This window comes from Anomaloglossus baeobatrachus, chromosome 3 (assembly GCF_048569485.1).
Source record: "Anomaloglossus baeobatrachus isolate aAnoBae1 chromosome 3, aAnoBae1.hap1, whole genome shotgun sequence".
Lineage (NCBI taxonomy): Eukaryota > Metazoa > Chordata > Amphibia > Anura > Aromobatidae > Anomaloglossus > Anomaloglossus baeobatrachus.
The window spans coordinates 691,068,388-691,140,033 of NC_134355.1; the positions used below are offsets into that span (position 1 = coordinate 691,068,388).

At 50.5% G+C, this 71,646-nt stretch overlaps 1 protein-coding gene across 4 annotated transcripts; it reads left to right on the top strand.

Annotated features, from left to right (window-relative positions):
* The first annotated feature begins 1,040 nt into the window (after positions 1–1,040).
* On the top strand, positions 1,041–45,837 carry LOC142295782 (uncharacterized). Of its 4 annotated transcripts, none has more exons than XM_075338871.1 (6): positions 1,041–1,786; positions 2,299–2,424; positions 6,124–6,236; positions 15,653–15,715; positions 22,155–22,255; positions 44,513–45,837. In XM_075338871.1, the coding sequence occupies exons 5-6, from the start codon at positions 22,177–22,179 to the stop codon at positions 45,754–45,756; spliced, it is 1,323 nt and encodes a 440-aa protein (XP_075194986.1). In that variant the 5' UTR covers positions 1,041–1,786; positions 2,299–2,424; positions 6,124–6,236; positions 15,653–15,715; positions 22,155–22,176; the 3' UTR covers positions 45,757–45,837. The 4 variants fall into 4 exon arrangements, with proteins under 4 accessions (XP_075194986.1, XP_075194988.1, XP_075194987.1 ...); XM_075338873.1 differs by having other exon boundaries at positions 1,041–1,186; XM_075338872.1 differs by lacking the exon at positions 1,041–1,786 and adding an exon at positions 1,794–1,987 and having other exon boundaries at positions 2,098–2,424.
* Positions 45,838–71,646: the final 25,809 nt, after the last annotated feature.

Below are 71,646 nucleotides of genomic sequence, written 5' to 3' on the forward strand. Positions count from 1 at the left end.
GAAAGGATGGATGGATGGGGCCGCATCTGGGGTGGGGACTGTAGGAAGAAAGGATGGATGGATGGGGCCGCATCTGGGGTGGGGACTGTAGGAAGAAAGGATGGATGGATGGGGCCGCATCTGGGGTGGGGACTGTAGGAAGAAAGGATGGATGGATGGGGCCGCATCTGGGGTGGGGACTGTAGGAAGAAAGGATGGATGGATGGGGCCGCATCTGGGGTGGGGACTGTAGGAAGAAAGGATGGATGGATGGGGCCGCATCTGGGGTGGGGACTGTAGGAAGAAAGGATGGATGGATGGGGCCGCATCTGGGGTGGGGACTGTAGGAAGAATGGATGGATGGAGCACATCCGGGGTGGGGACTGTAGGAAGGATGGATGGATGGAGCACATCCGGGGTGGGGACTGTAGGAAGGATGGATGGGGGTACATCTGGGGTGGGGACTGTAGGATGGATGGATGGGGGCACATCCGGGGTGGGGACTGTAGGAAGGAATGATTGGGGCATATAGAGGGAGGGGATTGTAGGAATAATGGATGGATGGAGCACATCCGGGGTGGGGACTGTAGGATGGATGAATGGGGGCACATAGAGCGTGGGGACTGTAGGAAGGAAGGATGGGGGTACATCCGGGGTGGGGGGCTGTAGGAAGGAATGATTGGGGCATATAGAGGGAGGGGATTGTAGGAAGGATGGATGGGGGTACATCTGGGGTGGGGACTGTAGGAAGGCTGGATGGGGGCACATAGAGGGTGGGGGACTGTAGGATGGATGGATGGGGGCACATCCGGGGTGGGGGACTGTAGGAAGGAATGATTGGGGCATATAGAGGGAGGGGATTGTAGGAATAATGGATGGATGGAGCACATCCGGGGTGGGGACTGTAGGATGGATGAATGGGGGCACATAGAGCGTGGGGACTGTAGGAAGGAAGGATGGGGGTACATCCGGGGTGGGGGCTGTAGGAAGGAATGATTGGGGCATATAGAGGGAGGGGATTGTAGGAAGGATGGATGGGGGTACATCTGGGGTGGGGGCTGTAGAAGTCCATGGCTTATCATATTTCCTCCAGCAGGATATATATTTTCTCTTCCTCCTTCATGGAGCTGAAATCCGGGAAGAGATGGGAGAGTCTCCTGAAGTGAGTGTCCCTCACTGCTGAGTACTTGGTGCAGTGTAGCAGGAGGTGGGTTTCATCCTCCAGGGCCTCCAGGTCACAGTGTTGGCACAGTCTGTCCTCCCTGGGCGTGTAGCTCTGCTTGTGTCGGCCGGATTCGATGGCTAGACTGTGGGCACTGAGTCTATATCGGCTCAGGGTCCTGCGGTCTCTGGGGTCCGGGAGTTTCTCCAGATATGGGGCCAGTCTGTAGTCTCTCTGTAGTCTCTGGTACGTGGTCAGTTTCTGTGAGGTGTTGATGTCGGTCCTCCAGTCACTGACATACCTCTCCTGGCCCTCGTCTACCATCTTCCTGATTCTGGTTCTTGTCAGGCTGCTGTGATTGGTCATTTTGTCCAGTTGGGTTTGGGAGAGCTGTGCCAGGGGTCCTGGTTCATCTGGCCCACGTATATATATCAGAGCTTTGTGGTGATGGGAGCTTGGATTGCTACTCTGTAGGTGAGCCTGAAATGATAGTGACCTCTTCAGAGCTGCTAGGTGTAGAGGGAATCTGCCCAGCTCGGCTCGACAGGCACGGTTGGAGGTGCTTCGATGGACCTGGAGAAGGGGCTTACAGAATTCCAGGTGGAATATTTCTGTTGGGCTGGAATCCCACCTTGACCAATTTGGGTAAGTGTGAGGGCCCCAGACTTCGCTGCCGTACAGGAGGATTGGGGTGATGATGGAATTGAAGCTTTTTAGCCAGACCCTCACCGATGGCTTCAGATGATACAATTTCCTTCGGATGGCATAGAAGGTCTTGGAGGCCTTGTTTTTCAGGGTCTCTATGGCTTGTTTGAAGCTCCCTGACTGGTGAATTTCCATGCCCAGGTAGGTGTATTTGTCTGTTCCTGTAAGAGTGCAGCCGTTTAGGACAATGAAGGATGCTGGTTGAACCTTCTTTTTCTCTTCTGGAACACCATGGTGTTGGTTTTCTTTAGGTTGATCTGTAGTGCACACGTAGAGCTGAATTTCTCCAAGATTTCTAGGTGGTCTTGGAGACCTTTCTCAGTTGGTGGCAGCAGCAGGAAGTCATCTGCATAGAGCAAGAATTTCACCTGGGCGTCATGGAGTGTAAAGCCCTCGTCACACGTAGCGAGATCGCTGAAACGTCACGTGTTGTGTTTCATATCACATTGCAGAGGTTCTCGGTTCAGGAGCTTTTGATGACATCGTAGGACTTTCCTACTATTCCACGCTCCAGAAATTTCAAGAACAAGCCCGGGTGCCACACTGAGTCAAAAGCCATTTTAAAGTCCACAAAACAGGTGAATAACTTCACGTACAGTACAGACTAAATGTTTGGACACACCTTCTCATTCAAAGAGTTTTCTTTATTTTCATGACTCTAAAAATTGCAGATTCACATTGAAGACATCAAAACCATGAATGAAAACATGTGGAATGAAATACTTAAAGTGTAAAACAACTGAAAATATGTCTTATATTCTAGGTTCTTCAGAGTAGCTGCCTTTTGCTTTTATTACTGTTTTGCACACTCTTGGCATTCTCTTGATGATCTTCAAGAGGTAGTTACCGGAAATGGTCTTCCAACAGTCTTGAAGGAGTTCCCAGAGATGCTTAGCACTTGTTGGCCCTTTTGCCTTCACTCTGCGGTCCAGCTCACCCCAAACCATCTCGATTACTCTTGCTGAGGACATTGTGCTCGGTGAAGACACTGAGGATCCTCTTGTTTAGGATGCTGTTGAACAGTTTTCCCAGGTTCCTGCTGACACCTCTGCCTCTGTAGTTGGCAGGGTCATACCTGTCCCCACTCTTGTGGATGGGTGTGATGAGGCCACGATTCCAGGTACGAGGGAAGTAGCCGGCACTCAGCACAATATTAAACAATTTAACCATTCCAGCTTGTATTTCCGGTGGGCTTTATTTCAGCATCTCTGGGGGGATTCCATCCGAACCCCTGGCTTTTTTTTTTACACTTTATGGAAGAGATTCTCTGCAACGTCATCTAATGTAGTTGGTGTATCCAGAGGGTTTTGGAAGTTTTTGATTTTCTCTTCCATTGCCTTTAGTTTTGATGTTATGTTTTCCTGCTCTTGGCTTAGTCCTTCTTTTGGGATGTCTTTGTAGAGGTCTCTGAAGTACTGGAGCCAGATATTGCTGTTTTGGATATGGATGTTGTTGGTTTTCTTGCTCTTTGTGTCCATGTGGTTCCATAGTTCCCAGAAGGAGTTGTCTTGGAGGGCGTCTTGGAGTTGGCTAAGTTTGGTAGAGATGTAGCTCTGCTTCTTCCTCCTGAGGATGGTTTTGTGCTGCCTTTGTATGGTGTCATAGGCTTCCCTCAGGCCCGGGTGGTTGGGGTCTCTGTGTTTGAGGCTGTTATCGCGGTCTTTTATACGGCTTTACATTTTCTGTCCAACCATTGATCTGCTCTTCTTTTGGCCTACTATAGTTAACTTGTGTAAGGTTGGACAATTTGGCCATGGTGTGGAATATTTTGATGAGGTCTTTTTGCAGCTTATCTCACTCTTTCTGGGTTAGACTTTTAGCTGAAGAAGTTATGGAGCATCTCAATGAGGTTACCTGCAATCACCGGTGGAGGATCGTGGGAGCTGTAACCTGAGTGGTGTCATCACAGCTCAGTCATTCTCTGCCTCCTGAGGCTGGCGTCACACTTGCGTATGAAAAATCGCTCCGATTCTCATGCCGGAGAGTAGGAAGATTTTTTGTGACTTGTCATCTTAGTGCTGTCCGTGTCCAATCTGTTTTTTTTCTCATCAGCAGCTTTGTCATTTACAGGACCATTTATAGTGTTTTCTGCTACATGATAGAATTGTATCCATAAAAACGGATGTCGCTAGGATGGTCCGTATGACATACTGTATTTTTCACTTTATAAGACGCACTGGATTATAAGACGCACCCCAAATTTAGACATAAAAAATGGTAAAAAAATAAAAATGGGGTCAGTCTTATACTCCGGTGTTGTCTTACCTGAGGGGGGCAGCAGTGGTGGTAAAGCGGGGTCACGGGAGGCAGAGGTTGTGCTGGCAGGTGCGGCGGGTCAGTGGTGGCGGCGTCGTTGGTGGCATGTGCCGCGGGGTCCGTGGTGGCGGCATGTGCCGCGGGGTCCGTGGTGGCGGCAGCTGCTGTGGGGTCCGTGGTGGCGGTAGGTGCCGTGGGGTCTGTGGTGGCGGCAGGTACCGCGGGGTCTGTGGTGGCGGCAGGTGCCGCGGGGTCCATGGTGGCGGCGGGTGAGTGGTGCAGCAGGCCGGTACGGTGAGTGTCCCTGCCGCCTGCACGAAGGCACCCGGCTGCCGCCTGCACGAGGGCACCCGGCTGCCGCCTGCACGAGGGCACCCGGCTGCCGCCTGCACGAGGGCACCCGGCTGCCGCCTGCACGAGGGCACCCGGCTGCCGCCTGCACGAAGGCACCCGGCTGCCGCCTGCACGAAGGCACCCGGCTGCCGCCTGCACGAAGGCACCCGGCTGCCGCCTGCACGAAGGCACCCGGCTGCCGCCCGCATGTAGGCACAGGCACCTGACTGCCGCCCGCACAGGCACCCGGCTGCCGCCCACACGGAGGCACAGGCACCCGGCTGCCGCCCACACGGAGGCACAGGCACCCGACTGCCGCCCGCACAGGTACCAGACTGCCGCCCGCACAGGTACCCGGCTGCCACCCGCACGCAAGCACAGGTACCCGGCCGCTTGCACGCAGCCACAGGCACCCGGCCGCCCGATCGCCGTACAGACCCCCAGGTAAAGCTATATTCGGATTTTAAGACGCACTACTCATTTTCCTCCCAAATTTTTGTGAGGAAAAGTGTGTCTTATAATCCAAAAAATGCAATTGCAGCATTCTGATATCTTTTTTTTATTTTTTTATTTTTTTCCTCAATCCGATTGGAGCTGAGAAAAAATCACAGATCATTGATTAACTTTGGTTTGAGGCCAATGCGATATTTTCTCACATTGCACTCACGCGAGTCATAGGCAAGTGTGACTCCAGCCTGAAGCCATGTTCAATGGCCACACGCTGTGATTTCTGATGTAGCAGAGATGCAATCGTCGTGGAACCTTGTGTGGATTATGTCAGTCCTGGGTGTTTTGGGGGTTAATAAAGGGGTGCTTTTTTGTTTTTGGTGTTTGTGTTTATTTCTTTTCACCTACATATTATTAATGAGGGGTCTCATAAACACCTCCCCATTACTAATCCAGGGCTTAGTGGCAGCTCTGGGCTGCCGTTAACCCCTTATTACATCGATTATCACCACACCAGGGCAATCGGGATGAGATGGGAAAAGTGCCAGGACTGGCGCATCTAATGGATGCAGCAATTCCAGGTGGCTACAGGCTATATTTAGGCCGAGGGGGCCCAATAACCATGAGTTTCCCTAGCCTGAGAATACCAGCTGCGAGCTTTATCATGGCCGGGTATCAGGGTGGGGGGCTGCACGCAAATATTTTAAAAGTATATAATTTTAAAAAAGCTTCATGCGGTTCTTCTTATTTTTTGATAAACAGCCAAGGTAAGGGTACGGCTGGGGGCTGCAGCCTGTAGCTGTATGTTTTATCTGTACTTGGTTTCATAATACGGGGGGGGGATGCTAAACCAATTTTTTTTTATTTATTTTTAGTTGTTTTTTTTTTTTTACAGCACTAGAGACGCAAACACAGCGCCTCTGGTTGCAGTCAGACACACTGTTACACAGGCTGGGGGTGCGTCTGACTGCAACCAATCAGAAATAGAGAAAACTGTGGGGGGAAAAAAAGCACAATAGGGTCTTACCCCGATAGGAACGGGGTTAAAAATTAAAATCAAACTCGCCTATAGAAGTTGTGCCAGTCACAACCCCTATATAAGAATGTACACTCCAGGCCAAAGGCTGCAGTCCCCAGGATTGGCAGATAACAGAAAATAGTAGAAAACTGATTTTCAACACCGTGCCAATGACCAGATCGGTTTGAAGATAGAATTAATGTTTCTTTATTTTCATGCACAGGTCAACGCGTTTCAGGAGTCTCAGCTCCCTTCATCAGGACGACAGGCAAAAAAAACGAGACCTGGGGACTGGCAGTGGGCGGAGAAGCATCGAATTTGGATGAGGTTAATGAGGTATAATGGGCCTGCTCCAATCCCACTATCCCTTCTACCACCATTTTAAAGCACAGGACTCTGGTCCTCATAGACTTGTATAGAGACCGCCGTCCGGCCAGATATCCAGGATCAATTCCGGGATTGAATCTGTTTTTTTTATGTTAAACCCATATATATGGACCGGCCTCCTGGGTATCTGAGAGTCCGCTCATCACTATCTATTATCTATTCTCTATTTATATCTATCTATATTTATGGGGCAGCATGGTGGCTCGTTGGTTAGCGGGGTCCTTGGTTCATATCCCACCAAGGACAACATCTGCAAGGAGTTTGTATGTTCTCCCCGTCTTTGTGTGGGTTTTTTTTCAGGTTCTCTGGTTTCGTCCCACACTACAAAGACATACTGATAGGGACTCTAAATTGTGAGCCCCAATGGGGACAGTGTTGCCAATGTATGTAAAGCGTTGTGGAATTAATGGAATTAATAGCGCCGTATCAATGAATAAATATATATTATTATCTTTTATACAGTGGCATGCAAAAGTTTGAGCACCCCTGGTCAAGTTTACTGATGTTCTGAACAATTAAGCATGTTGAAGATGAAATTATCTGTAAAAGCCATAAAGTTAAGGATAACACATATCCTCTGCATTTTAGACAAAAAAAAAAATATTATATATATATATCTATATATATAATTGCCTTATTCTGTCTGTCTGTCTGTCTGTCTGTCTGTCTGTCTGTCTATCTGTCTGTCTGTCTGTCATGCTCCGAAATTGTGTCCTTACGGTGACACAAAGCTGATTGGCCGCTGGGCTCGCCATGGCCCCGCCCCCCCACACGGATTGGCCTCTCGCCCCGGCTCTCTGCAGGCCCCGCCCCCTCACGCAATGCACGCTCGCTGTGGCCCAACTGACACGGGGCTCCGATTCCCAGGTGAGTACACACACACACATCAGATCACACTCACTCTCACACTCACTCTCACACACACCTCACACATCACAACATGCTGGGATATCGCTTGCTTCTACACCGGCTCCGTCAGGATCCCGGCAGCGCCAGACATAACCTTGCGATGCTGGGATCTTAACGGAGGCCGTGAAAGCTGGTAACCATAATACACATCGGGTAACTAAGGTCCCTTAGTTACCCGATGTGTATCATAGTTACCAGTGTACACCGGCTCACACTCACTCTCATACACACCTCACACACACATCACATCGCATCCACACATCAAGGTCCTGCAGCTGCAGAACATACACACACATAACAGCACACACATAACAGCACACACACACACATCAGATCACTCTCACACACACCTCACACACACATCACATCGCATCCACACATCAAGGTCCTGCAGCGGCGGAAAATACAGACACATAACAGCACACACATAACAGCACACACACACACATACACACATCAGATCACACTCACCCTCACACACACCTCACACACACATCACATCGCATCCACACATCAAGGTCCTGCAGCTGCAGAACATACATAACATAACAGCACACACACACACACACACATACACACACAAATCAGATCACACTCACTCACATACACACATCACATCACATCCACATACTCACAACATCCTGGGATATCGCTTGCTTCTCGGCGGCGATATTGTGCTGTGAGCTTCCAGGACCTGACGGAGGATCACATGGCCAGAAGCATGTGATATCCCCGGATGTTGTGAGTATCAGCGCGTATGTGCAATATCGTCAGTGTCTGTGTGTGTGAGTGTATGCGATCGGTTGTGTGTGTGAGTGTATGCGATCGGTTGTGTGTGTGAGTGGATGCGATCGGTTGTGTGTGTGAGTGGATGCGATCGGTTGTGTGGGTGAGTGGATGCGATCGGTTGTGTGGGTGAGTGGATGCGATCGGGTGTGGGTGAGTGTCGGCAGAGGAGCACGGCGTGCTGGAGGAGGCTGGGAGCAGAGAGGCTGATCTTGGGGAAGGCTGGGAGGGGGGGGCTGATGCTGAGGGAGGCTGGAAGGAGAGAGGCTGAGCAAACGTGCTCCATCCGCCATACTGCGCACTCCCCATCGTGCTGCATCCCCCATGCTGCGCACTCCCAAACGTGCTCCATCCGTCATGCTGCGCACTCCCCATCGTGCTGCATCCCCCATGCTGCGCACTCCCAAACGTGGTCCATCCGCCATGCTGCGCACTCCCAAACGTGGTCCATCCGCCATGCTGCGCACTCCCAAACGTGGTCCATCCGCCATGCTGCGCACTCCCAAACGTGCTCCATCCGCCATGCTGCGCACTCCCAAACGTGCTCCATCCGCCATACTGCGCACTCCCCATCGTGCACCATCCGGCATGCTGCGCACTCCTAAGCGGATGGAGCATGATGGGGGGTGCGCAGCATGGCGGATGGAGCACGTTTGGGAGTGCGCAGCATGGCGGATGGAGCACGTTTGGGAGTGCGCAGCATGACGGATGGAGCACGTTTGGGAGTGCGCAGCATGACGGATGGAGCACGTTTGGGAGTGCGCAGCATGCCGGATGGTGCACGATGGGGAGTGCGCAGTATGGCGGATGGAGCACGTTTGGGAGTGCGCAGTATAGCGGATGGAGCACGTTTCGGAGTGCGCAGCATGGCGGATGGAGCACGTTTGGGAGTGCGCAGCATGGCGGATGGACCACGTTTGGGAGCGCGCAGCATGGCGGATGGAGCACGTTTGGGAGTGCGCAGCATGGCGGATGGAGCACGTTTGGAAGTGCGCAGCATGGTGGATGGAGCACGTTTGGGAGTGCGCAGCATGGCGGATGGAGCACGTTTGGGAGTGCGCAGCATGCCGGATGGTGCACGATGGGGAGTGCGCAGTATGGCGGATGGAGCACGTTTGGGAGTGCGCAGCATGGCGGATGGAGCACGTTTGGGAGTGCGCAGCATGGCGGATGGACCACGTTTGGGAGTGCGCAGCATGGCGGATGGAGCACGTTTGGGAGTGCGCAGCATGGCGGATGGAGCACGTTTGGGAGTGCGCAGCATGGCGGGTGGAGCACGTTTGGGAGTGCGCAGCATGGCGGATGGAGCATGATAAGGGGTGCGCAGCATGGCGGATGGAGCACGTTTGGGAGTGCGCAGCATGGCGGATGGAGCACGATGGGGAGTGCGCAGTATGGCGGATGGAGCACGTTTGGGAGTGCGCAGTATGGCGGATGGAGCACGTTTCGGAGTGCACAGCATGGCGGATGGAGCACGTTTCGGAGTGCGCAGCATGGCGGATGGACCACGTTTGGGAGCGCGCAGCATGGCGGATGGAGCACGTTTGGGAGTGCGCAGCATGGCGGATGGAGCACGTTTGGAAGTGCGCAGCATGGCGGATGGAGCACGTTTGGGAGTGCGCAGCATGGCGGATGGAGCACGTTTGGGAGTGCGCAGCATGCCGGATGGTGCACGATGGGGAGTGCGCAGTATGGCGGATGGAGTACGTTTGGGAGTGCGCAGCATGGCGGATGGAGCACGTTTGGGAGTGCGCAGCATGGCGGATGGACCACGTTTGGGAGTGCGCAGCATGGCGGATGGAGCACGTTTGGGAGTGCGCAGCATGGCGGATGGAGCACGTTTGGGAGTGCGCAGCATGGCGGGTGGAGCACGTTTGGGAGTGCGCAGCATAGCGGATGGAGCATGATAGGGGGTGCGCAGCATGGCGGATGGAGCACGTTTGGGAGTGCGCAGCATGGCGGATGGAGCACGTTTGGGAGTGTGCAGCATGGCGGATAGAGCACGATGGGGAGTGCGCAGCATGGCGGATGGAGCACGTTTGGGAGTGCGCAGCATGGGGGATGCAGCACGATGGGGAGTGCGCAGTATGGCGGATGGAGCACGTTTGGGAGTGCGCAGCATGGCGGATGGACCACGTTTGGGAGTGCGCAGCATGGCGGATGGAGCACGTTTGGGAGTGCGCAGCATGGGGGATGCAGCACGATGGGGGGTGCGCAGCATGGGGGATGGAGCACGATGGGAGGTGCACACCTCCCCCCAACACACACACACACGCGCACTGCACAACACACACACACTAGGAATCACAAACAACGCCCTACACAGACACCCACACACACAGACAACGCTGCACACACAAATATACGCACATACTGCACAACACACACATTGCTCAAAACATACCTCCCCCCAAAACACACCACACCCACACAAACCGCACAACACACACACACACACAACGCTACAGACACACAGCGCTCCACAAACAACGCAACACACGCAACACACATACAACACCGCTCTCACCCCCCGCGACACTCAGAACATGTACAGCGCCCTACACAAACACTTGGTAACTACACACAACAACATCTATATATATAACAAAAATCATACATGAACTACACAATACGTAAATTCTAGAATACCCGATGCGTAGAATCGGGCCACCTTCTAGTATATATATAATTGCCTTATTCTGTCTGTCTGTCTGTCTGTCTGTCTGTCATGCTCCAAAATTGTGTCCTTACGGTGACACAAAGCTGATTGGCCGCTGGGCTCGCCATGGCCCCGCCCCCCACACGGATTGGCCGCTCGCCCAGGCTGCGCCCCCACACGGATTGGCCAGCCGCTCGCCCAGGCTCCGCCCCCCCCACAGATTGGCCTCTCGCCCCGGCACCCTGCAGGCATTGGCAATTCGGCCACGCCACGCCCCCCCCCCCTCTCCCCCCCCGCGCATTCCCCGAACTGACACGGCTGTCACGGAGGTGAGTACTGTACTCCCCCCCCCCACCCCCCCCGTCCCCCATCCCCCGCTCACACGGGAGTGGTGTGGGCTCCCGTGCGAGCGGGGGACGGGATACGTTGGCATGGTTACAAGCGCATCAAGGTCCTGCAGCGGCGGAAGATCCACACGCACACACATAACAGCACACACACACACATACACACACATCAGATCACACTCACTCTCACACACACACCTCACACACACCTCACACACACCTCACACACACATCACACACACATCACATCGCATCCACACACTCACAGCATCCGGCGATATCACTTTCTTCTCGGCCTCGATACTGTGCTGTTGTGACCTTCCAGGACCTGACGGAGGATCACATGGCCAGAAGCATGTGGTATCTCCGGATGTTGTGACTGTGAGCGCGTATGTGCGATATCGTCAGTGTCTGTGTGTGTGAGTGTATGCGATCGGGTGTGTGTGAGTGTCGGGATCGGGTGTGTGTGAGTGTCGGGATCGGGTGTGTGTGAGTGTCGGGATCAAGTGTATGCGATCGTGTGTGTGAGTGTCGGCAGAGGAGCACGGCGTGCTGGAGGAGGCTGGGAGCAGAGAGGCTGATCTTGGGGAAGGCTAGGAGGGGGAGGCTGATGCTGGGGGAGACTGGGAGGGGAAGGCTGATGCTGAAGGAGGCTGGGAGGAGGAGGCTGGGAGGAAGGAGGCTGGGAGGAGAGAAGCTGATCCTGGGGAAGGCTGGGAAGGGGAGGCTGATGCTGAGGGAGGCTGGAAGGAGAGAGGCTGATGCTGGGGGAGGCTGGAAGGAGAGAGGCTGAGGCTGGGAGGAGAGAGGCTGATGCTGGGGAAGGCTGATGCTGAGGGAGGCTGGGAGGGGAAAGCTGATGCTGGGGAAGGCTGGGAGGACGGAGGCTGGGAGGAGAGAGGCTGATCCTGGGGAAGGCTGGGAGAGGGAGGCTGATGCTGGGGGAGGCTGGAAGAAGAGAGGCTGATGCTGGGGGAGGCTGATGCTGGGGGAGGCTGGGAGGAGAGAGGCTGATGCTGGGGAAGGCTGGGAGGAGAGAGGCTGATGCTGGGGACAGAGAGGAGAGGCTGATGCTGGGGACAGAGAGGCTGATGCTGGGGACAGAGAGGCTGATGCTGGGGACAGAGAGGCTGATGCTGGGGACAGAGAGGCTGATGCTGGGGACAGAGAGGCTGATGCTGGGGACAGAGAGGCTGATGCTGGGGACAGAGAGGCTGATGCTGGGGACAGAGAGGCTGATGCTGGGATGAGAGAGGCTGATGCTGGGAGAAGAGAGGCTGATGCTGGGGACAGAGAGGCTGATGCTGGGGACAGAGAGGCTGATGCTGGGGACAGAGAGGCTGATGCTGGGGACAGAGAGGCTGATGCTGGGGACAGAGAGGCTGATGCTGGGGACAGAGAGGCTGATGCTGGGGACAGAGAGGCTGATGCTGGGGACAGAGAGGCTGATGCTGGGGACAGAGAGGCTGATGCTGGGGACAGAGAGGCTGATGCTGGGGACAGAGAGGCTGATGCTGGGGACAGAGAGGCTGATGCTGCGGGCAGAGAGGCTGATGCTGCGGGTAGAGAGGCTGATACTGGCGCAGCATGGCGGATGGAGCACGTTTGGGAGTGCGCAGCATGGCGGATGGAGCACGTTTGGAAGTGCGCAGCATGGCGGATGGAGCACGTTTGGGAGTGCGCAGCATGGCGGATGGAGCACGTTTGGGAGTGCGCAGCATGGCGGATGGAGCACGTTTGGGAGTGCGCAGCATGGCGGATGGAGCACGTTTGGGAGTGCGCAGCATGGCGGATGGAGCACGTTTGGGAGTGCGCAGCATGGCGGATGGAGCACGTTTGGGAGTGCGCAGCATGGGGGATTCAGCACGATGGGGAGTGCGGAGTATGGCGGATGGAGCACGTTTGGGAGTGCGCAGCATGGCGGATGGACCACGTTTGGGAGTGCGCAGCATGGCGGATGGAGCACGTTTGGGAGTGCGCAGCATGGGAGATGGAGCACGATGGGGGGTGCGCAGCATAGGGGATGGAGCACGATGGGGAGTGCGCTGCATGGGAGATGGAGCACGATGGGGAGTGCGGAGTATGGCGGATGAAGCACGTTTGGGAGTGCGCAGCATGGCGGATGGAGCACGTTTGGGAGTGCGCAGGATGGGAGATGGAGCACGATGGAGGGTGCGCAGCATAGGGGATGGAGCACGTTTGGGAGTGCACAGCATGGCGGATGGAGCACGTTTGGGAGTGCGCAGCATGGGAGATGGAGCACGATGGGGAGTGCGCAGCATGGCGGATGGAGCACGTTTGGGAGTGCGCAGCATGGGGGATGGAGCACGATGGGGAGTGCGCAGCATGGGAGATGGAGCACGATGGGGAGTGCGCAGCATGGCGGATGGAGCACGTTTGGGAGTGCGCAGCATGGAGGATGGAGCACGTTTCGGAGTGCGCAGCATGGCGGATGGAGCACGTTTGGGAGTGCGCAGGATGGGAGATGGATCACGATGGGGGGTGCGCAGCATAGGGGATGGAGCACGATAGGGAGTGCGCTGCATGGGGGATGGAGCACGATGGGGAGTGCGCTGCATGGGGGATGGAGCACGATGGGAAGTGTACACCTCCCCCCAACACACACACACACACGCGCGCGCGCACTGCACAACACACCACACACACACACTGGGAACCACAAACAACTGCCCTACACAGACACCCACACACAGACAACGCTGCACACACAAATATACGCACATACCGCACAACACACACATTGCACAAAACATACCTCCCCCCAAAACACACCACACACACACAAACCGCGCAACACACACACACAACGCTACACACACAGCGCTCCACAAACAACGCAACACACAAACAACACTGCTCTCACCCCCCATCACACCCAGACAACACCCAGAACATGTACAGCGCCCTACACAAACACTTGGTAACTACACACAACAACATCTATATATATATATATATATATATATATTATTTTTTTTTTTACATACATTTTTAAATTCACAACAAAAAATAAAGTTGGCCAATGCAAAATATTGTGTACCCTGCAGGGTTAGGACCCTGCAGCACCCCCTTTGGCAAGTATCAAAGCTTGTAAATGTTTTTTGTAGCCAGCAAAGAGTCTTTCAATTCTTGTTTGAGGGATTTCCATGCTTTCTTCCTTGGAAAAGTTTTCTTGTTCTGTAAGATTCCTGGCTCGTCTTGCATGCACTGCTTTTTTGAGGTCTAGCCACAGATTTTCAATGATGTTCAGATCAGGGGACTGTGAGGGCCACTGTAAAACCTTCAGCTTGTACCTTTTGACATAGGCTAATGTGGATGTTGAATTGTGTTTAGGATCCTTATCCATTTGTAGAAGTCATCCTTTTTTCAACTTCAGCTTTTTTACAGATGGTGTTATGTTTGCTTAAAGAATTTGTTAACCTTTAATTGAATCCATTCTTCCCTCTACTCGTGAAATGTTCTCAGTGCCATTGGATAGAAAACAACCCAAAGCATGATTAATCCACCCCCATGCTTAATGGTTGGTGAGATGTTCTTGTCATGACATTTTGTCTCCTTGTTTTCCCAAACATTTGGTTTGATCATTGTGGCCAAGGAGTTCTATTTTAACCTCATCAGTTAACACGACTTGTTTCCAAAATACATCCGTCTTGTTTAGATGTTCTGATGCTACATTTTATGGTGAGGACGCAGGAGAGGTTTTCTTCATATGACTCTTCCATGAAGGCCATTTTTCTGTAGTTGTCTCTGAACAGTAGAACAATGTCCCAACTCCAGAGTCGGCTAAATCTTCCATGAAGGCCATTTTTCTGTAGGTGTCTCTGAACTGAACCACAATTCCAGAGTCGGCTACATCTTCCTGAAGGACTTTTGCAGTGAAGTGAAGGTTCTGATTTGCCTCTCTAGCAATCCTACGAGCAGCTCTCACAGACATTTTGCTTGGTTTTCCAGACCTTATCCTGACCTCCACTGTTTCTGTAAGTGCCATTTCTGAATTACTTTTCGAACTGCGGAAAGGGCAACTTGAAAACGCTTTGCTATTTTCTTCTAGCTTTCTTCTGCTTTGTGGGCCTTCACCATTTTGATTTTCAGAGTGCTAGGCAGCTGCTTTGATAAACCCATGGCTGTTGTTTTATTTGCACAAGGTTAAAGGAAGCTGGGTTTTTTATAAAGCTGTGAAATTTGCATCACCTGCCCTTTCCTAACTATGATAATTAACAAGCCACAAACCTAACAGGCTAATTAAGGTCTGAGCACACAAATCTCTAAGGGTGTTCAAACTTTTGCATTGGCCCATTTTCATTTTTGTAGTTTTTAAAATGTTAAAGATGAAAATATTTTTTTTTTTTTGTTCTTACCTAAAATATACAGGAAATGTCATCTTTAACTTTATGCCTTTTAGAGATCATTTCATTTTCAACTTGATTAACTGTTCACAATAACAGTAATTTTGACCAGTGGTGCTCAAACTTCTGCATAGCACTGTATATCCATCTTTTTACTATCTATCATCTATGTATCTGTATCATCTATCACGTATCCATCTATCATCTATCGATCTGTCTATATTAACTATTATCTAATTATCTGTCTATTTTCTATCCAAATCATTAATATCACTAACTAGCCATCTAATTTATCAGACAGCTGGTATAAATCCGTGAGGAGGACGAGGCCGAAGATCAGCGCAGAACACAGGAGAAGGGGTCAGTGCAGTGATCTATCTATATCTGTCTGTATTATCTATCACATATCTGTCTATTATCTATTTATCACTATTATCTGTCTGTCTATATATCTATCTATTATATATCTGTCTATTGACTTCCACTATACTCAGTAAACAAGTCGATCCCGTCCGAACGTCAAAATGCTTGTTCCGAGTACCGCACACCGGAGCATGGTTGTGCTGGGACTCGCTGGAGTCTATGAAACGGTGCGTGCACATACGAGGTCTGCACTGATGGACAAATAAAGAGCCCAGGCCGCTGTGAGAACATAAAAACACTTTTATAATACCTAACGGGCGCGGTGCGGTGGAATTGGGTCACGGAGGTGTCTCCATTGTCCGGCGCCTCCTCTTTCGACCATCTTCGTCCTTCTTCTGAAGTCTGTGTACATGACGCGGCTACATCATACACACACATACCGGTCCTGCGCAGGTGCACTACAATACTTTGATCTGCCCTGCTCAGGACCTGAATGCCGGCAAGTGTGGATGACGTCGGACGCGTCATGCACCGCGGCACCATAGAAGAGGAGACAGAGGCTTCGGTATTGGGAATTGGGATTAGGTGAGTGTAAATTTTTTTTTTTTGTATTTCCATATATGATTAGTGGGGCAACTGCTGTATATAGGCTCAGGCTGTGTGGGGGCTCCTGCTGTGTGTAGGAGGCTGTGTGGGGGCTCCTGCTGTGTGTAGGAGGCTGTGTGGGGGCTCCTGCTGTGTGTAGGAGGCTGTGTGGGGGCTCCTGCTGTGTGTAGGAGGCTGTGTGGGGGCTCCTGCTGTGTGTAGGAGGCTGTGTGGGGGCTCCTGCTGTGTGTAGGAGGCTGTGTGGGGGCTCCTGCTGTGTGTAGGAGGCTGTGTGGGGGCTCCTGCTGTGTGTAGGAGGCTGTGTGGGGGCTCCTGTGTGTAGGAGGCTGTGTGGGGGCACCTGCTGTGTGTAGGAGGCTGTGTGGGGGCTCCTGCCGTGCGTAGGAGGCTGTGTGGGGGCTCCTGCCGTGCGTAGGAGGCTGTGTGGGGGCTCCTGCCGTGCGTAGGAGGCTGTGTGGGGGCACCTGCTGTGTGTAGGAGGCTGTGTGGGGGCACCTGCTGTGTGTAGGAGGCTGTGTGGGGGCTCCTGCTGTGTATAAGAGGCTGTGTGGGGGCTCCTGCTGTGTGTAGGAGGCTGTGTGGGGGCTTCTGCTGTGTGTAGGAGGCTGTGTGGGGGCACCTGCTGTGTGTAGGAGGCTGTGTGGGGGCACCTGCTGTGTGTAGGAGGCTGTGTGGGGGCTCCTGCCGTGCGTAGGAGGCTGTGTGGGGGCTCCTGCCGTGCGTAGGAGACTGTGTGGGGGCTCCTGCCGTGCGTAGGAGGCTGTGTGGGGGCTCCTGCTGTGTGTAGGAGGCTGTGTGGGGGCACCTGCTGTGTGTAGGAGGCTGTGTGGGGGCTCCTGCTGTGTATAAGAGGCTGTGTGGGGGCTCCTGCTGTGCATAAGAGGCTGTGTGGGGGCTCCTGCTGTGCGTAGGAGGCTGTGTGGGGGCTCCTGCTGTGCGTAGGAGGCTGTGTGGGGGCTCCTGCTGTGTGTAGGAGGCTGTGTGGGGGCTCCTGCTGTGTGTAGGAGGCTGTGTGGGGGCACCTGCTGTGTGTAGGAGGCTGTGTGGGGGCTCCTGCCGTGCGTAGGAGGCTGTGTGGGAGCTCCTGCCGTGCGTAGGAGGCTGTGTGGGGGCTCCTGCCATGCGTAGGAGGCTGTGTGGGGGCTCCTGCCATGCGTAGGAGGCTGTGTGGGGGCTCCTGCTGTGCGTAGGAGGCTGTGTGGGGGCACCTGCTGTGTGTAGGAGGCTCTGTGGGGGCTCCTGCTGTGCATAGGAGGCTGTGTGGGGGCTCCTGCTGTGTATAAGAGGCTGTGTGGGGGCACCTGCCGTGCGTAGGAGGCTGTGTGGGGGCTCCTGCCGTGCGTAGCAGGCTGTGTGGGGGCTCCTGCCGTGCGTAGGAGGCTGTGTGGGGGCACCTGCTGTGTGTAGGAGGCTGTGTGGGGGCACCTGCTGTGTGTAGGAGGCTGTGTGGGGGCTCCTGCTGTGCATAGGAGGCTGTGTGGGGGCTCCTGCTGTGTATAAGAGGCTGTGTGGGGGCTCCTGCTGTGCATAGGAGGCTGTGTGGGGGCTCCTGCTGTGTGTAGGAGGCTGTGTGGGGGCTCCTGCTGTGTGTAGGAGGCTGTGTGGGGGCACCTGCTGTGTGTAGGAGGCTGTGTGGGGGCTCCTGCTGTGTATAAGAGGCTGTGTGGGGGCTCCTGCTGTGTATAAGAGGCTGTGTGGGGGCTCCTGCTGTGTGTAGGAGGCTGTGTGGGGGCACCTGCTGTGTGTAGGAGGCTGTGTGGGGGCACCTGCTGTGTGTAGGAGGCTGTGTGGGGGCTTTTGCCGTGCGTAGGAGGCTGTGTGGGGGCTCCTGCCGTGCGTAGGAGGCTGTGTGGGGGCTCCTGCTGTGTGTAGGAGGCTGTGTGGGCTCCTGCTGTGTATAAGAGGCTGTGTGGGGGCTCCTGCTGTGTATAAGAGGCTGTGTGGGGGCTCCTGCTGTGCATAGGAGGCTGTGTGGGGGCTCCTGCTGTGTATAAGAGGCTGTGTGGGGGCTCCTGCTGTGTGTAGGAGGCTGTGTGGGGGCACCTGCTGTGTGGGGGCTCCTGCTGTGTATAAGAGGCTGTGTGGGGGCTCCTGCTGTGCATCGGAGGCTGTGTGGGGGCTCCTGCTGTGCATCGGAGGCTGTGTGGGGGCTCCTGCTGTGCGTAGGAGGCTGTGTGGGGGCTCCTGCTGTGCGTAGGAGGCGGTGTGGGGGCTCCTGCTGTGCGTAGGAGGCGGTGTGGGGGCTCCTGCTGTGCGTAGGAGGCGGTGTGGGGGCTCCTGCTGTGCGTAGGAGGCTGTGTGGGGGCTCCTGCTGTGCGTAGGAGGCTGTGTGGGGGCTCCTGCTGTGCGTAGGAGGCTGTGTGGGGGCTCCTGCTGTGCGTAGGAGGCTGTGTGGGGGCTCCTGCCGTGCGTAGGAGGCTGTGTGGGGGCTCCTGCTGTGTGTAGGAGGCTGTGTGGGGGCTCCTGCTGTGTGTAGGAGGCTGTGTGGGGGCTCCTGCTGTGCATCGGAGGCTGTGTGGGGGCTCCTGCTGTGCATCGGAGGCTGTGTGGGGGCTCCTGCTGTGCGTAGGAGGCTGTGTGGGGGCTCCTGCTGTGCGTAGGAGGCTGTGTGGGGGCTCCTGCTGTGCGTAGGAGGCTGTGTGGGGGCTCCTGCTGTGCGTAGGAGGCTGTGTGGGGGCTCCTGCTGTGCGTAGGAGGCTGTGTGGGGGCTCCTGCTGTGCGTAGGAGGCTGTGTGGGGGCTCCTGCTGTGCGTAGGAGGCTGTGTGGGGGCTCCTGCTGTGCGTAGGAGGCTGTGTGGGGGCTCCTGCTGTGCGTAGGAGGCTGTGTGGGGGCTCCTGCTGTGCGTAGGAGGCTGTGTGGGGGCTCCTGCCGTGCGTAGGAGGCTGTGTGGGGGCTCCTGCCGTGTGTAGGAGGCTGTGTGGGGGCTCCTGCCGTGCGTAGGAGGCTGTGTGGGGGCTCCTGCTGTGCATAGGAGGCTGTGTGGGGGCTCCTGCTGTGTATAAGAGGCTGTGTGGGGGCTCCTGCTGTGTGTAGGAGGCTGTGTGGGGGCACCTGCTGTGTGGGGGCTCCTGCTGTGTATAAGAGGCTGTGTGGGGGCTCCTGCTGTGCATCGGAGGCTGTGTGGGGGCTCCTGCTGTGCATCGGAGGCTGTGTGGGGGCTCCTGCTGTGCGTAGGAGGCTGTGTGGGGGCTCCTGCTGTGCGTAGGAGGCTGTGTGGGGGCTCCTGCTGTGCGTAGGAGGCTGTGTGGGGGCTCCTGCTGTGCGTAGGAGGCTGTGTGGGGGCTCCTGCCGTGCGTAGGAGGCTGTGTGGGGGCTCCTGCTGTGTGTAGGAGGCTGTGTGGGGGCACCTGCTGTGTGTAGGAGGCTGTGTGGGTGCTCCTGCTGTGTATAAGAGGCTGTGTGGGGGCTCCTGCTGTGCATAGGAGGCTGTGTGGGGGCTCCTGCTGTGTATAAGAGGCTGTGTGGGGGCTCCTGCTGTGTGTAGGAGGCTGTGTGGGGGCTCCTGCTGTGTGTAGGAGGCTGTGTGGGGGCACCTGCTGTGTGTAGGAGGCTGTGTGGGTGCTCCTGCTGTGTATAAGAGGCTGTGTGGGGGCTCCTGCTGTGCATAGGAGGCTGTGTGGGGGCTCCTGCTGTGTATAAGAGGCTGTGTGGGGGCTCCTGCTGTGCATAGGAGGCTGTGTGGGGGCTCCTGCTGTGTATAAGAGGCTGTGTGGGGGCTCCTGCTGTGCATCGGAGGCTGTGTGGGGGCTCCTGCTGTGCGTAGGAGGCTGTGTGGGGGCTCCTGCTGTGCGTAGGAGGCTGTGTGGGGGCTCCTGCTGTGCGTAGGAGGCTGTGTGGGGGCTCCTGCTGTGCGTAGGAGGCTGTGTGGGGGCTCCTGCCGTGCGTAGGAGGCTGTGTGGGGGCTCCTGCCGTGTGTAGGAGGCTGTGTGGGGGCACCTGCTGTGTGTAGGAGGCTGTGTGGGGGCACCTGCTGTGTGTAGGAGGCTGTGTGGGGGCTCCTGCTGTGTGTAGGAGGCTGTGTTGGGGCTCCTGCTGTGTGTAGGAGGCTGTGTGGGGGCTCCTGCTGTGTGTAGGAGGCTGTGTGGGGGCTCCTGCTGTGTGTAGGAGGCTGTGTGGGGGCTCCTGCTGTTCGTAGGAGGCTGTGTGGGGGCTCCTGCTGTTCGTAGGAGGCTGTGTGGGGGCTCCTGCCATGTGTAGGAGGCTGTGTGGGGGCTCCTGCTGTGCGTAGGAGGCTGTGTGGGTGCTACTGCCGTGCGTAGGAGGCTGTGTGGGGGCTCCTGCCGTGCGTAGGAGGCTGTGTGGGGGCTCCTGCCGTGCGTAGGAGGCTGTGTGGGGGCTCCTGCCGTGCGTAGGAGGCTGTGTGGGGGCTCCTGCCGTGCGTAGGAGGCTGTGTGGGGGCTCCTGCCGTGCGTAGGAGGCTGTGTGGGGGCTCCTGCCGTGCGTAGGAGGCTGTGTGGGGGCTCCTGCCGTGCGTAGGAGGCTGTGTGGGGGCTCCTGCCGTGCGGGGGCTCCTGCCGTGCGTAGGAGGCTGTGTGTGTCATGTATATGGTGTAATTGTATGCAGGGGCACAACGACCAGGCCTGTGAGTGATGGGGCCATTACTATTTCCTCGGATGCAGGTTAAACACCATTGAGGACTGGATGGGCACTGGCTCCCTGTTCCGCACTTGCTCTGCAGCTGTGGACCTCTGATAGGTGTAATGACATCAGGGGGGGCCGGTGTATCACATTCCCTCTTTCTCTCATTCTTGAATTTGGCAAATAGAAATTATTTCAGTTCCTAAACGACCTAAAACGGGAAAGATTTATTCTGATTTCATGTCATATAGTGAGAAAAACCTGCAGATGTGTCGGTATAGAGAGCGGAGGGAAAAACCTGCAGATGTGTCTTTATAGAGAGCGGAGGGAAAAACCTGCAGATGTGTCTGTATAGAGAGCGGAGGGAAAAACCTGCAGATGTGTCTGTATAGAGAGCGGAGGGGAAAAACCTGCAGATGTGTCTGTATAGAGAGCGGAGGGAAAAACCTGCAGATGTGTCTGTATAGAGAGCGGAGGGAAAAACCTGCAGATGTGTCTGTATAGAGAGCGGAGGGGAAAAACCTGCAGATGTGTCTTTATAGAGTGGAGGGAAAAACCTGCAGATGTGTCTGTATAGACAGTGGAGGGAAAAACCTGCAGATGTGTCTGAATAGAGAGTGGAGGGAAAAACCTGCAGATGTGTCTTTATAGAGAGCGGTGGGAAAAACCTGCAGATGTTTCTGTATAGAGAGCGGAGGGAAAAACCTGTAGATGTGTCTGTATAGAGAGCGGAGGGGAAAAACCTGCAGATGTGTCTGTATAGAGAGCAAAGGAAAAACCTGCAGATGTGTCTGTATAGAGAGCGGAGGGGAAAACCTGCAGATGTGTCTTTATAGATAGTGGATGGAAACTTCTGGTTTGAACTGTATGAGGGAGTCGTGGAGTTTGAATCCATGAAATATTGGGAGTCAGAGGTTTTTGTTAGCGACTCCTCAGCCCTGGTGTGGAGGGTGCTGGGGAGGAAGTCACTGTGGAGGTATCATGCGATGCTTGTGGGACACTTTTGTTGGTATTATACATTATGGGGCAATGAAAAGGAAATCCCAATGTCATAATGTACCACTCTAAGTGGATCCTGCTTCTATCCCTGCTGAACTGCCTCTGGGGCAGCACGGGCGATATAGGAGGCGTAGAGGCCATGCATGGATTGGTCTCAGGGGCCACACGGCTCTGGTAGCAGAAGCGTCCATCTAGAACCTTCCACATGACTTTTCCTTCTGTCTGTGACTTTTACAATATTTATTTTACAGCTTTGAAATTCAGGGAAAAGATATGCAGGACGCTGCAGACACAATGGAAAAAGGAGAAATGGATGTGCGGAGTGATGAACGGAGTAGAGACCTTTCCACAGGTAACCCTCCTCAGGGAAGAGTCACCATTAAATAACAGAACAGTCACATTCCCAGCTGCAAGGAGAAAATGAAGTTACATTCTCCCTGCTGCCGCTCGTATACAGTCACCGATGCAGTGCAGGAAACAGTAACACTTACCGCTCACATGCTGTCAGCCAAGGAACAAGAGGGTTGATTACTGTGCGCCCACTATCTAGTGAGTGGTGACTGTTACAGCGGCGTCACACGGTATGATATATCGTGCGATATGTTGTCGGGGTCATGTCGTTAGTGACGCACATCCGGCATCGTCAGAGATATCGTACCGTGTGACAGGTACGAACGACTGTGAACGAGCAAAAATACTCACCTTATCGTTGCTCGTTGACACGTCGCTCATTTTCATAAAGTCGGTCCTCCTTCTGCGCGCCGGTTGTTCGTCGTTCTCGTGGCAGCACACATCGCTCCGTGTGACACCCCAGGAACGACGAACACAGCTTACCTGCGTCCCGCCGGCAATGCGGAAGGAAGGAGGTGGGCGGGATGTTACGTCCCACTCAACCCCGCCCCTCCGCTTCTATTGGCCCCCGCTTCTATTGTTCGCTGTGACGCCGAACGTCCCTCCCCCTTCAGGAAGAGGATGTTCGCCGCCCACAGTGACGTCGTCCGGGAGGTAAGTGCATGTGACGGGGGTTAATGACTTTGTGCGCCACGGGAAACTAATTGCCCGTGATGCACAAACAACGGGGGCGGGTACGATCACGCGATAGATCGTCCCGTGTGACGCCGGCCTTACAGCCTCTCCCACTGTGCTGGTGACTGGAAGTGAGCAGCTGCTGGGAGAATGTAACTGCATTTTCTCCTTGCAGCCACTGTGTCACAATCTCTCCGCTGTCTTGGACGCAGTGAGTGACAATTTTGCCTTTCTATGGAATCGGGGCCGTGCCAAGCTGTTAGTTTGTTGAGCGACAGCTCAGTTCAATCTGAAACTGAGAGGTGCTTGGTTTCTTCGTGGTTCCCTGTTCTGAGTGAGTGATCGGTTACTTGGCTGAGTACTTAGTCCCAAAACCAGGGTATCACGGAGGTGTCGGGGTAACTGTAGAAGTGACCCCCTGAAACGGGCCCTCAGACTAGGGACCTTGTGCTGTCCCTTATCCCACAGGTAGGCTTGATGGTATCCATGTCTGGACCGCCAGCGTAACACTAATGACGCGCCCACGGGGTCTTGGGGGCTACGCGTCACCAGGCCGGTGTAGAAAGGGGGATGTCACAGCGGCCAGGCCCGGTTTCTTGACCCCAGCGGTGTCCATAAAGATGGTTGAAGGGAAATAATTACAGGGGATGAAAGTTAGTGGTGACACCACCTGTGGTATGCGGCTATTTATGAGCCGTCGCTGCGGGAGATTTCCTCTGGGGCGGATGGTAGTGCAGCTTGCTTGGTACAACTCTCCACAGGCAGAGCTCAGGCCCCAGGGATGTTGGGAGTGGTAGTCTAGTATGATGATGTAAGGCGAGTGTGGTGCCTGAAGTGCCGACGAAAGATGGATCGACACAGAGATTGCAATCAAAGTTCCTTTACTCACTGAGGCATCCGATGCACAGAGATGACACGTGCCGCCTCTAGAGCACTGAGCTTCGCTGTAGTGGGCTCCAGCCGATCCCGGATAGTTCGGAGGTCAAGGCCGATGCACCTTTATGTGTGTTCCTCATTCTAATGGGCCTTCCACCCACTTGCTTGCTAGTGGAACGGGTCACGGGTGCCTGCTGCACTCTCCGTGAGCCCTAGGATCCCTTTCTATTCCGTACGTAGGCCGAGCTGCACTAGCTCCAAGCCACAGGTCTTCACTCCTTGATTGTCTGTACAGTTCTCCTGTTGTTCTCTGTCTCCTCACTGCCCTGCTTTCACAGGCTGCTCCCCCGAACTACACTCCACCCCCCGGGTTGGCTGAACTAGTGAGCAGGAGGTCACATACCTCACGATGGCCACCCCCCATCCTACCCTAGCCCAGGCCGAGTGGTCGAGCTTCTAAGATGAGTGTTGTGTGAATTGTGTGCATACCGGTGAATTACCTCCACCGTACCCGAGCTGGATACCATAACTTGGTTTAGATGCAGTATCCTGTGGCAACTGACACCTCAGGGGCGCCACACTAACTCCTGTCCAAACCCTGATCTAACACCCACTCTCCCCCCACCTGGAGTGGAGATGCAAACCCCACAAATACCACAGACACAGAAAAAACAAAAGTCCTACACACTGCACACAAAGGAGAGACACAATACGTGTATGGGAGGGAATAAAGTATAAGGAAGGAAGTAAATATACAACAAGGAAACTTCCAGACCACTCCAACAGCGATATACTGGTCACCAAGAATAGGATCGCGAGAGAGACCGGAATCACAGGAGCATAAGCTGAAGGTATCATCTGCACCAACAAGCAGACTCTCAAACCTTAAATAGGGAGAAGACAGGTGAATAGAAATTAGCCCTATGAGTCTCAAGGAGCCACACACCACTCCACAGGAATTAACTCATGCAGGACTGGAAAGCAGTGGAAAAGTCTCAGCTGACGTTGAGTAACTAAGATCAGGTTGCCTGTGAACAGAGTCCAACACCACCGCGGCACCACGCGAATGTGGGCCTGAACACCGCATGACACGGGGCCTTGGTTATCTGTGCTCTGATCTATAGCTGCCAGACTTTGGACCTCCTCTGACCATCCATTTGCCCCGATCCGCTATGCTCCTGATATTCTGACCACAGACCTGACTAGGCCTTTGTCTTTCCCCTTAGTTCACGGCATGCTCTCTTTGTATCTGACCCCGGAACGTTTGGTAACCCTGCCTTACGGCTTGTCCATGCAGTGACTAGCGTCACACACTGTGTGAATAAACCAGATAGATATTATTTAAATACTAGGCACTCAGATTACCACTATATCTGCAGGTAGTGTTTTTGTAGCTGCCAGGTTTTCTTTAACCACTCCTCGATATGTAATGTATTATTGCATCTTCTTACTTCTTGCGGCTTAGAAGCTGAGTCTCCGTTATTGGCAGCGGATGATGTCTATTCAGTTATTCAGTGGAGGTAAGCCTCACCCATTGCTGTTAACTTTTCAATCTTTGACAGCAGCATTCGCAGATCGCAGCCTATGGGGTACAACATTCCACATATCCAACTTCCCCAGCCACCTTATCGTTGGGTGCAGATGGGTCCGCCATAATAGCTTGGGGTCGGCTAAAGACCCCTTGCCTTATATAAGGGTACTCCTATCATCTCTACACCTCTAGATACATTCCTTCAGTGGTGTAGTTTCCAAAATGAGATAATTTGAGGGGTGTTTCCACTGTTTAGGCACATCAAGGGCTTTCCAAACGTGACATGGCATCCTCTATCTATTTCAGTCAGTTTTGTTCTCCAAAAGTCAAATGGTGCTCCTTTCCTTCCGAGTCCTGCCGTGAACCCAAGCAGTAGTTTCTTCAGCGCTCTATTGGGAGACCCAGACGATTGGGGTATAGCTACTGCCTCCGGAGGCCACACAAAGCACTACACTAAAAAGTGCAAGGCCCCTCCCCTTCTGGCTATACCCCCCCGTGGTATCACGGGTTCTCCAGTTTTCAAGCTTTGTGCGAAGGAGGTCAGACATCCATGCATAGCTCCACAGATTTTAGTCAGCAGTAGCTGCTGACTATTTCGGATGGAAGAAAAGAGGGCCCATATAGGGCCCCCAGCATGCTCCCTTCTCACCCGTTGATGGTGCTTGTAAGGTTGAGGTACCTATTGCTGGTACGGCGGCTGGAGCCCACATGCTGCTTTCCTTCCACATCCCCCTGGGGGGCTCTGAGGAAGTGGGATCCTGCCGGCCTCAAAGCTCTGACGCCGGGCTCCATCCACAGACCCATTTGAACCTGCTGGATACGGAGCTGGAGTACCGTTCAGGGACATGGCCCTGCACCATTACAGGTACTCTGTGTCCCCGGACACACAGACACAGCACACTCCAGACTTGCTGGGTGTGCTAGTGCGCCGGGGACAGTAAAGGGTTACAGTCACTGCAGCTTTGCTGAGTGACTTTGTGTATTGGGAACTACCGCGCCGGACGCTCCGGGAGCGGCGGCGCGGCTGGGACTTGTAGTTCGCCGGGGACTGGGCGCCGACCGCGCTTTTACGGCGGCGGCGCTTATAAATCCAGTCCCCGGCTTCTGCGGCCTAGTGCCGCTTCGTTCCCGCCCCCTCCCTGTCATTCAGGGAAGGAGACAGACGCTGAGCAATCAGCAGCGCCGAGGGCTGGAGCTTTATTTACATGCTCCAGCCCTCTCACTGCACACTGTCGGACGCCGGATTCCCGCTCTGACTTGGGGCACGCCCACGGCCCGCCCCTCCTCACACGAGCTGGGGAAGACGCCGGCAGCCATTACTGCAGTCCGAGCTCGGACTTTCGGCAACCAGGCAGGACTATGGCGACCATACACCCGCTTATAGGCGGGCGGTAAGCGGCACACATAGTGCTGACCCCAATATATACTGCAGTGTGTACATGTGTATTTTAACTGCATAGGTCGCTATATGCCCGCTTGGAGAGCGACACATCAGCAGCAGGAAAGCAGGTGTGCTAAGGCACAGGCTTTCTAGGCTGCTTGTATTGCACGTACTGAAGTGTTCATTTGTGTTTATACTTGTATGCTATACATTGCACTGTACAGTCGCTAGTCTTAGCTATATTCTCCTGGAATGGCTAGACTACAGCAGCAGAAAACCAAGGGTGCTGGGGCACAGGTTTTTTTCTATGCTGCTTGTATTGCATGGGCTGCAGTGTGCATTTGTACTTGTGCTTGTATGCTATACATTGCACTGTATGGTCACTCTTCTGGGCTATATTCCCCTAGATGACTAGTCTACAGCAGCAGAAGAGCAGAGGTGCCAGGGCACAGGCCTCTATGCTGCTTGTATTGCTGGTGCTGCAGTGTTCATTTGTACTTTATGCTTGTATGCTATACATTGCACTGTACGGTCACCAATCTTGGCTATATACTTCTAGATGGCTAGTCGGCAGCGGCAAAAAAGCAACACAGATTTTCAGTGCTGTTTTTACTACATGGGATGCTGTTCATGACACCGTCCCATTGTGTGCATGCTCCCCTGTAGCACTTCGTCTGCCGGGGTCTCTAGCACTTCGTCTGCCGGGGTCTCTACTAGTCGTGGCCAAAGAAACCACCTGTCATCCCTGTCCAAGGACAGGGACGGAGTTGCAGTTTCGACAGATATATTGTCATAAGATAGAGATTTGCAGTCCAGACAGGCCATGGGCAATCTTCCTGACCAACCTCATTTGGAACGGGGGGGTCCCAGGAGGACTCTCTGTATGATAAGGCAGCTCTCCAGGACTTTGATCCTGACATCGCTATCGATCCGGATACACCGGATGGTAACGCCATACGGAATGATCCTATAGCGTCCATCAATGGAAGGTTGGATCTTTCTCCCTCAGCTCCCCCAGTGGAGGAGTCAGCTTCACAGCAGGAGAAGTCCCTTTTCAGTATCTCAAACGGATATTGAGTATTTTTCTGGCCACGCTGACTTCAGAGAAGCAGTCCAGAAACACCACGCTTACCAGATAAGCGTCTTCTCCAAACGTTTTTAAGATACACGTTATCCCTTTTCCCCTGACGTGGTCAAGCGCTGGACCTAGGGTCCAAAGGTGGATTCTCCAATCTCCAGGCTTGCGTCTAGAGCCATAGTTGCACTGGAGATGGGGCTTCAATTAAAGATGCCATTCACAGACAGATGGACTCTGGTTGAAATCTGTCTAGGAGGCTATCGGCGTGTCGGTTGCTCCGGCATTCACAGCCGTATAGGCAACCTAACCTTTTCAGCTGTTCTTGCGCAGCTGGCCTTGAGCACATGTACATCTGTACCGCAGAGGCGTCCGTAACCCCGTAATGTCTGCACTGCGACTTACCCTATTAATGCTGTCCTAAAAGTACAGTCGAGGTTTCGGTCCTTCCCAAGCTCGGGCAGGTCCCAATTGTCCTCGTGCAAAAGGGCTACAAAACCTCAGACGGGCTCAGATTCCGGCCGGGCTCAATCACGCCCAAGGAAGGCAGCCGGAGGAACCGCTACCAAGGCGGTCTCCTCATGTCTCTCAGCTCTCTCTCTCTCTCCGCATCCGCGGTTGATGGCAGACTCCCCCGCCTTTGGCGACATTTAGCTGCCACAGGTCACAGACCGGTGGGTGACGGACATTGTGCTCACGTGCACAGGACGGTGTTCTGTTCTCGTCCTCCGACTCCATCCTTCAGAACGGCCCCACCTCCCCTCCGAGCAGATGCCCTGCTGCAGGCGGTGGACGCTCTAAGAGCAGAAGGAGTGGTGATCCCTGTCCCCCCTCAGGAACGAGGGCGAGGGTTTGTACTCCAATCTCTTTGTGGCTCCAAAAAAGGACGGCTCCTTCCGTCCTGTTCTGGACCTAAAACTGCTCAACAAGCATGCGAACGCCAGGCGGTTCCGGATGGAATCCCTCCGATCCGTCATTACTTCAATGTCTCGAGGAGATTTCCTTGCCTCAACAGACATCAAAGATGCCTATCTCCACGTGCCAATTGCTACGGAGCACCAACGTTTTCTACGTTTTGTGATAGGAGACGACCATCTTCAGTTCGTAGCCCTGCCATTCGGTCTGGCGACAGCCCCAAGGGTGTTCACCAAGGTCATGGCAGCAGTGGTAGCAGTCTTGCACTCTCAGGGACACCCGGTGATCCCTTACTTGGACGATCTACTCGTCAAAGCACCCTCTCAAGAGGCATGACAACGCAGCCTGAATGTTACGCTGGAGACTCTCCAGACTTTCGGGTGGATCATCAATTTGGCAAGGTCAAATCTGTCACCGACTCAATCACTAACGTATCTCGGCATGGAGTTTCACACTCTATCAGCGATAGTGAAGCTTCCGCTGAACAAGCAGCGTTCACTGCAAACTGAGGTGCAGTCTCTCCTTCAAGGCCAGTCGCACCCCTTAAGGCGCCTCATGCACTTCCTAGGGAAGATGGTGGCAGCCATGGTGGCAGTTCCCTTTGCGCAGTTTCATCTGCGCCAACTGCAAGGGGACATTCTCCGCCAATGGGACGGGCAGTCAACCTCCCTGGACAGGAAAGTCTCCCTTTCCCAGACGGCCAAGGACTCTTTGCAATGGTGGCTTATTCCCACCTCATTGTCACAGTGAAGATCCTTCCTACCCCCATCCTGGGCAGTGGTCACGACAGATACGAGTCTGTCAGGGTGGGGAGCAGTTTGTCTCCGCCACAGGGCTCAGGGGACGTGGACTCAGCAGGAGTCCACCCTTCAGATCAATGTTCTGGAAATCGGGGCAGGGTATCTTACCCTACTAGCTTTCCAGCAGTGGCTAGAAAGAGAGCAGATCCGAATCCACTCGGACAACTCCACAGCGGTGGCATACATCAACCACCAAGGAGGGACGCGCAGTCGGCAAGCCTTCCAGGAAGTCCGGCGAATCCTCATGTGGGTGGAGGACACAGCATCCACCATATCCGCAGTTCACATCCCGGGCGTAGAAAACTGGGAAGCAGACTTCCTCAGTCGCCAGGGTATGGATGCAGGGGAATGGTCCCTTCACCCGGACGTGTTTCAGGAAATCTGTCGCCGCTGGGGGGTGCCGGACGTCGAACTAATGGCGTCTCGGCACAACAACAAGGTCCCGGCATTTATGGCACGATCGCGCGATCACAGAGCTCTGGCGGCAGACGCCTTAGTGCAAGATTGGTCGCAGTTCCGGCTCACATATGTGTTTCCACCTCTGGCACTCTTGCCCAGAGTACTGCGCAAAAAATCAGATCCGATTGCAGCCGCGTCATACTCGTCGCCCCAGACTGGCCGAGGAGATCGTGGTACCCGGATCTGTGGCATCTCACGGTCGGCCGACCGTGGTCACTACCAGGCCGGCCAGACTTACTGTCCCAAGGGCCGTTTTTCCATCGGAATTCTGCGGCCCTGAACCTGACTGTGTGGCCATTGAGTCCTGGATCCTAGCGTCTTCAGGATTATCCCAAGGGGTCGTTGCCACCATGAAACAGGCTAGGAAGTCCACCTCTGCTACGATCTACCACAGAACGTGGAAGACTTTCTTAACCTGGTGCTCGGCTCAGGGAGTGTCTCCCTGGCCATTTGCATTGCCTACTTTTCTTTCCTTCCTGCAATCGGGGTTAGAAAAGGGCTTGTCGCTCGGCTCCCTTAAGGGGGAAGTCTCGGCACTATCCGTGTTTTTTCAGAAGCGTCTAGCACGTCTTTCTAAGGTGCGCACATTCCTACAGGGGGTCTGTCATATCGTACCCCCGTACAAGCGGCCGTTAGATCCATGGGATCTCAACAGGGTATTAGTTGCTCTCCAGAAGCCGCCTTTCGAGCCTCTGAAGGAAGTTTCCTTTCTCGCCTGTCACAGAAGGTGGCGTTTCTCGTTGCGATCACATCGCTTCGGCGAGTGTCTGAGCTGGCAGCTCTGTCATCCAAGGCTCCCTTCCTGGTGTTCCACCAGGACAAGGTAGTGCTGCGCCCCATTCCGGAGTTTCTCCCTAAGGTCGTATCCTCATTTCATCTTAATCAGGATATATCCTTGCCTTCCTTTTGTCCTCATCCGGTTCACCGGTATGAAAAGGACTTACGTTTGTTAGATCTGGTGAGAGCACTCAGAATCTACATTTCCCGCACGGCGCCCATGCGCCGTTCCGATGCACTTTTTGTCCTTGTCGCTTGTCCGCGCAAGGGGTTGCAGGCTTCTAAAGCCACCCTGGCTCGATGGATCAAAGAACCAATTCTAGAGGCCTACCGTTCTGCGGGGCTTCCGGTTCCTTCAGGGCTAAAAGCCCACTCAACCAGAGCCGTGGGTGCGTCCTGGGCATTACGACACCAGGCTTCGGCTCAACAAGTGTGCCAGGCAGCTACCTGGTACAGTCTGCACACTTTCACCAAGCATTATCAGGTGTATACCTATGCTTCGGCGGATGCCAGCTTAGGTAGAAGAGTCCTGCAGGCGGCAGTGACACCCCCGTAGGGGAGGGCTGTTTTGCAGCCCTAACATGAGGTATTTCTTTACCCACCCAGGGACAGCTTTTGGACGTCCCAATCGTCTGGGTCTCCCAATAGAGCGCTGAAGAAGAAGGGAATTTTGTTACTTACCGTAAATTCCTTTTCTTCTAGCTCTTATTGGGAGACCCAGCACCCGCCCTGTTGTCCTTCGGGATGTTTTTGTTGTTTGCGGGTACACATGTTGTTCATGTTGAACGGTTTTTCAGTTCTCCGATGTTACTCGGAGTTAATTTGTTTAAACCAGTTATTGGCTTTCCTCCTTCTTGCTTTGGCACTAAAACTGGAGAACCCGTGATACCACGGGGGGGTATAGCCAGAAGGGGAGGGGCCTTGCACTTTTTAGTGTAGTGCTTTGTGTGGCCTCCGGAGGCAGTAGCTATACCCCAATCGTCTGGGTCTCCCAATAAGAGCTAGAAGAAAAGGAATTTACGGTAAGTAACAAAATTCCCTTCTTTCCACCACATATGGGCTATCGGCGTACACTCCAGAAATTGCCTAACTGAATTATATTATTATTATTATTTATTATTATAGCACCATTTATTCCATGGCGCTTTACAAGTGAAAGAGGGTATACGTGTCAAGGTTAAAAATGACGATGATGATGATGATGAGACTCAAAGGATCTCTCTGGATCTGGCTGCTGTTTCAGATTAAACTGTCATGTGTGCACATGAGAATTAAGAATAACTGGACAGCAAGTCAGTTACATCTATCTCCATGACTAGCTCTGACCAAGTGATCTTTATTATTTGAAAAAACTCTAGACCGAGCAGTAAGGGGGTGTAAACAAAAGTTTTAGTCCAATCAAGTATTGTAGGTCGGGGCTTCATGACGTAGAGAGATCTGCACATCCTCCTTGGATTGGTCAGTCCAGGCTCCAGGAATTTCTTTTGTCTATCGTCCCATGTGCAAAACAGGAAATGGCAGCCATCTTCAAGCTGTATACATATACTGTGTCTAAGGAAAAATCACTGGATATGCAATATACATATATACATGTTAGTAAGAAACAAAAGCATTCACAAATATGTGTTAGTTCGCATCTACTGAACTATATACCTGAGTCTATGAAATAGCTGAATTAAGTATTTTTGTATACTCAATTCTTTATCCTCAACAATCCCCCCTAAAGACTTACTTCTGCCATTTCTGAATTCTAAGGGTACTGTGTTCCCTTAGGAAGAGAGGTAGAAAGATCTGTTGAAAAACCTGCCTAACTGAACGTTGAGGCATGGGCGGAAAGGGGAAAGGGGTTTTCTTCACCGGTTTGAGACCAAGGACTCCTAGGCGAGTCCTCACCCTTTGTAGTTGGACTTTCCCATGTCTCAAGGTTCTCTAAATCCTCTCTTCTAACTGTTCTGGCAATAATGGTCTGAAACTGTACAGGGTTTTCTGAAAAGGATAAGTATGAGCAGAACGCTCAGTGCAGCTCTGGTTGATCGACCCTTCTGCAATGCGAGGTGTGGATTCATAGATTTTTCTGCGGTTGGATCGGCTCCTCTAGTGTTGACTCATGGCTCTTTCTCGCTTGTCATTTAGGATCAATCAGTCTCCTGACTGGAGACCATATGCTAATAGTTCTGATTTAAGATCTGGAATTGGAGAATACACCTGATTATCACACTATTCAGTCAATTATATAAAAATATACATGTCTGTGCTAAACCAAAAAACATCTTACATAAAGACCTGTTTATTACGAAAAGAAAACAAAACATATACATTTCTTCAGCGCTCTATTGGGAGACCCAGACGATTGGGGTATAGCTACTGCCCTCCGGAGGCCACACAAAGCACTACACTAAAAAGTGCAAGGCCCCTCCCCTTCTGGCTATACCCCCCCGTGATATCACGGGTCCTCCAGTTTTAGCTTTGTGTGCGAAGGAGGTCAGACATCCATGCATAGCTCCACAGATTTTAGTCAGCAGCAGCTGCTGACTATGTCGGATGGAAGAAAAGAGGGCCCATGTAGGGCCCCCAGCATGCTCCCTTCTCACCCGTGGATGGTGTTGTAAGGTTGAGGTACTTATTGCTAGTACAGAGGCCGGAGCCCACATGCTGTTTTCCTTCCCCATCCCCATGAGGGGCTCTGGGTGAAGTGGGATCTTACCGGTCTCCAGGCACAGAGACCGAGCTCCATCCACAGACCCAAAAGAACCTGCTGGATATGGAGCTGAGTATCGTCAGGGACAGGGCCCTGCTACATCAAGGTACTCTGTGTTCCCATGCACATCGCGCCCACACACACCAGCATTGCTGGGAGTGTTAGTGCGCCGGGGACAACAGCGCGGAGCGCTGGTGCTATTATTCACTGCAGCTTTGCTGAGTGAATTTATGTATTGAAAACGGCCGCGCCGGCCGCTGCTGGTTGTTTTTTACATTGTGGCGCGGCTGGGACTTGTGGTGCGCCGGGGGACTTCGGCGTCGGCCGTGCACATAGGACGGCCGCGCTTATTACTAGAGTCCCCGGCTTTGCGGCCTAGTTTTCGTTTCGTTCCCGCCCCAGCCCTGCCAGTCAGAGGAGGGGCGGGACGCTGTACAGTAGCTCAGCGCAGGGAGCTCGAGTCTGCTTTGCATTCTCCAGCCCCCTCTCACTGAACACAGTGAGACGCCGGGTTCCCGCTCTTGGCTGGGGCTCGCCCACGGCCCGCCCCTCTGCACAGGACGGGGAAGAGAAGCCGGCAGCCATTATGGTTTCCACTCTGGGAGAACGGAACCAGTCACAGGTTTTTGGGCGACCTCACACCCGCTCTTGTGCGGGCGGTAAGCAGTACTGACACCACTAATGCTGAAGTGGGCTTTTGGGCTGTGTGCTGATATGCTATGCACTGTACTGTACTGTCGCTATTCTGGGCAACAGCAGCAAATAAGCAATGCTGCTGAGGCACAAGCTTTCAATGCTTCTTCGTTTGCATGTGCTGCAGTGTTTACTGTCAGATTGGGCAACAGCAGCAGTAGAGCAATTTGTGCTAAGGCACAAGCTTTCAATGCTGCTTCGCTTGCATGTGCTGCACGGTTTATTGTTATGATATACATTCACTGTATGTCACTATTCTTGGCTAATGCGCCCAGATAAACAGACAAAAGCAGCAGTAGAGCAATGGTGCTACGGCACAAGTTTTCAATGCTGCTTGACTTGCATTGGCTGCAGTGTTTACTGTCATGCTTGTATGCTATACATTCACTGTATGTCGCTATCCTTGGCTAATGTTCCTGGATAAATAGACAACAGCAGCAGAAAGGCTAGGGTGCTAACGCGCAAGCTTTCAATGCTGCTTGGATTGCATGGGCTGCAGTGTTTACTGTCATGCTGTATGCTATACATTCACTGTATGTCGCTATCCTTGTCTCATGCTCCTAGATAAATAGACAACAGCAGCAGAAGAGCAAATGTGCCAAGCCACAAGTTTTCAATGCTGCGTGTACTACATGTGCTGAAGTGTTTATTTGTACTTCATGCTTGTATGACTATTCACTGTACGGTCGCTATCCTCGGCTAGGCTCTTAGATAGCTAGACAACAACAGCAGAAAAAGACAAGTTGCCAATGCACGGGCTTTCTATGCTGCTTGTACTGCATGTCATACGGTTTCAGGACCCCCAGTGCGTGCAATTGCTCAACCGGGGTCTCTGCTATATGTGGCCAAAGGAACCACCTGTGATCTCTGTCCAGAGACAGGGACGAAGTTGCAGTTTTTCCGCTGATATATTGTCTGTGACTATGACTGACATCTTACAGACTTTGCACCCCAAGCAGACCGTGGGCAATATGGTTGCAATGACCCTGGCCGCCCTGATCTGGAGCATCTCAAGGCGCCAGAGTGATTCCAGGCATCCCAGAGAGCAGGCATCCGACACGGTCGACAGTCCCAGATGGCCTAAGCGGGCTCGCTGGCATTAGCCCTCGACTACATCACTGGGCAAGGTCCCAGCGGGAGTACTCTCTGTACGATGAGGCAGACGTAGCTGTTCAGGACTCTGTTCCTGAGACCGCTCTCAATCCGGATACACCGGATGGTGACGCTATAGTGAATAATCTTATTGCGTCCATCAACGAAAGGTTGGGTATTTCTCCCTCAACTCCTCCAGTGGAGGGGTCAGCTTCACAGCAAGAGAAATCTCTATATATTGAGTACTTGTTTAGCACTCTGACTCCAGAGACGCAGTCCAGAAACGACACGCTTATCACGATAAGCGTTTCTCCGACCGTATTAATGAGACACGTGTCGCTCCCCCTGACGTGGTCAAGCGCTAGACCCAGTATCCAAATGTGGATCCCCCAATCTCCATGCTTGCAGCTAGATCTATAGTTGTAGTGGTGGATAGGACTTCACTTCAAAATGCCATTGACAGGCAGATTGGCCTCTGGTTGCAATCTGTCTATGAAGCTATCGGCAGGTCGGCTGCTCCGACAGTCGCAGCCGTGAAGGCACTCCAAGCTATTTCAGCTAGTATTGCGCAGAGGGTCGCTGTCACAGGTACTCTCGGTCCCAGCAGCGTCTTTAACTCGCAATGTCGGCATGGCGAATCATGCTGTTATTGCTGTCCGAGACTCTACGAGCCGGACGTCAGTGGCATCCGCCAACTCCGTGTTTTTACGCAGAGGCTAGTAGTTGAGAGATTGGAACAGAGGCTGCTTCCAACGAAGTGCTTAACCAGGTTGCCTTTATCTAGTGATAGTCTGTTGGTAAGGGTTGAATGAAATCATTCAACTATCCAAGACGACTCAAAAAGCCCAGAAGGGCATAGATTCCTAGCGGGCTCAATTCACGCCCGGGGAAGGCAGCCGGAGGATCCGCTACCAAAGCGTTTTCCTCATAATTTTCAGCCCTCTCACTCCGCAACCGCGGGGGGGCAGACTCCCCCGCTTTAGCGGCATTTACCTACCGCAGGTTGAGGGCCTGTGAGTGAGAGTCAGTTTGTTTTCAAACTACCGCACCGACCGAGCCGAGGCTCTTCTGCAGGCGGAAAGAGCGGTAATCCCTGTTCCTCTTCAGGAACCAGATACGCATTTTGCCCCGACCTGGTCGTGGTGCCAAAATAGGACGGCTCCTTCCGTCCCGTTCTGGACTTTATACTGCTTAACGAGCACGTGAAAACCAGGCGGTTCCGGATGGCATCACTCCGCTCCGTCATTGCCTCTCTGTCTCAAGGAGTTTTCCTAGCTTCAATAGACATCAGGATGCTTATCTACACGTGCCGATTGCTCCGAGGCACCGGCGTTGGCTACGATTCGTTATTAAAGACGAGAATATTTCGTTTCGTAGCCATACCCTTTGGCTGGCGACAGCCCCACGGGTGTTCACCAAGTTCGTGGCAGCAGAGGGAGCAGTCCCGCGCTCTCACGGTCACTCTGTGATCCTTTACTTGGGCAATCTACTGGTCAAGGCACTCTCCTTTACAAGCATGCCAACACAACCTGAACATGGCGCTGGACCCTTCCCAGAGTTTCGGGTGGGTCTTCAACTTTTCAAGGTTGAACCCAATCGCTGGCATCTCCTGGAGAGTTTTCACACTCTCTCAGCGATAGTGAAGCTTCCGCTGGACAAACAGCGTTCACTACAGACGAGGGGACAGTCTCTCCTTCAAGGAGGCGCCTCATCCAGAGGCGAGTTTTAGCTTTTCCAGACGGTCAAAGACCATCTTCAGAGGAGTCCACTCTTCAACTCAGTGGTCTGGAGCTCTGGGCAGTGTATCTTGCACTGCAAGCCTTCCTGCAGTGGCTGGAATGCAAATAGATCCGAATTCAGTCGGACTATCCACAGCGGTGGCATACACCAACCACCAAGGCGGACTACGCAGTCGACAAGACTCCCAAGAGGTCCGGCGGATTCTGCTATGGGTAGAAGACAGAGCATACACCATATCAGCTGTTCACATCCCGGGCGTACGACACTAGGAAGCAGACTTCCTCAGTCGCCAGGGCGTGGACGCAGGGGAATGGGCTCTGCACCCGTTTGTTTGCAAGAATTCTGTAGACGCAGGATGAAGACTGACGTCGACGTCATGGCTTCTCGGCAACAACAAGGTCCCGATTTTCATGACGCGGTCTTACGATCAAAGAGCTCTGGCGACAGGCGCCTTGGCTCAGGATTGGTCACAGTTCCAGCTACCGATTGCTGCCACACCATCCTCGTCGCCCCAGACTGGCCGGGGAGGTCGTGGTACCGTGATCTGTGGCATCTCACCGTCGGTCGACCGTGAGCACGACGTCATTGCCACCATGAGACGGGCTAGCCAGCCGCGGTCTGCCAAGATCTACCACAACTCGTGGAAGATATTCTTATCTTAGTGTTCTGCTCAGGGAGGGTCTCCCTGGCCATCGGCATTGCCTACTTTGCCTTCCCTCCTGCAATCTGGTTGGGAAAGAGGTTGGTCGCTCGGCTCCCTTTAAGGGCAAGTCTCGGCACTATCCGTGTTCTTTTCAGAAGCGTCTAGCACGTCTTCCTAAGGTGCGCACGTTACTACAGGGGGTTTGTCATATTGTGCCCCCGTACAAGCGGCCGTTAGATCCATGGGATCTGAACAGGGTACTAGTTGCTCTCCAGAAGCCGCATTTCGAGCCTCTGAGGGAAGTTTCCCTTTCGCGCCTGTCACAGAAAGTGGCCTTTCTGGTTGCGATCACGTCGCTTCGGCGAGTGTCTAAGCTGGCGGCTCTGTCATTCAAGGCTCCCTTCCTAGTGTTCCACCAGGACAAGGTAGTGCTGCGCCCTATTCAGGAGTTTCTCCCTAAGGTTGTATCCGCGTTTCTTCTTAATCGGGATATACCCTTTCCTTCCTTTTGTTCTCATCAGGTTCTCCGGTATGAAAAGGATTTACAGTTGTTAGTTCTGGTGAGAGCACTCAGAATCTACATTTCCCGCACGGCGCCCATGCGCCGCTCTGATGCATTTTTTGTCCTTGTCGCTGGTACGCGCAAGGGGTTGCAGGTTTCTAAAGCCACCATGGCTCGATGGATCAAAGAACCAATTCTTGAAGACTACCGTTCTGCGGGGCTTCCGGTTCCTTCAGGGCTGAAGGTCCATTCTACCAGAGCCGTAGGTGCGTTTTGGGCATTACGACACCAGGCTACGGCTCAACAGGTGTGCCAGGCAGCTACCTGGTCGAGCCTGCACATTTTTCACCAAACATTATCAGGTGCATACCTATGCTTCGGCGGACGCCAGCCTAGGTAGAAGAGCCCTGCAGGCGGCAGTGGCTTCCCCATAGGGGAGGGCTGTCTTGCAGCTCTAACATGAGGTATTTCTTTACCCACCCAGGGACAGCTTTTGGACGTCCCAATCGTCTGGGTCTCCCAATAGAGCGCTGAAGAAGAAGGGAATTTTGTTACTTACCGTAAATTCCTTTTCTTCTAGCTCTTATTGGGAGACCCAGCACCCGCCCTGTTGTCCTTCGGGATTTTTTTGTTGTTTGCGGGTACACATGTTGTTCATGTTAAACGGTTTTTCAGTTCTCCGATGTTACTCGGAGTTAATTTGTTTAAACCAGTTATTGGCTTTCCTCCTTCTTGCTTTGGCACTAAAACTGGAGAACCCGTGATATCACGGGGGGGTATAGCCAGAAGGGGAGGGGCCTTGCACTTTTTAGTGTAGTGCTTTGTGTGGCCTCCGGAGGGCAGTAGCTATACCCCAATCGTCTGGGTCTCCCAATAAGAGCTAGAAGAAAAGGAATTTACGGTAAGTAACAAAATTCCCTTCTTTATACACGATTTACTAGTTTCCACTTTTCTATAAAATATACACTTTTTGTAAACACTTTTTTACATACCACTTTCATGTGCTTCTCAACAATAATATCGTTTTCTGCACTGGAATGCCTCTGACCAAACCTGGAGAGAGATTTACACAACACGCACAGACTTGCATACAACGTGCTCATGATATACATCTATAATCAGTTTGCAGTCTCTAAAAATGGGTAGAGCAGGTGCAGGGTGTTTCTGCGGATTCTTTACAGTTTTTTTCTCACTTAGTTCTAGGCACATGTCTTACAAGACTGGGTGAATCTGCCCACCTGGGTACTGAACCCTGGCGTCACCAAAGCACACACTGACAATTGTCTTTCACAGATGTTACCTGGGCCATCATTAAGAATAGTTCTCATGGCAGAGAAAGCTTACCACCCTTTGTCCACAGACCTTCCTCAGTCAGCTGGCTCCCTGCATGTCACACTCCACTCCTTGTTGATTTGCTTGTTCCTGTAGGGATTTAAGAACACAAGGAGTGACAGAAGTCACTGACGTGACCGGTGTCACCGAGGCATGGTCTTTATGCATGGTGAAAGACTCTCAACTCTAGGCCCATTCACTGCTTCTTGGTCAGCTGCACCTGTGCGGGGATCTCCATCCGATTCCATCAGCTCAGATCTAGACTTTCTCTTCAGCATACCTAATTCATTTGACAACAGGAAAAAAATCTACAACCTACATACACCTCTAAAGACTCTTACCAACTCCTGTTCTACCCATCTAGAGAGGCATTTAATGCGGCACTGCCTCTTGTACCCATAGAATTGGAGGGAGTGGTCGAATTTAACTACCTCAGGTTGTGTAACCTGTAGCATATCCAGTGCAGAATCGACCACCATCTGGTTTCATCTATAAAAACAAAAACTAAAAAATATACATTAGATCATTCTTATAACATTAACTCTGACCATAATACAGTTAGTGGTCATCTATACTTCACATGACTGACAATACTAAATAAATAAACAAACAAATAAACATATAAGACAAGATTTTTCCCATTTCAGTTAACAGATATACCTCATAGTAATCTAATAAACATAGCCTATGGGGAAAATGGTCAGCTTCAAATCCTATCTAATATGCCTACTGCACCCTCAAAGAAACTGGAGAATATAATTAATACCTTATTCCCCCCTTGTTTAATTGTTTATTTACCAATATGGCAAAATTCAGAGTTTTTATACTGGTATTCCCTAAAAGAAAAATAAAACAGCAGGTAATAAATTAGCTACATACTAAAACCTAAAATGAACAAACACTGAAAATAACGTATATCTTTCAACAATATACATTGCTGGGGAATTTTAAAACCTTACAATAAACAACACTGTATCCATAAAGAAAAGAAAAACCTTTGATAGTAGAAATAACTGAGACATGATTAAATGACAGCTGTTACTGGACGACTAACCTGCAAAAATATATAAATTGTTTAGAAATAATCGTAAAAACAGAAAAGATGATAGTCACAAAATAAAAATATATTGTTCGAATAAATTGCCATTAAAAAACAAAACAACACAGAAATTAAATCGCACATCCCATGAAATCTAATATTCCCTATTCAGGTATAAGCAGTAAACTAAAAATGGGAAATCCTGAACTCTAAGGGTTAAACCAAACTTACGTCACTATTGGGGAAAGACACATTCCATTCTTATCTCTGATTATTTATCAATTCAGTAAAAATTTCACTTACTTATCTTTGACTTGCATGTATTGGATAGCTGAGTAAACAAATATACTATTTATACTTATTCAAATGTGTTAGTCATATATACCAGAGAACACCTCCCACCGGGGATTGGTGGAGAGCTTTGAACAAAGAGCCATTGCGTTGAAATTGTTAATAAAACGAAGTTAAAAAAAAAAAAGAGCCATTGCGAGGGGTGTGGCTTATGAGGTGTACTGACATCAGTGGGTGTAGCAAGACGGCTGCCACAGGAAGTTCCAGGCACCTGACTTCCGGGTGTAGCATCCATGTTGTGACTCCCTGGGTGTACTGGGAGTGGCTGAAGCTACGGGCGGTGCCAGGGATGTTACTTTTAAGGGCTCTAAACTAGTTTGCATTACAGAATGCAAAGGAGAGATTTGATTAGTACCAGATATGAATGACTTTTAAAGGAGAACAATAAGGCACAGCTAAAGAAAAACATTAGTAATAATGCAAACAGCAACAGACAGTGAATGGGGTCTTTGTTCTTCATTATAAACTCACTATAGATCAATATGGGTTACAGCCTGCCATCTAGTGGTAGTCTAACGATTTTACACAACTTTTTACAATCTCATATATTTTTCCGCTCTTTTTTTTTTTTTTTTGTAACTAGGGCGACAGCGTTCTCAGCTCCTACTAAAAAAACATTTTTATTTCTGAACAGAGTGTATACAAAGTGCTCTAATTGGACCGGCCGGCTCCAACGGAATTCTTTCTCGCCTCGTCCGCGTTTGTAATGCGCAGACAGTGACTCGCGTCTAATACGCAGGAGAATACGCTAATTCCGACACCTTTAACTTAACTAAAATGAAATCCTTTCCCGCCTCGTCTGCTACGCAAATAAGAAAGACAGACAATAAGAAAGACATAGCACTTGTCTTTCTTTCAAATCATTACAACTCCTCCGTTTGCTTTACTACACAAAGGCTGCTGTTGCGTCCTGTATGTTAGCCCACTGACCCCTCCTTTCTCCTCACTGCAAGCAGCTATGGGTATATGACACCTCCTTTCTCCCTTTCAATGCAAAGACCATGGCAGTGGGGGATTGCTAACACACACTGACCCCCCTTCTCCTCCACAGAACAAAGACAGCAGCTGCGTCTGTGTGGGCTCCATTTCCTCTCCCTCTGCCTCTCTGCTGACCCCCCTTCTTCCTTGCTTCCTGCTCTCTTCTGTTCTCAGTGAAGGAATGTAGCTGCATGAATGAGTGACCCCCACCTTTCTCTTCCCTCTTAGTGAGAGACTGTAAGCACTATTTGCGTAATTCGACCCTGCTCTTTTCTATCTTACAGCAGAGCCCTCCGTGAACAATAACAGACAATTAACTCTCCGAGAACCAAACAGAGAAATCACAAGCCTGATTAACCATACACTACATACAAATCAACAGCTACTCAAAAAGCCCCCCCCCCTGATTTCTCGCTCTATACAACTCAAATACAGACAGTCAGATCCTTTAAAACCTACGCCTAGCCCCTATGGGGGCTGGGTCCTTCTCTAGGTCAACCGCGAGTGACAGTCACACCGTTAGGTCTCCGGTGCACTACCATTCTCCGGACTAGTGACCACCCCCTTTCGCCAGGTGTCTCTCGAACCACAGGTAAAACAGCACACACAATGTATATGATGCTTACCGTGGAACGGAGGGCGATCAAATCCTTGATATCGAGCAACACCTGGATACTTGTAGAGTAGCCCCAGACGTCCAGAAAGTGGAAGCTCTGACTCACTCTTCTTGGTGGCCCCACACTTGGCGCGCCAACTGTCAAGGTTAAAAATGACGATGATGATGATGAGACTCAAAGGATCTCTCGGGATCTGGCTGCTGTTTCAGATTAAACTGTCATGTGTGCACACGAGAATTAAGAATAACTGGACAGCAAGTCAGTTACATCTATCTCCATGACTGGCTCTGACCAAGTGATCTTTATTATTTTAAAAAACTCTAGACCGAGCAGTAAGGGGTGTAAACAAAAGTTTTAGTCCAATCAAGTATTGTAGGTCGGGGCTTCATGACGTAGAGAGATCTGCACATCCTCCTTGGATTGGTCAGTCCAGGCTCCAGGAATTTCTTTTGTCTATCGTCCCATGTGCAAAACAGGAAATGGCAGCCATCTTCAAGCTGTATACATATACTGTGTCTAAGGAAAAATCACTGGATATGCAATATACATATATACATGTTAGTAAGAAACAAAAGCATTCACAAATATGTGTGTTAGTTCACATCTACTGAACTATATACCTGAGTCTATGAAATGGCTGAATTAAGTATTTTTGTATACGCAATTCTTTATCCTCAACATACGTACAACAATAATTAACAGTACAAAACAGACTGGTATAGGAGGAGAGAGGACCCTGCCCGCGAGGGCTCACAGTCTACAGGGAATGGGTGAGGGTACAATAGGTGAGGACAGAGCTGGTTGCACAGTGGTCTACTGGACTGAGGGCTACTGTAGGTTGTAGGCTTGTTAGAAGAGGTGGGTCTTGAAGTTCCTCTTGAAGCTTTCTACGGTAGGTGGGAGTCTGATGTGCTGAGGTAGAGCGTTCCAGATTATGGGGGATGCACGGGAGAAATCTTGTACGCCATTGTGGGAAGAGGAGATAAGAGAGGAGCAGAGAAGGAGATCTTGTGAGGATCTGAGGTTACGTGCAGATAGGTACCGGGAGACTAGGTCACAGATGTAGGGAGGAGACAGGTTGTGGATGGCTTTGTATGTCATGGTTAATGTTTTGAACTGGAGTCGTTGGGTGATGGGAAGCCAGTGAAGGGATTGGCAGAGTGGCGAGGCTGGGGAGTAGCGAGGGGAGAGGTGGATTAGGCGGGCCGCAGAGTTTAGGATAGATTGGAGGGGTGCAAGAGTGTTGGAAGGGAGGCCAGAGAGCAGGAGGTTGCAGTAGTCAAGGCAGGAATTTTTTTTCATATTACCCTTGGGAAAATGAAAATTTGTGGTTAAAGCAACACGTTTGTGGGAAAAATTAAAATCTTTATTTTTTCCCTTCCACATTGCTTTAATTCCTGTGGCGCATCTAAAGTGTACTTTGGCATTGCATTACTGCTGTAGGAATATTACAAAAAAGGGATAAATACATAGCTAATGTGAAAAATGAGTAAAAAGGCAAAGGCATTGCATTACTGCTTTAGAGATATTTGCAAAGAGAGATTCTTAGCTTATGTATTGGCCAATCCATGTTAGCCCAATAACCTCGACAAGGTGATCTCAATATTTTGGGAACCTAACCTTAAATGCCTCTGTGTGATTAAAAATCTGCATGTCTGGGCAGATAGGTTCCTGGTAAAATAAGATGGTGGACATACCCTGGCTATAGGACGGAGAGCTTGGTCAGGTACTTGTCAAGGTTATCGGGCTCACATGGATTGGTCCATACATAAACTAAAAATCTCACTTTGCAAATATCTCTAAAGCAGTTATGCGATGCCTATGTCGTTTCACTCATTTTTCTCATTACCTGTGTCTTAATCCCTTTTTTTAATATTTCTACAGCAGTAATGAAATGCCAAAGTATCCTTCTATTATTGAGTGGCACTGGATATGTTTGTAGATGTTTTATTGAATGTCGTTTTGAGCACTCCGAAGTAAAACTTTGCTACACACTTTGGAATTTATATGGATTTATGTGTGTCTACGTGAATGTTTGAGGTTATATTATTAAAAGCTTATAACTTCAATTTTATTTATGACAGATGACGGTACCAGGAGTTCCAAACAGAATGCTAAGGAAAGTGAAAGTAACAAAGAAGCAAAGCCATATTCATGTTCAGAATGTGAGAAATGTTTTGCTCATAAATCAAATCTCATTACACATGAGAGAATTCACACAGGAGTGAAGCCATTTTCATGTGCAGAATGTGAGAAATGTTTTGCTCAGAAATCACATCTCATTACACATGAGAGAATGCACACAGGAGAGAAGCCATATTCATGTTCAGAATGTGGGAAATGTTTTGCTATGAAAGCAGACCTCATTTCACATGAGAGAATTCACACAGGAGAGAAGCCATATTCATGTTCAGAATGTGGGAAATGTTTTGCTCACAAATCAGCTCTTGTTAACCATGGGAGAATTCACACAGGAGAGAAGCCATATTCATGTTCAGAATGTGGGAAATGTTTTTCTCAGCAATCACATCTCATTACACATGAGAGAACTCACACAGGAGAGAAATCATATTCATGTTCAGAATGTGGGAAATGTTTTGTTGAGAAATCAAAACTTAATAGACATGAGAGAATTCACACAGGAGAGAAGCCATATTCATGCTCAGAATGTGGGAAATGTTTTCCTCACCAATCAAATCTGATTAAACATGAGAAAATTCACACAGGAGAGAAAACATATTCATGTTCAGAATGTGGGAAATGTTTTGCTGATAAATCAAATTTCATTAAACATGAGAGAATTCACACAGGAGTGAAGCCATATTCATGTGCAGAATGTGGGAAATGTTTTGCTCAGAAATCACATCTCATTACACATGAGAGAATTCACACAGGAGATATGCCATATTCCTGTTCAGAATGTGGGCAATGTTTTGCTATGAAATCAGAGCTCATTCCACATAAGAGAATTCACAAAAGAGAGAAGCCATATTCATGCTCAGAATGTGGGAAATGTTTTGCTCAGAAATCACATCTTATTATACATGCGAGAATTCACACAGGAGAGAAGCCATATTCATGTTCAGAATGTGGGAAATGTTTTGCTGCAAAATCAAATCTTTATACGCATAAGATAATTCACACAGGAGAGAAGCCATATTCATGTTCAGAATGTGGGAAATGTTTTGCTGCAAAATCAAATCTTTATATACATAAGATAATTCACACAGGAGAGAAGCCATATTCATGTTCAGAATGTGGAAAATGTTTCGCTCGGAAAGCGGATTTTATTATACATGAGAGAATTCACGCAAGATTGAAGCCATAGTCATGAATAGAATGTCTGTTTATGTAAATATTAAGACTTTTGCTATCTGTTAATAAAGAGTTCATTTTATTTCATGGGTCATTACGGTTGTGTACGTTTTATGATGGATCATTTACAAACTTCATCTTTTTACGCACTTTTCCTTCTAATTTTTGATGAGGAGAAAAAACCTTTTTTTTTTTTATAGCCAAGTTGTACTCTATTCATCCATTTGTGTATTGCTTTAATGAGAGCAGAATCTAATTTGTTAAATCTACACTCCATTTTGTCTTTGTGGAATGGGTACTTCTCACATAGCAAGATCGCTGCTGAGTCCCAGGTTTTGTGACGCAGCAGTGACCTCATCAGCGATCTCGCTGTGTGTGACACTAAGCAGCGACCTGGGCCCTGCTGTGAAATTGCTGATCGTTACACACTGTTCTGGTTCATTTTTTGGTCGTCGGGCTCCCCTCTGGGCAACATGCATCGGCGTGTTTGACTGCGGGAGACCAACGAGCACCGACTCTGTGTAAGCAGCGTACACTGGTAACCAGGGTAAATATCAGGAGTGAAGCCATATGGAGAGAAGGTATGTACACCAGTGACTATGCAAGGGGAATACATGTAATAGCAGAAACTGCTGTGTGAATACTGGCCTGAAAAATACAATAGCTACATGCAAAAATGAGAAAATGAGAGTGGAATCTGCATTACTGCCATGAAATATGAAAGAAGAGAAATTTAGCTATTGAATTGATCAATTAATCTTGTAGCCCAAGTATTCCCCAAATTTCTGAATAAAATCAAAAATATCTCCTAACTGTGCTAGTGGTCGTTACAGGAACAATTTGACTTCATCTGCAAAAAAAGCAATTTTGACTATATCTTTGCCTACTTTAATTCCGTCAAATAGATCAGTCTCCTCCACATATCTAGCAAAGGGTTTCATGGCCAGGTTAAATAGCAATGGCGACGTTGGACAGCCCTGTCTGGTCCCTTTGTGTAGGTAGGTGAAAAGGAGCAGAGAGGAATCCAGGAGTATGTATTCTGGCTGTAGGGCTGTTGTATTCCCTGTATACCCCGTCCAAGTATGTTCTAAATTTGCCTTTTAAATTGAAAGTGTCCAGCGTCACCCCCAACCATTCCCAACTGACGTTATCAAATGCTTTCTCTGCATCTAGAGTTAGTAGAGCTGGTCTGTCACCTGAGTGTTGCTGTCGTCCAACCACGTCCAACACTGTCAAAACTTTCCTTATGTTCTTAACTGCAGCCCTCCCTTTAACAAACCCCACCTGAGCCGGTTTCACCAACTGAGGAAGCACCCCTGCCAAACATTCAGCCATTATTTTAGACACAATCTTTTGGTCTAGGTCAATTAGTGAAATAGGTCTATAGGAGCCTGCCTCTAGGGTGTCCTTTCCTTGTTTCGGTATTACTTTGATGTAAGTCTCTTTGGATCTGACTGGAATGTCTCCCATTGTCAAAATGTTGTTGTCATAAGTAGTCAATGTCGGGGAAATCTTTTCTTTAAGTGCCTTATAAAACTCCCCACTATACCCATCAGGTCCGAGTGCCTTCCCATTCTGAAGATGACTAATAGTTTGCTTTACCTCCTGTTCCTTAATATCCGCATTAATTACATCCAACTGCTCCTGTGTAAGGGGTACTTTACACATTGCGACATCGCTAGCGATGCCGAGCGCGATAGCACCCACCCCTGTCGCACATGCGATATCTGGTGATTGCTGCCGCAGCGAACATTATCGCTACTGCAGCTTCACACGCACATACCTGGTCGGCGACGTCGCGGGGAGGGGGAGGTGCGTTCGTCGTCAACGCAACGTCATTCAGCGGCTGGCCAATAGAAGCGGAGGGGCGGAGATGAGCGGGATGTAACATCCCGCCCACCTCCTTCCTTCCGCATTGCCGGTGGATGCAGGTAAGGAGATGTTTGTCGTTCCAGCGGCTTCATACACAGCGATGTGTGGTGCTGCAGGAACGACAAACAACATCGTATCTGCAACAGGAGTGACATTATGAAAATGAACGACGTGACACAGATCAGCGATTTTTGACTGTTTCACACTCGTTCATCGTCGCTCCTAGGATTTACACATTGCGATGTCGCTACTGGCGCCGGATGTGCGTCACAACAACCGTGACCCCCGACGATATTTTGGTAGCGATGTCGCAACGTGTAAAACACCCCTTAGTTTTGGGAGACATAAATGTTGGAAGAAGGATCTGCCCTCTGTTATGTTGGTGTGTGTGAGGATTTATATAGGTGTTTATAAAAGTCTTGTAGTACGGCATTTATGTTTTTGGGATCGGAAGTTACCTTCCTTGTCTATCTTTTATTCTGACTATGGGAGATACTTGAGAGCATTCCTTCGCCAATCTCGCCAATAATTTTCCCGCCTTGTTACCATATCTGAGTAACTCAACTTCTTGTCTAGTTCGATACATCTGCTCCCTTCTGTCTAAGCACGTCTCAAACTCTTGTTTGACCAGTTTCCAATGTTCTCTATTTTGAGCTGAGGGATTCTGCAAGAACTCTGTGTAAACATGTCTGAGTTTTGCACTCGATTCGGAATTCGGAATACCCCTCCTTCACCTTTTTCTTGAGGGAAGAGACATACATTAAAATTCAGCCTCTCAGCACCGTCTTTGCCGTGTTCCAAAACAGAGCAGGTTGATCTATGTGTTCTCTGTTGTCAAATATAAACTCCTCCCACCAACAGCGCAATTTGTCATTAAATCCCTCATCCTTCATAAGGTAGGCTGGAAACCTCCATATAAAGTCTATCCCCCTAACCACCTTGTCCGTCAGTTCAATACCCACTGGGGCATAGGCTGATATGACCAAATCATATATTTCAACCGATTTCAGTCTATTCAATAAACTCTGTGAGGTCAAAAGATACTTGATCCTTGACCAGGATTGGTGGACGTGGGAAAAATGAGTAAACTCTCTAGCGTTGGGATGTAGCCAGCGCCAGACATCCCTCAACCCAGTCTGGTTAAGAAGAGAAGGGAGTGCGTTTTCTTCTCTCTCAGGGGTCCTACTCTGGCTCCTTCTGTCCTGATCTATTTTATGTACTGTATTACAGTCACCGCCGGTGATTATCAGAGGTGAATTGTCAAGAATTATCTTCCTTTCTATATCGTCAAAGAAGGATTTATTTGAACTATTAGGACCATAGATGTTATGTATACGAGGGGCGATCCAAAAGTTATGATAATCGGTTATTTCTATTGCACACAGGAATTAAAATAAAATGTTTTTTTCTCTCTTCGGTACCCACTAGTCCAGGAAAAAAAAATCACTTAAATAGGCCACGATTCCCGGGAGCTACATTCATTTGAATATGAACTGCCGAGGAGTGAACATCAAAATGGAAAAAACGAGCTCAGAGCTGTCATCAAATACCTCTGCTTGAAAAAAATGACTACCAAAGACATACACAGCGACTTGGTGGAAACATTGGGGGACTCTTCTCCTCCATATTCCACAGTTGCACGCTGGGCCAAGGAATTTAACCTGGGAAGAACATCGACGGAAGATGAACATCGTGAAGGACGCCCATCCACGTCCCTCAATGAAGAAAACGTGAAAAAAGTTGAAGAAGTTGTATTGGCAGATTGAGGAGTGACTATCAGGCATGTAGCTGAGGTCACAGGGATCTCATATGGCAGTATTCAAAGAATCCTTGCAAAAGAATTGCATATGAGAAAGGTCTCCACGCATTGGGTGTCAAAAATGTTAACTGACGAGCAAAAGAAGAAACGAGTTAACATTTCAATAGCAAATCTCGAAAAGTTCCAAGCAGACAAGGAGAATTTTTTGTCCCATTTTTTTGACCATGGACGAGACCTGGATCCACCACTTTGATCCCGAAACTAAACCACAATCGATGACATGGAAACGAGCCGACGAACCGACGCTGAAGAAATTCAAAGTGTCAAGCTCAGCAGGGAAGGTTATGGCGTCCATTTTTTGGGACGCTGAAGGAATTATTATGGTGTACTATTTGGAGAAGGGAGCCACTATTACGGGCTCCTACTACGCAGAACAAATAAGAAGATTGCGGGAGGCTATCAAGGAGAAAAGGCACGGCAAACTGCGGGCTGGAGTGCTGTTTCACCAAGATAACGCGCCGGCTCACAAAGCTGCAGTTGCCATGGCAACCATTCAAGAAGCGGGCTTTGAACTGGTGGAACACCCCCCTTATTCGCCAGATCTAGCCCCCAGTGACTTTTCTCTTTCCTCGCCTCAAGGAACACCTCCGGGGCAAGAAATTTGACGTCAATAGCGATGTGATAACCGCTGTTGGATTTTTTTGAGGGTCAAGATCAAGATTTTTTTTTCGAAGGGAATTCTAAGTTTAGAAAAGAGATGGACTAAATGTATAGACTTGTTAGGAGACTATGTCGAAAAATATATATATTTTTTTTATTTTATTCATTGTGTTTATTATTGATTATCATTACTTTTGGATCGCCCCTCTTAGAATAGGTTTCTCCCCCATGATCTATAGTGACCCGGACCCATCTCCCCTGTTCGTCACACTCCTGGGACAATATCTGAAAAACAAAATTCCGGTGGAATAAGAGATGACTACCCCTGCATGTCTCCCCTGTGCTGCCGATCCCACTACAGTCCCAACCCAGAGTCTTTTAAGTCTGAAAAAATCCTCTTCTCCTAAATGAGTCTTCTGAAGAAGGATGATATCTGGGGAGAATCGTTTGAGGTGTCTCAATACCTTAGATCTTTTATGCGGGGACCTCAGGCCTTTTACATTCCAGGAAATGATAATCATAAGGGTCCTTGTGGAATCTCTTTACTACATTTTACTGGATGCTTGTGGAAGTGTTGCACAGCACTTGGAGTCTTTCAGTGACTCTTAAAAGAAAGGCGATGTTAGAAGAAGAAGCAAAAAAAAAACCAAGAAAAACACAGCAAAGCAATCAACACTTAGTCAACAGTAACTTTAAATTCATAGTGCACTGTAGTGTGTTCCCAACTTTACACACCACCGAAAGTGCTCTGGACTTCACTTTTTTCTGAAGATGAGAATGTGCTTGGTCACACAATCATAATAAAGAAGCTCATCTTGCACCAGAGGAAATAGATACAAAAGAATACCAGGGTGCCGTCCATATCTCTTACTTACCCCCACACAATTTGACTAAAGGCCGCTTTACACGCTGCGATATCGTTACCAATATCGCTAGCGTGCGTACCCGCCTCCATCGGTTGAGCGACACGGGCAAATCGCCGCCCGTGGTGCACAACATCTCCCAGACCCGTCACACTACTTACCTGCCTAGTGACATCGCTATGACCGGCAAACCGCCTCCTTTCTAAGGGGGCGGTCCGTTTGGCGTCACCGCAACGTCACTAAGCGGCCGGCCAATAGAAGCGGAGGGGCGGAGATGAGCGGGACGTAACATCCCGCCCACCTCCTTCCTTCCGCATTGCGGGCGGGACGCAGGTAAGATAAGGTTCCTCGTTCCTGCGGTGTCACACGTACCAATGTGTGCTGCCGCAGGAACGAGGAACAACATCGTTACTGCAAAAGCAACAATATTTGAGAATGGACCCCCATGTCACCGATGAGCGATTTTGCACGTTTTTGCCACGATGCAAAATCGCTCATAGGTGTCACACGCAAAGAAATCGCTAAAGCGGCCGGATGTGCGTCACAAATTCCGTGACCCCAACGAGATCGCTTTAGCAATGTCGTAGCGTGTAAAGCGGCCTTAAGGCGCTGTGCGCACACTGCGTTTTTACCTGCGGTTTTACCCACGGTTTTGCTGCAGAAATTTCTTGAGAAATGTTTGTAATCTTTTTGCAGACATTTCTCAGCAAAACCTATGGGAAAAAAAATAGCTGTGCGCACACTGCATTTTTTTCTTAAGAAAATTGCTTATGTCGCACAAGCGACGGGGGCGGTTATGCACGCTAGCGATCTCGTTAGCGAGATCGCAGCGTGTAAAGCGGCCTTTAGTCGTTTATTTTGTTTCTTCCCTTGCCGAACTTGCCGGTGTGAACAAGCATCCCCTGGCTCGGCGAGTCACCCATGTCCCAAAGCAGCCCATAATCCTCCCCCACTAGATCCCCGTCAACCTTTGCTCACAAAGATAGTTCGTTCAATAACTTGATATCCCCACCAAGACACTGCGGCATAACTCCAGTCTATTAAAAGGAAGAGTGGGTAAAGGGTGTTTTACATGCTGTGATATCGCTAGCGATAGCTAGCGATATTGTGTGCGATAGCACCCCCCAACGTTGCTGTTTCGTCATGGGGGTGATTGCTGCCATAGCGATCAATATCGCTATGGCAGCGTCACACGCACATACCTGCTTAGCGACGTCGCTGGAGACACCGAACAATCTCTCCATTAAGGGGGAGGTGCGTGCTGCGTCACTAAGTGGCCGCCCAATAGCAGAGGAACATGCCGCCCACCTCCTTCCTTCCTCATTGCCGGTGGACGCAGGTAAGGAGATGTTCGTCGTTCCTGCAGTGTCACACACAGCGGTGTGATGCCGCAGGAACGACGAACAACCATCGGCATGCACCACCAGCGATATTATGAAAAAGAGAGACGTGTCAACGATCAACAATTTTTGACGTTTTTGCTATCGTTGATCGTCACTCCTAGCTGTCACACGATGCGATGTCGCTAACGACGCCGGATGTGCGTCACAATCACCGTGACCCAGACGATATATCGATAGCGATGTTGCAGCGTGTAAAGCACCCTTTAGAGGATGAATCAAGGTGTCAGACAGACTGTCACTGAGGTTTTTCATCTAGTGAGGTCCATAGATCTCTGAGATTTTGGTGATGGTTGCCATTTGTCCCTCTTCCGATCTCTTCTTCTCTGCAATTTTTGCCGATCACAATATTTTTTCAATGTCTTTTTCTGTATCCCTTGCCGAGTTGTAAACAATACTGTTGCCATCCTTTTGAAAAATCCTCAGCAGGGCCGGATACTGAAGCGTAAAACTTCTCCTGGCTTGGAATAGGGAGACCCAAATCTTGCTAAAGGCTCTTCTTCGCTTGGCCACGTCTGCAGAGTAATCCTCGAATAAGAGGAGCCTCATACCTCTTATGATCAGTGGTTGAGTTTGCTGTCTATAAGTCCTTATGATGTCAAATTTATCGTTCTAGTCTAGAAATTTCATAATCACTTGGTGTGGTCTTATTGCCTGATCTCCGGATTCTCGGTTATGGGAGCGCAGGTCTGGGCCCACCCTGTGAGCTCTTTCAACTCTACATTCTCTGTTGATTCCCAAGGCTGTCGGCAGATCCCTTTCGCACAAGCATTGTAATTCGGCAGTCGGGACCGCTTGAGATAGCCCCACTAATCTTAGATTGCTGCATCTGGATCTATTTTCGAGATCTTCAACTTTTCTGTTAGGGCGGCGTCACACGGTACGATCTATCGTGCGATCGCACCCGCCCCCGTCGTTTGTACGTCACGGGCAATTAGTTGCCCTTGGCGCACAGTGTCGTTAACACCCTGTCACACATAATTACCTCCCAACGATGTCGCTGTGGGCGGCGAACATCGTCTTCCTGAAGGGGGAGGGACATTCGGCGTCACAGCGACATCAGACAGCGGCCAGCCAATAGAAGCGGAGGGGCGGAGATGAGCGGGACGTAACATCCCGCCCACCTCCTTCCTTCCCCATTGCCGGCGGCCACAGGTAAGCTGTAGTTCGTCGTTCCCGGGGTGTCACACGTAGCGATGTGTGCTGCCTCGGGAACGACGAACAACCTGCGTCCTCTACAATCAACGATATTTTAAAAATGAACGACGTGTCAACGATGGATGATAAGGTGAGTATTTTCCATCGTTAATGGTCGTTCCTTGCTGTCACATGCAACGACGTCGCTAACGATGCTGGATGTGCGTCACAGAATCAGTGACCCCGGCAATATATCGTTAGATCCGTCGTTGTGTGTAACGGGGCCTTTAGTCGTTTTGTCTCTGCAACAGTTTCTTCCAGCTGTGAAGACATTTATTTTCCTCCTCCAGAGATGACACCCTCTGCTGCAGCTCCTCTATCTGTCCTTTATGATTGTTTAGTTCCCCCCCGGACTTTATGGAGGACATTCTGGATAGCTTGCTCCAAGCTTTTCTGAATCTCTGGCATGATGTTGGCTGTGACCTCCGGCGCCATATTTTTGTAGTTTATCATTTGCGGATGCTGGGCATCCTCCCTGCTGCCATCATTAGAATTGTTTGTAGAGTCATCACTGAAGGCACTGTGGAGCGATTGAGATACATCCGTAGGATCTCGTTCCTCCAAAGGGTTCGATGCCATGTCTCCCTCCCTTTGCTGCCTGCTCTGACCTCTGCTTGGTGATAATGGTCTGATTTTTGCGCGCTACGTAGAAGGTAGCGATCCATAGGTCGCTGGTCTGCTGGCTGGGAGAAAAGCTCCTCTTTATCAGGAGGGGAACACCCAGTTGAAAAGTGGGGATTCTGTTTTAGGATTTATTTATTTATTTCCAGCCCTCTCAGGCTACTTTCACACATCCGGTTTGAGCACTGCGGCTCAATCCGGCTGTGAAAACTATGCAACGGATGCGGCGAAAACACCGCATCCTTTGCATAAGTTTTTACATGCGGCCTCTCCGTTTTTTTCCAGTTGCGGCATGCTACTGAGCATGCGCAGTGGAAAAAAACGCATGCGGCGAGCGGATGCGTTTTTTTCCGCATCGCGCCGCATCCGGCCTCCATAGGTATGCATTGAAAAATGCGCCGCAGCGGCCGGATGCGGCGCGATGCGGTGTTTTTTTCCGGAGCAAAAAACGTTGTAGGGAACGTTCGATCCGGCCGCGGCATCGGCTAAATCTGCCGCATGCGGCAAAAACCGGACTGAACGCAAGCCCCTGCGGCACAATACGGCACTAATGTAAGTCTATGCAAAAAAACCGCAACCGGCGTTACAAAAGCCGGTTGCGGTTTTTCTGCAGAACGCCGTGTTGTGCCGCAGAGCAAAAATCCGGATGTGTGTAAGTAGCCTCAGAAGCCAACAACCATTATATTGGGTGCAGTTCGTTATGTTGGCCACTGGGGGAGAGTTGTTATTTGAATTTTTTTTTTTTTTTAAAGTGAGGTGCTATGACTGCCTCAGTCCCCCAGATGTCGCCCTTTTGTCCAACCACCAATTCACTGAGCAGTGGCCGGCTTTTGAATGCAGAGCTGTTTCCCTCCCAAATATTGTAGTTGTGATCAAAGGAGCCTGGAGCAATCTAGCAGCCGCCTCCTCCACTCCTCTGCTGCCCTGCTGCGACTGTCCTCTGAGGGTCCCTGATCTCTCCCCCTGCCTCAGATCTCCCCCCTGCTGCAGGTGGCAACTTTCCTCAGCCCAGGTGAGGGCACTGTGTGGCTTGGCCCGGGGAAATAAGATCACCAGCAGGGGGTCCCTCCAGCGCTTCAGGATCACGGCCTGTCCTGGAGGGGGGGAGGGGTATATGCACGGCTCAAATTTCCAGCTTCCTCCACCGCACGATCATTAATGGCACGCTGCTGCGCACCTTCTCTCCTTCCTACCTCCTCCACGCTGCTTCAGGCAGGGAGGTGATTGCAGTGTCTGCTCCCCTACTCTCCTCCACGGTCAGAAAGTCCTCCGGCTCGGATCTACCAGATGCTCGGGTGGTGGGGGTTATATGCAGGGATGACTAAGGGTATGTGCCCACGGGACTCTGTACCTGCGGATATATATGCAGGTACGTCCGCAGGTTTACCGCAGCTGCTCCCGGGAATCCTCAGCTATCAATAGCTGCGGTATTCCAGCAAAATAGCTGCGGTAAACCTGCGGACATTTGTGCGACTTACCTGCAGAAATCCCGGCCTCTATCTCCATAGTGGAGAGGCGGGACATCCGCAGCCGTACATACCACAGCATGGACACAGACAGTCCCCATATCCCATAGGATAACATGGGGAGTGTCTGTACTTGTATAAACCTGCGGATTTATCTGAATAATCCAGAAAATCCGCAGGTATTTTCTCCCGTGGGCACATAGCCTAATACCCGGTGGCAGGTCTTCTTTAAGACGCTGGATGGGGACGGATCTTGCCCCGGTTTTCAGTTTGATCTCTGGCTGGTGCTGGAGCTCCTCACTGCACGTCCTACATCCTCAGCGCCGGAACCGGAAGTCGGTTTTTTATTTTTTACAAAAGTTTAAAATAAGCAATACATTTTGTTCAATTTCACAATTGTGTCCACTTGTTGTTGATTCTTCACCTTAACATTTAAATTTTTGTATCTTTATATTTGAAGCTTGAAATGTGGGAAAAAGTTGAAAAATTCAAGGGGGCCGAATACTTTCGCAAGGCACTGTATATCTAATACTAGCTGTAGTACTCGGCTTTGCCCGGGATAGTAACTGCCTCTCTGTCTCTCTGCCTGTCTCTGTGTGTCTGTCTCTGGGTCTGTCTCTGTGTGTCTGTCTCTCTGTCTGTCTCTTTCCCTCTCTGTCACTGTGAGTCTGAGTCTCTGTCTGTCTCTGTGTGTCTGTCTCTCTGTCTCTATCCATGTCTGTCTCTGTCTGTCTGTATCTTTCTCTGTCTGTCTCTGTATCAGTCTCTTTGTCTCTCTATCTCTGTGTCTGTCTGTCTTTCTATCTATCGCTGTCTATCTCTATTTCTGTCTGTCTCTCTATCTCTGTGTTTGTCTGTCTTTCTATCACTGTCTCTTTCTAATTCTGTCTGTCTCTATCTCTGTGTCTCTGTGACTTTCCCCGTCTGTCTTTTTCCTTGTCTCTTTCCCTGTCTGTCGCTTTCCCTGTCTGCCTTCGTCTGTCTCTTTTGCTGTCTGTCTCTTTCCTTTCTGCCTGTCTCTTTCTCTGTCTGTCTGCCTATCTCTATCTTTGTGTCTCGTTCTCTGTCTGTCTCTGTCTGTCTTTGTCTGTCTGTGTTTCTGCCTGTGTGACGCCCTGGACTAGCCAGGGGGTCACAGATAGGCCCTTACACAACACCAGTCCCCTAAAAAGGTACCATCAGTCACCAAAAACCCTGAGTCACCCGCATCTGTACCAGATGTCCACACCCGGGGGGCAGAGTCAGGCGTTTGGCCACGCCTACCGAGGAGGATTGACGGGCAGGGGCGGGGAAAACCAGACAGTACAGTTGAGTACAGTTCAGTTGATGTGGAAGTGGAGTTAGGAGTGGAGAGGAGAGTTGAGCAGAAGTCTGTCAGGACCTGGGCTGGAGCCTAGGGACCCTGTGGCCAGGAGACAGACAGTGGTGGCCGCCTCCAGGAGGTCGGGAGTAGAACCAGCGGAACCGTCAAGGCACCGAGACAGGGTAGTAACCCGCTGGTACCGAATCGGGGAGTCAAACCGAAACCAGAGCACAAGGGAAGGGTACTCAGACCCCGTACAAGGCCAAGAAGCAACTGGACTGAGTCAAATCAACTGATTGCGGCCTAGACTTGAGGTCCATTCCCACCTAAAGTCCCGAAAGATGGCAACAGCCCACCGAGGGGGATAGGAAGCCACCGCCCAGGCACCAAGATCCCACGGGCCAGCGCCTGCGGGCAAGAGGGCTCCTCCGGCATCTACAAGTCGGGGAGCGGACTACCGTTGCTCAGGCATAGTAGTCACACAGTTTAAAAAAGGTGCAGGAGAAAGGCGGACACCATCAACCCGAGTAGGGGGAACAACGCAGCCGGCTGCGGGCACCGACCACCATCCCATTTTTGGTTTACCAGGGACTCCAGTGTGTTTCCTCTGAGTGAGTACAGCAGTGCCCTCCAGCACGGCACCGCGCTGCGCCGCCCTGCCCTGCTCCCCTCGGGCATCACCTTCGCCCCCAACGGGCCCCGTGACCCACACGCCTCTACCCATGGAGGGAGTCAACACCTAGCTGCAAAACGACACCGCACCCGGGAGCCCCCACCATCACCAGCAGCGGTGGTGCAAACAATCACCACGACCGGTGGGTGGCGTCACGAACAATCTCCATAGCGGCCCCGGCGGCGCACCCACCCGATCACCAAAACAACCACCCCCCTTTTCAGGGCAACGTGACCCCCTGGTCCGGAGGCGCTCGAGCCACCAACACACACCCGAGCCCGGACATGAGCCGCTCGGCAGCAGCAGACGAGCGTGGGGAGGTACACCTGTCTCTCTCTCTATCCGTCTCCCCACCGACATCATCTTACCTCACACAGAAGCTTCTTATACTAACAATTTCCTTCATTAATATAGCACCCAATCACAGCTCCAATTAATGACCTGTAGCTCCCTTCACTTTAATGGAGGCAGGTTTTTTTTGGAGAGTAACTGTAAAGCGCAGGGTTAAATTTTCCCGTCAAAACATAGTCTATGATGTTCCCTGAGTTACGAGGCGTCTGTGCAAAATTTCGTTATTGTACATGTGACGGAGCAGATTCCTTTAGCGAACATACACACACACACACACACACACACACACACACACACACATACACTCAGCTTTATATATTTGACTAGCTGCAGTACCCGGCGTTGCCTGGGATAGTAACTGTCTCTCTGTCTCTCTCCCAGTCTCTGTCTGTTTGTCTCTGTCTGTCTCTGTTTGTCTCTGTGTGTCTCTGTGTATCTGTCTCTGTGTATATGTCTCTTTCCGTGTCTGTCTGTCTGTCTGTGTTTCTGTCTCTATCCATGTCTGTCTGTCTGTCTCTATCCATGTCTGTCTGTCTGTCTCTATCTGTCTATCTGTGTCTATCTCTCTGTCTCTGTGTCTATCTCTCTGTCTGTCTGTGTCTATCTCTCTGTCTGTCTCTGTATCAGTCTCTCTGTCTCTCTCTATCTCTGTGTCTGTCTCTATCTCTGTGTCTGTCTGTCTATCTCTATCTATGTGGATGGCTCTCTATCTCTGTCTGTCTATCTCCGTGTCAGTCTGTCTCTCTCTCTCTGTCTGTCAGTCTCTTTCCCCGTCTGTCTCTTTCCCCGTCTCTTTCCCTGTCTCTGTCTCTTTCCCTGTCTCTGTCTCTTTCCCTGTCTGTCTCTTTCCCTGTCTGTCTGTCTCTCTGTCTCTGTCTCTCTGTCCCTTTCCCTGTCTGTCTCTTTCCCTGTCTGTCTCTTTCCCTGTCTCTTTCCCTGTCTGTCTCTCTGTCTCTTTCCCTGTCTGTCTGCCTCTGTCACTCTTTCCCTCTCTGTCTGTCTCTTTCTCTGTCTGCTTCTTACTCTGTCTCCGTCCCCCCACTGATATATTATCTCACACATAAGCTTCTTATACTATGACTGTCCTTTGTTCCTATAACAACCAATTACAGCTCCTATTAATGACGTATAGCTCGCAGATCCATTGACTTTAATGGAGGCAGGTTTTTTGGAGAGTAACTGTAAAGCGCAGGGTTACATTTTCCCATCAAAACATAGTCTATGACGTTCCCTGGGTCATATGAGGCGTCTCTGCAAAATTTCGTGATTGTAAATGCGACAGTGCGGATTCCTTTAGCGGACATACACTCAGCTTTATATATCTAACTAGCTGTAGTACCCTGGCGTTGCCCGGGATAGTAACTGTCTCTCTGTCTCTCTCCCAGTCTCTGTCTGTGTCTTTCTTTGTCTGTGTCTATGTCTCTGTCTGTTTCTATCTCTCTGTCTGTATTTGTATCAGTCTATCTGTTTCCATCTCTGTGTCTGTCTCTCTCTATCTCTGTGTTTGTCTCTATATGTGTGTCTGTCTGTCTCTCTTTGCCATCTGTCTCTTTCCCCGTCTGTCTTTTTCCCCATCTGTCTCTTTCCCCGTCCGTCTCTTTCCCCGTCCGTCTCTTTCCCCGTCCGTCTCTTTCCCCGTCTGTCTCTTTCCAGGTCTGTCTCTTTCCAGGTCTGTCTCTTTCCAGGTCTGTCTCTTTCCCCATCTGTCTCTTTCCCAGTCTGTTTCTTTCCAGGGCTGTCTCTTTCCAGGGCTGTCTCTTTGCCCGGCTGTCTCTTTGCCCAGCTGTTTTTTTCCAAGTCTGTCTCTTTCTTTGTCTTTATCTTTCCCTGTCTGTTTTTTTCCAGGTCTGTCTCTTTGCCCATCTTTCTCTTCCAGGTCTGTCTCTTTCCCTGTCTGTCTCTTTCCAGGGCTGTCTCTTTCCAGGGCTGTCTCTTTCCACATCTGTCTCTTTCCAGGGCTATCTCTTTCCAGGGCTGTCTCTTTGCCCGGCTGTCTCTTTCCAGGGCTGTCTCTTTCCAGGGCTGTCTCTTTCCCTGTCTGGTCTCTTTCCAGGGCTGTCTCTTTGCCCATCTGTATCTTTGCCCGTCTGTCTCTTTGCCCGTTTATCTCTTTGCCCGTCTGTCTCTTTCCACGTCTGTCTCTTTCCAGGGCTGTCTCTTTGCCCGGCTGTCTCTTTGCCCGGCTGTCTCTTTGCCCGGCTGTCTCTTTGCCCGGCTGTCTCTTTGCCTGGCTGTCTCTTTCCAGGGCTGTCTCTTTCCCTGTCTGTCTCTTTCCAGGGCTGTCCCTGTCTGTCTCTTTGCCTGTCTGTCTCTTTCCAGGTCTGCCTCTTTCCAGGTCTGTCTCTTTCCAGGGCTGTCTCTTTCCAGGGCTGTCTCTGTCTGTGTCTCTGTCTCTGTCTGTCTGTCTCTCTCTATCCGTCTCACCACTGACATCTTATTACCTCACACATAAGCTTCTTATACCAACAGTTTATTTTGTTCCTATAGCAACCACTGACAGTTGCTATTAATAGCCTGTAGCTCCCACCTCCATTTAGTTTAATGGAGGCAGGATTTTGGGGAGTAACTGTAAAGCGCTGGGTTAAATTTTCCCATCAAAACATAGTCTATGACGTTCCCTGAGTCACATGAGGCGTCTGTGTAAAGTTTCGTGATTGTAAATGCGACAGTGCAAATTCATTTAGCGGACATACACACACACACACACACACACACACACACACACACACATACACTGAGCTTTATATATTAGATATATAAAGTTGACTGTATGTATGTATGTCTGCTAAAGGAATCCGCACCGTCGCATTTATAATCACAAAATTTTGCACAGACGCCTCATGTGACTCAGGGAACGTCATAGACTATGTTTTGATGGGAAAATTTAACCCCAAGTTACTCTGCAAAAAGCCTTCCTCCATTAAAGTCAATGGATCTGCGAGCCACAGATTATTAGCAGCTGTCAGTGGTTGCTATAGGAACAAAATAAATTGTTGGTATAAGAACCTTATGTGTGAGGTAATAAGATGTCAGTGGAGAGACGGATAGAGAGACGAACATAGGCACAGACAGACATAGACATAGACAGAGTAAGAGGCAGACAGGGATAGAGAAAAAACAGACAGACATGGAAAGAGACAGAGAGATAGAGACAGACAGTCAAAGAGACAGACAGGCAGACAGGGAAAGAGAGACAGACAGACATGGAATGAGACAGAGAGAGAGAGTCAGACAGTCAAAGAGACAGACAGGGAAAGAGACAGATAGGAGAAGAGACAGATAGGAAAAGACACAGATACGAAAAGACACAGATGGGAAAAGACACAGATGGGAAAAGACACAGACGGGGAGCAGAAAAGAGACAGACAGGGAAAGAGATAGGCACAGACCGACAGTCAAAGAGACAGACAGGGAAAGTAACAGACAGAGAGACATACAGAGAAAGGGAAAGAGAGAGAGACTGGGAAAGAGACAGAGACAGGGAATGAGACAGACGGGGAACGAGACAGACGAGGAACGAGACAGACGGGGAATGAGACAGACAGATATAGAGATAGAGACAGAGAGACACAAAGATAGAGAGAGACAGAAAGACAGACACAGAGAGAAAGACAGAAACCGACAGACTGGCAGAGACAGACTGACAGACAGACACACAGAGACTGACACACAGAAAGACAGACAAAAAGAGGCAGACAGAAAGACAGGCAGACAAAAAGAGACTGACAGACAGAGACTGGGAGAGAGACAGTTACTATCCCGAGCAATGTCCGGGTACTACAGCTAGTTAGATATAAAGCTGAGTATGTATGTATGTATGTGTGTATGTCCGCTAAAGGAATGTGCACCGTCGCATTTACAATCACGAAATTTTGCACAGACGCCTCGTGACCAAGGGAACGTCATAGACTGTGTTTTGACATGAAAATTTGACCCCACACTTTACAGTTACTCTCCAAACAACCTGCCTCCATTAAAATCAATGGAGCTGGGAGCTACAGGTCATTAATAGGAGCTGTGGTTGGTTGTTATAGGAACAAAGGAAATTGTTAGTATATGATGCTTTTGTGTGTGGTAATAAGATGTCGGTGGGGAGACGGATAGAGATAGACAAGGAAAGACATAGGCACAGACAGAGTAAGAGGCAGACAGGGAAAGAGACAGAGAGAGAGAGACCGACAAAGAGACAGACAGAGGCAGACAGACACTGAGAGACAGGGAAGGAGACAGACAGACAGGGAAGGAAAGAGACAGACAGGGAAAGAGACAAAATAATATATATATATATACTAGAAGGTGGCCCGATTCTAACGCATCAGGTATTCTAGAATTTATTGTGTAGTTAATGTATGATTTTTGTTATATATATATCGATGTTGTTGTGTGTAGTTGCCAAGTGTTTGTGTAGGGCGCTGTAAATGTTCTGGGTGTTGTCTGGGTGTGGGGTGTGTGAGAGCGGTGTTGTTTGTGTGTCGTGTTGTGTATGTTGCATTGTTTGTGGAGCGCTGTGTTTCTGCAGTGTTGTGTGTGTGTGGTGCTGTGTGTGTTGCGCGGTTTGTGTGTGTGTGTGTGGGGTGCGTGTGTGTGTGTTTTGGGGGAGTTATGTTTTGTGCAGTGTGTGTGTGTTGGAACAGTAGTCATGGGGAGACAAGAGTATAATAGGAGGAGTAGTCCTGGGGGGAGAGGATAATAAGAGAGGAGTAGTCCAGGGGAGACAAGAGTATAATGGGGAGAAGTGGTCCTGGGAGAGAGGAGTATAATAGGAGGAGTAGTTCTGCGGGGAGAGGAGGATAATAGGAGGAGTAGTCCTGGGGAGAGAAGAGTATAATAGGAGGAGTAGTCCTGGGGAGAGAGGAGTATAATAGGAAGAGTAGTACTGGGGGGAGAGGAGTATAATAGGAGGAGTAGTCCTGGGGGGAGAGGAGTATAATAGGAGGAGTAGTCCTGGGGGGAGAGGAGTATAATAGGAGGAGTAGTCCTGGGGAGAGAGGAGGATAATAAGAGGAGTATTCCTGGGGAGAGAGGAGGATAATAGGAGGCGTAGTCCTGGAGGGAGAGGAGTATAATAGGTGGAGTAGTCCTGGAGAGAGGAGGATAAAAGGAGGAGTAGTCCTGGAGGGAGAGGAGTATAATAGAAGGAGTAGTCCTGGGGGAGAGGAGTCTAATAGGTGGAATAGTCCTGGGGGGAGAGGAGTCTAAAAGGTGGAGTAGTCCTGTGGGGAAGTGTCTAATAGGTGGAGTAGTCCTGGGGGCGTGGTCGAGCGGGCAAAATGTGCGGGGGCGTGGCCGAACTGGCAAAGTGTGCGGGGGGCGTGGCCGAGTGGGCAAAGTGTGCGGGGGGCGAGGCCAAGAGGGCAAAGTGTGCGGGGGGCGTGGCCAAGCGGGCAAAGTGTACTGGGGGCGTGGCCAAACGGGCAAGGTGTGTGGGGGGTGAGGCTGGGCCGACCCGAGTGGCCAATTTTTCAACCTTTTCCCACATTTCAGGCTTCAAACATAAAGATAAAAATGTTAATGTTATAGTGAAGATCAACAACAAGTGGACACAATTGTGAAGGTGAACGATATTTATTTTTCTTATTTTAAACTTTTGTAAAAAATAAATAACTGAAATTGGAGCGTGCAATATTATTCATCCCCTTTACTTTCAGTGCAGCAAACTCACTCCAGAAGTTGATTGAGGAGCTCTGAATGATCCGATGTTGTCCTAAATGACTGATGATGATACATATAATCCCCTGTGTGTAATCAAGTCTCCGTATAAATGCACTTGTTCTGTGATAGTCTCAGGGGTCTGTGTAAAGCGCAGAGACCATCATGAAGACCAAGGAACACAACAGGCAGGTCCAGGATACTGTTGTGGAGAAGTTTAAAGCTGGATTTGGTTACAAAAAGATTTCCAAAACTTTAAACATCCCAAGAAGCACTGTGCAAGCGATCATATTGAAATGGAAGGAGTATCATACCACTGCAAATCTACCAAGACCCGGCCGTCCATCCAAACTGTCATCTCACACAAGGAGAAGACTGATCAGAGATGCAGCCAAGAGGCCCATGATCACTCTGGATGATCTGCAGAGATCTACAGCTGAGGTGGGAGAGTCTGTCCATAGGACAACAATCAGCCGTACACTGCACAAATCTGGCCTTTATGGAAGAGTGGCATGAAGAAAGCCATTTCTCAAAGACATCCATAAAAAGTGTCATTTAAAGTTTGCCAAAAGCCACCTGGAGACACCAAACATGTGGAAGAAGGTGCTCTGGTCAAACCAAAATCAAACTATTTGGGCACAATGTCAAACGATAGGTTTGATGTAAAAGCAACACACCATCCCCACTGTCAAACATGGTGGCGGCAGCATCATGGTTTGGGCCTGCTTTTCTTCAGCAGGAACAGGGAAGATGGTTAAAATTGATGGGAAGATGGATGGAGCCAAATACAGGACCATTCTTGAAGAAAACCTGTTGGAGTCTGCAAAAGACCTGAGACTGGGACGGAGATTTGTCTTCCAACAAGACAATGATCCCAAACATAAAACAAAATCTACAATGGAATGGTTCACAAACGTATCCAGGTGTTAGAATGGCCAAGTCAGAGTCCAGACCTGAACCCAATCGAGAATCTGTTGAAAGAGCTGAAAACTGCTGTTCACAAACGCCTCCATCCAACCTCACTCAGCTCCAGCTGTTTACAAAGGAAGAATGGGCGAGAATTTCAGTCTCTCCATGTGCAAAACTGATAGAGACATACCCCAAGCGACTGCAGCTGTAATCGCAGCAAAAGTGGCGCTACAAAGTATTAAGTTACAGGGGATGAATACTATTGCACGCCCCAATTATCAGTTATTTATTTTTTAAAAAAGTTTAAAATAAGCAATAAATTTCATTCAACTTCACAATTGTGTCCACTTGTTGTTGATATGTACCGCCCCGCGCTTGGCTGCAGCCGAGCCGCTCGGATCCGGGCTCGTCGGTGGGTGGCTCAAGTGCCTTCGAAGGGGCTGGCGCTTTGAAGGGGTTTTGTTTTTGGCCGGGGCCGTGGTTTTGTTTAAGTTCGTGACGCCACTCACGGGTTGTGGTGAATGTGGACACCACTGCTGCTGTTTACTAGTCACCCGGGGAAGATGTTGTGCAGCAAAGGTGTGAACCCCTCCGTGGGTAGGGGGTGATGACCCCGGGGACCCGATTGGGATGGTATGTCGGTGCTTGGTGGTGCAGGGCGGTGCGCGTCACGAGGGAACAGTTGTACTCACTATGATTGATGCACAAGTGTCTCTGATAAACCAAAAGGATGGTGGTCGGTGCCCGCAGCCGGCTGCGTCTGGTCCCCCACTCGGGTTGGTGGTCTCCGCCTTTCTCCTGCACCTGAACTGTAGCTTTGGGCTGCCTGTGCTTCAGCAATGGGAGCCCGCTCCCCGGCGTTGTGTATGTCGGAGGAGCCCGTTTGCCCGCAGACGCTGGCCCATGGGATCTCTCTACCTATGCGGTGGCTTTCTATCCCCCTCTATGGGCTGTTGTCTTCAGTCGGGACTTGGGTGGGAAAGGACCTAAAGTCCAGACCTCAATCAGTTAATTAACATGATCCACTGGTTTCTGGACCTCGTTTCAGGGTCTGAGTACCCCCCTTTGTGCTCCGGTTTCCAGTCGGTTCCCCGGTTCGGTATAGGCAGACCACTACCCTGTCTCGGTCCCTTACGGTCCCACCAAGCCATCTTCCCGGCTCCTTCAGGCTGAGGCCACCGTATGCCTCCTAGCCAGAGGTGACTGGGCTTCGACCCAGACACCTGGTGTTAGACTGCGGCAGACCTGGGCACAGGCCTCCCTCTGCACTTGAACCTCACTAGTTGAACTCCACAATTTATCTAACTACTTTTTCCCACCTCAGGACCTGGGAACTCCTCAGTGGGCATGTCCAATCACCTGGGCACGCCCCCTGGTGTGTCCATCAAACCCTGAGGGAGGTGACTGGGGTTTTAAGGTTGGCTGATGACACCTTTTTAGGGGACAGGTGTTGTGCAAGGGCCTACCTGAGACTACCTGGCTAGTCCAGGGCGTCACAGATTCTTCACCAGAACATTAACATTTTTATCTTTATGTTTGAAGCCTGAACTGTGGGAAAAGGTTGAAAAATTCAAGGGGGCTGAATACTTTTGCAAGGCACTGAATGTGTGTGTAATATATATATATATATATATATATATATATATATATATATATATATTGTGGTAGAGCCAGTCTCTCAGCAGTAAGGGATGGATGCAGGAACACCTCACGTGTCGATTTTCACCTGGTTGATTATCAGCAGCAACAATCCATTTACAAAAACAGCACTACTTCCTCCAGCACAGGAAGTTACAGAGCACACCGAGTGTGTCCAGAGGCCTGGCTTTTACCTCTGGGACCACACCCCGAGGTGGAGATATGGTGAACAGCCGTCCCACCCATCTCTTTAGCTGTCCACAACAAACCCGGCCAAGGTAATACAAATTAACCCTCTCAGCACCTAATGTGCTGGAGTACTACATCTGGGTTCACATCACTGATTGCAGCAGTCGCAGCGACACATATCTCCCCTCGTGTACATCACCAGTTATCACATCACATATTCCCCCCTCTGCCCAAAGCCGGGGACATGGGCACCATCAACCCTTAAACAGGGGAGCCGTGACAGGGCATCTGCATTCCCATGTAACTTCCCCGGCCGGTGCTCTACATGCAAGGCAAAGTCTTGAAGGGCTAGAAACCACCTGGTCACCCTAGCATTCTTTCCCGGTCTACTTCTCAACCATGTCAGTGGCGCATGATCAGACACTAGTCTGAATTTACGACCTAGCAGGTAGTATTTTAGAGAGTCCACCGCCCACTTAATGGCCAGGCATTCCTTTTCCACAATGGCATAGTTTTTCTCACAAGAGGAGAGTTTCCTACTCAGGTAAAGCACTGGATGTTCCTCGCCATTTATTTCCTGCGACAGCACAACTCCCAACCCGACCTCCGAAGCATCAGTCTGAAGCACAAACTCCTTTGTAAAGTCAGGTGCCACCACGACTGGCTGCCGACACAGAGCAGACTTCAAGTCCTGGAATGCCACCTCCGCCTCAGAGGTCCACTTGGCCACCGATGGCTTCACAGCCCTGAGGAGATCAGTCAGCGGAGCGGCCCTCACAGCAAACATCGGTACAAACCGGTGGTAGTATCCGACGATTCCCAGAAATGGCCTAACCTGGTTTTTAGAGAGTGGTCGTGGCCAATTGTGGATCGCCTCCACTTTATTCACTTGTGGCTTCATTAGGCCCCTACCGACAACATAGTCCAGGTACCTGGCCTCCTCCTTCCCTATGGCACACTTCTTTGGGTTTATGGTAAACCCCGCCTTCCTCAATGCATCCAGCACCGCCTGGACCCTCTGTAGATGATTCCCCCAGTCCGGGGTGAAGATCACAATATCATCCAGATAAGCTGCGGCGTACTTCTGATGAGAAACTAGGATCCGGTCCATGGCCCTCTGGAAGGTGGCTGGGGCTCCCTGCAACCCAAACGGCATCCTGGTGTACTGGAAACATCCGTCAGGTGTAGAGAAAGCCGTCTTTTCCTTGGTCGCTTGAGACAGGGGTATTTGCCAGTACCCTTTTGTCAGGTCAAGGATGGTAATATACCTGGCTGGCCCAAGCCTTTCAATGAGCTCATCGACTCGAGGTATCAGATAAGCGTCAAATTTTGAGACTTCATTTAACTTGCGGTAGTCATTGCAAAATCGCCATTCTCCATCCGGCTTTGGCACAAGGACCATAGGACTAGATCAGCCACTTCTTGATTCCTCAATCATGCCGAGGCTCAGCATCCTCTTCACCTCTTTTGAGATCACTTCTCGGCAGGCTTCGAGGATCCGGTACGGCTTCAGATGTACTCTCACGTGTGGTTCCGTCAGAACTTCATGTTTCACAACCTGTGTACACCATGGCAATTCTGAAAAGAGATCTCGATTTTGATAAAGCAACTCCCGACACTGCTGCTTTTGGGCCCTTGACAGCGACTCTGCCACTGTGACGTCCTTAATATCAGCGTCCACCTAAGCAGCTAGACACAGAGCTTCCACCGCTTCCCTATCTCGCCATGGCTTAATAAGATTAATATGGTACACCTGGTAGGGCTTCTGTCTACCCGGTTGGTGGATCTTATAATTCACCTCTCTCAGTTTCTCGACCACTTCATAATGTCCCTGCCACTTGGCCAGAAATTTACTTTCCACAGTAGGGATCAACACCAACACACGGTCGCCAGGGCTGAACTGTCTCACCCTGGCAGAGCGATTATATACTCTCGCCCGTGCCTCTTGAGCCCGGAGAAGACTCTCTTTCACGATGGGTATCACCTAAGCCATCCTTTCTTGCATCTGGGCCACATGCTCAATTACACTCTTATGGGGGGTAACCTCTGCTTCCCAGGTTTCTTTGGCTATGTCAAGCAACCCTCGGGGATGTCGACCATCTAAAAGTTCAAAGGGAGAGAACCCGTTAGAGGCTTGTGGAACTTCCCTGATAGAACAGAGTAAATATGGAAGCAGGCAATCCCAATCTCAGCCATCCTTCTCCACAACCTTCTTAAGCATGGACTTTAAGATCTTATTGAATCTCTCCACAAGGCCGTCTGTCTATGGGGGATAGACTGAAGTCTTCAGTTGTGTAATCCGCAGCACCTTACACAGTTCCCTCATGACTTTCGACATAAATGGGGTCCCTTGGTCTGTCAGGATCTCCTTTGGCAGTCCGGTCCGAGAGAAGATATGGACCAACTCCCTGACTATATTCTTAGAGGAACAATTTCTCAATGGTACCGCCTCAGGGTATCGAGTCGCATAGTCCAGAACCACTAAGATATACTGGTGCCCTCTAGTGGATTTTACCAGGGGGCCCCCAAGATCCATGGCAATACAGTCATACAGGACCTCTATTATAGGTAATGGCACAAGGGGACTTCGAAAGTGTGAAACTGGTGCAGTTAGCTGGCAGGTGGGACAGGATCTACAATAATTGAGAATTGATGACACCCCGGCCAGTAGAACCTCTGAAGAATCTGCTCCTGTGTTTTATCTACCCCCAGGTGACCACCCAGGACATGAGAATGGGCCATGTCTAACACCCGGCGTCTATAAGGCTCTGGTACCAATAGTTGCTCAATTATCTCCCCTCTCAACTGGGTAACCTGATATAATAATTCTCCATTTACTGCAAAGTGAGGGAATCTGGTGTCAGCCCCCGGCTCTTGAGCAACCCCGTTTATGACAGTCACATTTTTAAATGCCCCCTTTAGTGTCCGGTCCCTCATTTGCACAGTCCCAAAGTTCCCTTCGGAAATGGCCAACTCCGGCATGTCAACCTCTTGTTACTCGGCCTCGTCCTCATCGCCCACCAACATGCATAGGGGGAATTTATCCGCCTCCGACTGAAATTAAGTCTTATTATTGAGGACTAACTGTCCTTTATCTGAGGCACAGGGTTCCATCCCTTTACTCCACAACTCCCAAAACAAAGCAAAGTCTCGCCCTATTATTACTGGATGCAACAGATATTTTACCACTCCAACCTCATGAGACTCTGACCCACAAGTTGTTTTTATAGTCACAGCGGCCACAGGGTAGTCCTTGGCATCCCCATGAATACAGCGGACGCCCACCCTCTTCTCAGGAATCAGCTGGTGTGGAAGTGTGTCCCTCATGAGGGTCACCAAACTCCCGGAGTCTAACAGTCCCACTATTCTGGTACCATTTATTTCTACAAGACATGCCTGTGGCCCCTCACTGGGTTGACTGTCTACACTGCAGGCTGGGGACGCATAATAGGAAGAGCGCCGACCCATGCTGCAGTCCATCGGCTCGGTGGTCAAGGGACAACGGGCAGCAATGTGACCCGGTCCCTGGCACCTCCAATAGATAATATTACTGACTGGGGTTTTTTGCATGCCTCCACTTGCCACTTGGGACCTTGGATTCCCCCCCTGTGGCTCTTGTACCCTTCTTTTGGGTGTCGCTCCCTGAAGAAACCCCCCAATAGGGAAATGGTAAGTCCCGTGGCTTCCCCCGGGAACTCTCTACCACCTGGTACCTCTCCACCAGTCCAACCAGGTCGTCTGCATTCAAGGGGTTTCCCTGGGCAACCCAAGTCTGCACTGGCTTCAGAAGGGAATGAATAAACCTGTCCATTACAACCCGCTCCACCATCTGCGCTGGGGTGGAGGATTCTGGCTGCAACCATTTTTGTACCAGATGCAATAAATCAAACATTTGCGAGCGAGGGGGTTTGTCGCCATGATATGCCCATTGGTGGAACCGTTGTGCCCTAACAGTCTTAAGCGGGCTTTACACGCTACGATTTCGCTACAGTGATCTCGTTGGGGTCACGGATTTTGTGACGCAAATCCGGCCGCTGTAGCGATGTCGTAGCGTGTGACTCCTAGGAGCGATTTTGGATCGTTGCAAAAACGTCCAAAATCGCTCCTCGTTGACATGGGGGTCCGCTGCCAGTTATCGCTGCTGTCGCAGGGGCGAAGTTGTTCCTCGTTCCTGCGGCAGTGCACATCGCTACATGTGACGCCGCAGGAACGAGGATCATCTCCTTACCTGCCTCCAGCCACAATGCGGAAGGAAGGAGGTGGGCGGGAGGTTACGTCCCGCTCATCTCCGCCCCTCCGCTTTTATTGAGCAGCCGCTTAGTGACGTCGCTGTGACGCCGAACGGACCACCCCCTTAGAAAGGAGGCGGTACGCCGGTCACAGCGACGTCGCTATGCAGGTAAGTATGTGTGACGGGGGTGCCAGATTTTGTGCGCGACGGGCAGCGATATGCCCTTTTGGCACAAACGATGGGGGTGAGTCGCATGCTAGCGATTTCGGGCCGGATATCGCAGCATGTAAAGCCACCCATAGTCACACCCAGGCGTGCCACAATTTCAGCCTTTAGTTTGTCATACTCCTTAGCGTCCTCTAAAGCAAGATCATAATAGGCCTTTTGTGGCTCTCCACTTAAATATGGTGCCAGTACCTCTGCCCACTGCTCCGGCGGGAGTTTTTCTTGTTCAGCAACTCTCTCAAACACAGTCAAGAAGGCCTCAACATCATCCCCCGGAGTCATCTTTTGCATAACTCGCCTTACCGCTTTCTGGACGTTAGCGTCATCACCTGGACTGGTTGCTCTTCCACGGATTACCTCTGCCAGGATGTCCATCTGCCGCCGCTGTTGCTCCCGCTATTGCTGCAGCTGCTGCTGCTTAACAAATTGCTGCTGCTGTATCAATGGCTTGTTTGTTTCCTGCTGGGCCAGCTGCTGTTGTTGTTGGGCTTGCACCAGGGGTTTAATCAGATCCTCCATGGTGTCTGACCGTGTTCCCTGGCTCATGGCTGCCTTCACGCAGGACATCGAGCTCCTCTGTAGCAGGTATAAACGACCCCGGGATTCCTGCCTGCAGTCTACACCACTTGTGGTAGAGCCACTCTCTCAGCATTAACATTTTTATCTTTATGTTTGAAGCCTGAAATGTAGGAAAAGGGAGTAAAGATCCCTGGCGCACAGCCCTTTCTCTTGGCGTCACAAACAGGATTGAACTGGACCCGGTCAAACCGGGTGACGTGTGCCTTAAAGACTGTGTTTTATGGACTGTACTTTATTGCTTGAAAAACCACCGCCATTTTGTGAAAAGTAACTGCGCCACAGCAGAGCAAAAGGCGCGAAAAGAAAGCCCTGCCCCCT

Coding starts and splice junctions, on each gene's coding strand:
- LOC142295782 (XM_075338871.1), top strand. CDS start 22,177: ATGCAGGACGCTGCAGACACAATGGAAAAAGGAGAAATGGATGTGCGG. Junction 22,256..44,512: donor GAGTAGAGACCTTTCCACAG/GTAACCCTCCTC, acceptor TATTTATGACAG/ATGACGGTACCAGGAGTTCC.